Below are 72089 nucleotides of genomic sequence, written 5' to 3'. Positions count from 1 at the left end.
TTATCGATGATTTGTTTGATCAGCTAACAGGTGGGACAGTGTTTTCAAAGATCGATCTTCGTCCCGATTATTATCAATTATGGGTTAAAGACTTAGATGTGTCGAAAACTGCTTTCAAAACCAGGTATGGGCATTATGAGTTTCTTGTAATGCCATTTGGTTTGAATAATGCACTAGTTGTGTTTGTGGATTTGAAGAACAGAATATTCAGAACGTATTTAAACAGATTTTTTATTGTATTCGTTGATGACATTTTGATCTATTCATGAGATGAGACAGAGCATGCCCAAGATTTGAGAATTGTTTTGAAAATGTTACAAAAAAAAAATAATTGTTCGCTAAGTTTAGCAAATGTGATTTCTGGCTCCGAGAAGTTAGATTTTTGCGACACATAGTGTCGGCAAATGGTATTAGAGTTGATCTGATTAAAACTTAGCTGTAGTGGACTGGAAATCTCCAAGAAATGTTTCAAAAGTCAGAAGTTTTCTGGGTTTAGATGGATATTATAGAAGATTTGTCAAAGGATCTTCGAGGATTGCTACGCCGTTGATGAAACTACTTCAAAAAGTTGTCAAGTTTGAATGGTCTAAAAAATGTCAACAAATTTTTAATCAATTGAAAGGTTGTTCACCAGGGAACCTGTGTTAGTTCAACCAGAGTCCGGCAAAGAATTTGTAATTTATAGTGATACTTCATTTGTAACACCCCAATCCCGTATCCGTCGTCGGAATAGATAAAGGGGCATTACCAGACTTGAAACTCATATCAGAACAGTAAAATTTTTTTTTTGAACATTCCTTTAGATAAGTACTAAAGACAGTCAGGGATACAATTTAAACTTCTATAAGTATACATTCAAAAGATGCCATTTTTGCATGGCTTATATACATTAACCAAAATATCCTTTCACTACTAGTCTATTTTATACATGCCATAAGATAATCCAAAACGTAGCAGTACCAAACAGTGGATAGTGATAGTGTGACTAGTTGCTGACGATCCCGAGCCTGTAGCTTCCAAATGAGATCTATAAAACAGAGGAAACAAAGTACACGGAGTAAGCATTACAATGCTTAGTAAGTTTTAAGCAGTGTCAACAGATAACAATCAAATTATAACATAGTTGTTCGTATTTTTATTTCACTCTTCCTTCGGGCATACCATCCCTTTACCGAATATGCACATCTCATCATATATAATAGGCGATAAATTCTCACTCGATAGTGACCTCTTATGATCATAGGTACATTACATATTTTTACCGACTTTCCACATTGACCAAATGCACAATAATCATAGAAACGTCTTATTGCTTTACTCACATGTGCATCACATAACGACCTTGTGATTTAGTCTAAATCAAACTTAAATATAATCTCAAAATACATACGACCAACTTAACGCATTGAACGTATTTATTACCAATTGTTACTTGTGAAGTCGTATAATCTTACGCTTTACTTGAATCTTCAAAAAACCTTTAGTTCGGGCTTACCACGACAAAATCTCCACACGTAGTCATCGGGTCTTTAGAGCTCGGATATAGTACGAGCACGAAGCCTACGGACATTAATCGCTGATAATATTCTCGCATAAAGCTGCGGGGTTTTAACACGGATATAATCGACACAAATGCCCCTTCAGGACTTATCACATTTATACACTTTCACATCCATCATGTTGGCCACTCGGCCCTATCAGATATATACACTTTCACATTCATCACATTGGCCATTCGGCCTTATCACATATATACACTTTCACATTCATCACATCGGCCATTAGGCCTTATCACATATATACACTTTCACATTCATCACATCGGCCATTAGGCCTTATCACATATATACACTTTCACATTCATTACATCGGCCATTAGGCCTTATCACATATATACACTTTCACATTCATCACATCGGCCATTAGGCCTTATCACATATATACACTTTCACATTCATCACATCGGCCATTAGGCCTTATCACATATATATACACTTTCACATTCATCACATCGGCCATTAGGCCTTATCACATATATATACACTTTCACATTCATCACATCGGCCATTCGGCCTTATCTCATATATACACATTCACATTCATCGCATAAAATCCTAAATCAAAATATAAATTTTCATGTATTCACATCACAATTATTCAAATATACTTCACATACCACATATACTATCATGTACAGACTTGGTCTTGGCCGAATCTACATCAATCATTTTCCAATGAATAATTCAATTTCACGCCATACTATCATTTCATATTCGAATACTCATAAACTTACAATTTCACAAATTTTAATATCAAAGATCCATCTAACACTCATATATCATTTTACAATATCACGATTTAGAATTCAAGTATGGGTTTAATCAATAGCTTATGAGCAACTAAAACAAGTTTTATCCATGTTTACAACAAAATCACATATTCACTACGAGCTATTTTCCTGAGCAATGGTCACTAAATTATTTATAACCGGAGCTACAAGCCTCCAAATCACTTTCCGTTAATTTTCCCTGAATATAGACTCGTATATCTTCCATCCATAAATTTTTCAGAATTTTAGGTTTGGCCAATCAATACCAGATTTTTCTTAAAGTTTCCCCTGTTTCACTATTTGACTAATCTGACCAGTCTTCACTACGAATCAAAATTCTCATTGTACAGAATTCAAAGTATGTTCTATTTGATTTCATTTGAAAATAGACTCATTAAGGAGTCTAATCATATAAATTTTATCTTGTAACCATTTTTGTACAAATTATAGTGATTTTCTTAAAACAGAATAGGGGATTTCGGAGTCATTTTGACACTGTCTCACACAACTTTAAATATCTCTTTATAGGAAATTTCTTTGCTTACACGGTCTCTTTTATAAGAAACTAGACTAATTAAGCTTTGATTACATATTTTATTCAGCCTATAATTTCACACCAAACATTTATAGTGATTTTATAAAATCACGTTACTGCTGCTGTCCTGAGCAAATTATTACAATTTGCTCTTAAATTTCCAAGTCCAAACACTTAGGAACTTACCATTTGAGTTTAAGACATATCATGGCCACATCATATCTTATTAAATCAACTCATTATGTCCTATTATAATTGAATTTACTCAACATTTAATCACTTAAAACTTACCTCGGATGTGGCGAACGATTTTGGCTATTCGATCACTTTTTCCCTTCCCTTATCCAACTTTGGTCCTTTAAGCTCTTGAGCTAATTCAAACAAATTTAACTTATTAAAGTCTCATTATGCTAGCTTATGGCGAATATGACAAGGAGTTTGATAGGTCATATGGCCACCTTTAGCTCAAACACAAAATGGTCATACGCATTTTTAATCACATTGAGCAATTTAATACAATTAATCTAACATTCCCTCATGTGCACCTTTATGACCGAATACATGCAACACCAAGCTATCTATTCATTCATGTGTGCATCTTATTTAAGCATGTATATCCACAATCGAATTCATCATATAAATATCTATGATTTCACTCAAATAATCTCATTACAACACATGGTGCTCCAACCATTATTTAAATTCAAAGCTCGGCTAGTACACATATATACACTAGCAATCAATTACTAACATTTGCACTTCATCTTAATAGCTAGCTTAGCAAACCTTAATTTAACACATAATTCATACATATCACATTCCAAGCATTCACTCAATTCTATCACTTAAAACACACACATTACTCAATAACTTCATAGTTCAAATTAAGCAACTACACCACTAATATTCAAAATCATATTCGGCCTTAGTACTCCCTTGTTAGCCGATTTTCTTCATTTAGCAACTAAAATAATAAACCACAACATTTAAATTCATCTCATTCTTCTCCCATTTGACCGAATGAACATTTATCAAATGAAAATTCAACTAAACAACAACATCTTTCTTTCTAAAAATGTATATACACTCATACGGCAACTTTCAATTTATACTTTTCAACCATGAACTCTACTCATTCAAACATCATTTAAGCCACTTAACAATTAATTAACATCTTTCAAAAAAACTTATCAAAATGACACCAATTTAGCACTTGCCGAATGGACATTTGTCTATTGATGCATGAAATTAAACCATGGGTTAAATAAGCTATGCACTTATCAATCTAATCTCATAGTCAATTAAAAAGAAAATCACAATGCATACCTTAAACTAGGATAGCCATGGCCGACTACCTTGGTTTTTCCTCTTCAATATTCCCTTTCCCACATTCGGCAATCAAGAAGAAGGATGAGCATGCATTTTTTTGTTTCCTTTTTGTTATCTTTTATGGTTTTACTAATTAATTTACTTTAAAAATAAAGCCATCACTTATTATAATACTAAAACAAAACATATATTATACACCAACCATCACTCATGGCCGGCCACAAAAAAATTTTGGTGCATTTGACATGCAACTCCCTCATATCCTCACTTCATGCATTATTTGGTACTTTAAAATTTACCTATCACACTTTCAATTTTTATCATATGAGTCCTGTCTTAAAAATTTCACATATAAATAACCAAATCAAAGCATGAAACTTTCCCACATGATTTACACATATAATAAACACAGAATTTAACTGTTAATTATTTTTTTTATGACTCGGTTTTGTGGTCCCGAAACCACTTTCCGACTAGGGTCACATTAGGGGTGTCACATCATTGAATGGTTTGGGTTGTGTTTTGATGCAAGGGGGCTAAGTGATAGTGTATGTTTCTTGACAGTTGAAACTACACGAAATGAATTATCCGCCTCACGATTTAGAGCTTGCAACTATTGTTTTTGCTTTAAAGATTTGGCGACACCATTTGTACGGAGAAAAATGACACATTTTCAGGGATCATAAAAGCCTGAAGTATTTGATGTCATAGAAAAATTTGAATTTGAGACAGTGTAGGTGACTTGGGTTACTGAAAGATTATGATCTAATTATCGACTATCATCCAGGAAAGACTAATGTTGTTGTCAATACTTTGAATAGAAAATCTCTATTTTTTTTAATAGCATTGAACACTCAATTGATGTTGATTGATAACGGTTTAATTTTAGGTAAATTAAATGCTAGATCGACATTTTTGTAACAAATTTCTAAAGCTCAGAAAAGTGATGCTGAATTGATCATTAAACAGAAACAAATAGAGTCGAGATCTGATTCAGAATTTCATATTGGTTCAGACTACAGTTTGTACTTCTAAAACAAAATTTGTGTTCCAAAAAAGTCTAATCTAGCTTACCGGTAACATCCTAGAAGCAATAAAATGTACGGTGATTTGAAATAGATGTATTGGTGGCCAGGAATGAAATGGGAGATCTCAAAGTTCATATCAAAATGCTTGGTCTGTCAATAAGTTAAAGCCGAACATCAAGTACCTTCTGGTTTATTACAACCTATGATGATTTCTGAGTGGAAATGGGTGTTACGATGGATTTCGTATCGAAATCCCCTCTATCTCTGAAAAAGAAAGATGTTGTATTGGTCATTTAGATCATTTGACAAAATCTGTGCTTTTCGTTCTAGTGCGTACGGATTTTTCACTGGAGATATTGGCTAAGTTGTATATTTCCGAGATTGCTAGATTGCACGGTGTAACAACTCGATTTTGGGCCTAGTCGGAACAGTGATTTCAGGACCATGAATCCAATGTAGTAAAACTTGTTTTTATTATATGGTCTACAGTTTTATGAAATGATTTTATGAAAATTTCGCTCGAAATTTTTGATGTTTGAGTACTCAATTTAGCAAAAAAGACTAAATTGTAAAAAGTGCAAAAGTTGAGTTCTACATGCTAGAGGTTTCTAATTGTTATAAAATCTTAAATTGAAAGTCCTTAGATGGTAATTAGATTATTTGTTAAGTTAGTGGACAAAAATGGACATGGGGTAAGAGAAATTTCATGTTTTATAAAAAAGGGCATTTTGGTAATTTATCAATTAAAGACAAAATAAGTAAAATAAAAGCAAAATTTAGTCCATCTTCTTCTTGCTTGGCCGAAAATTGAAGGGAGAAGACATATCTAGGGCTTTTCCACTTTTCAAGCTAGATTATCAAGAGAAACGAGGTTTGGACCTAGATAGGGGAAAAAATAAAGTGTTTGATGATTAGGTCCCATTTCTACTATTTTTGTACCAAGGTAAGTTCGTATGTAAATAATGCATTGTTTTAATTATGTTTTAAATTCTTTATTATTGTTTGAATTGTGATTGATCATTAAACATATTTGACAAAGTTTCGATAAGCGTGAAATCTCGGTTGAACCTTATGAATAGATAGGATACAAATGTCATGACATTAGGGTAATGAGATTAGATGTAAGACCATATTTGGGATGTAAGACCATATTTGGGATATGAAATCAATATGAGACTACGTGTAAGACTATATATGGGATATGGCGTCGATATAAGATTTCATGTAAGACCATAGCTGGGCTATTGGTATCGATACGAGATTACATGTAAGACCATATTTGGGATATGACATTGGTTTGGTATCGTGTGTATAGAACTCCCGAGTATCTTTTAGTATTCTAAGTGGTTCAATGGTAATTTAACGAGTATATCAAAGATAATTTGTGTGAAAATCCAAATTCGAGATGACTTAGGTATGTACGAAAAACTCATACGTAATGAGCTCGTTATGTGATGAAACCTCCGTAATGTTATGATTGAGTAAGTTTGACTATGAGATTTATAATAACATTTATGTTAATTTACCTCATATAAATTGTATGTTAATTTTGTGTTTATGATGCTTATTATTTGCATGGGAACTTACTAAGCTTTATAGCTTACTCCCCTTTCTTTTCCCTTGTCTTATAGTGTCACCAAGCTAGCTCAAATTTAGGAATTGTCGGAGACTCCATCACACTATCAACTGATTATTTTGGGTACCAATGAATTCGACATTTTGAGTTATGGCATGTATAGGGACTTGGTCATTTTGTTATGTGTCATAATTGATTTGGCCAAATGTGTTAGCTTATGTTGGTTGATAATTCATTTTGTAAATGGCCATTGAAATAGGCTAATATTGGTTTAAGTATATATGCATATGATGATGTTTTCATGGATGTGGAAATTTGCATGGTTTAAGTTGATAAGTATGTGATGATCGTATGTGGTAAATGGTAGCATGTGAATGATGTGTGGATGACTTGATTGTGGCTGAATTGGTTGAATGTAATTGCTTCGATTGGTGCCATGTTTTGTTGTGTAGGTGTGTGCATTAAAGGGGACAAAATGACTTGGTAAATAATCTTGTTTTTGTCCAAACAATAGACACACGGGTGTGTGTCTAGGTCGTGTGTGACATACGGCTTGCCCCATGGCGTGTGTTCCGGCCGTGTATCCCCTGCACCTTAATTGTTACAAAATAGAATGCTCAGAATTGAGCACTCGGGCAGAGACACGGGTGTGTGTCTCAGCCATATGAATGACACGGCCTCAGGCATAGGCATGTGTCTTGGGTGTGTGAAGTCTGCACCTATTTTATGAAAAAACAAAATTGTTAAATCGACCACACGGTCAAGCACACAAGTGTTAACTTGGCCGTGTGTCTTTAATTTGTTCTTGGGTGACAAATAGAGAGTTACACAGGTTAGGGACACAGACATGTGTGACCACACAACTTGCCCACATGCCCACATGGGCGTGTCCCAAGTCACACGGGCGTGTGGCTCTTAAAACATGAAAAATTTTGTAAGTGTTGTGAAATTTTTTAAAGTTCTCGGTTTAGTCCCGAACCACTTCCAATGCATGTTTTGGGCCTCGTAGGTTCGTTTTAGGGATGATATGAATGTATATGAAAAGTTTTAAATTTGGATGGAAATTTACATCTCAATTTTGTATGATTGCTTGTGTATAAGTCCTGTAATGCCTTGTACCCTGTTCCGGTGTCGAATATAGGTAAGGGGTGTTACACACTGTGTTCCAATTTCTATCATCTTTGATAGGGATCCACGGCATACGTCTCAATTCTGGGGAAAGTTACATGAAGCTCTATACGCTCGACTATATTTTAGTATAGCGTTTCATCCACAGACCGATGGTCAGTATAAGCGAGTAATTCAGATACTCAAAGATATGTTTCGATGTTGTGTTTTAGTGTTTGAAGGTAACTAGGAGAGATTTTTGTTGTTAGTTGAATTTGCTTACAATAACAGTTATTAGGTGAGCATTAAAATGGCATCGTACAAAGCTTTATATGGTAAAAAAATGTCGAACTTCATTATATTGGACTGTGCTAAGTGAGAAAAAGTTATTCAGTGTTGATTTGATTCAAGAAACTGAAGAAAAAGTCAAAGTGATACGTAATAGTTTGAAAACTATTTCTGATCGTCAGAAATTCTAAGGGGATTTGAAAAGAAAAGATATAAAGTTTCAAGTCAGTGACAAGGTATTTCTGGACGTCTCACCTTGGAAGATAGTTCTTCGATTTGGTTTGAAAGGAAAATTTAGTACGCGATTTTTCGGGTCGTACGAGATCATTGAGAGAAACGAGCCAATAGCTTACAGATTAACTTTGCCATCAGAGTTAGGAAAGATTCATAATGTATTTCATGTGTCGATGTTACAATGTTATCGATCAGATCCTTGACATGTGATATCCCTAGTTGATGTTGAGATTCAGTTTGATATGACGTATAGTGAAGAATCGATCAGAATTCTAGCTCGGGAAGTTAAAGAATTAAAAATAAAAGTATAACTTTAGTTAAAGTTCTCTTCCAACGACACAAAATAAAAGAGGCTACCTGGGAGCCAGAAGAAGCTATGAAAGTGTAATACCCGAACTTATTTACTGGTAAGATTTTCGAGGACGAAAATTCCTTTAGGGAAAAGTTGTAACAGCCCGCTTTCTACTTAAATTAGAACAGTAGTTTCCAAACAAGAAATTCGATGAGTAAATTTTTATTTTATTATTATTTTAATGTCCATGAGATATTAGTAAGGTCATATTAAAATTTTGTTAAGAAAATTTGATGTTTGCATGATTAATTAAGTAAAAAGGACTAAATTGTATAAAGTGTAAAAGTGGAGTTCTATTTACTGAAAGAGTCACATCGCTATGAAACTTTAAAATGGGTGGAATTAAGTGGTAATTTTACCATTCATAAGGTTAGTGCAAAATCATGGACATAATTTAAGCGATTGTTAAGGTTAATAAGGTTAAAAAGGTAATTTAATAATTCAGTAAAATAAGGTAAAAATTTAGTGTCATATTCTTGAATGCATTTTCCCACCAAATTTAGAGAAGGAAAACTCCATTTATGCACTTTGAATTTTTGACTAGTTCATACACTAGCATTGTATGTGATTTGAATCCTGTTTTAAATGATTTCTATGTATTTTAGGTCGTTTTAGCTTAATCTAGTTAGCCTGGAGGTCAATTTGTAAAATTGTTAAAGGTTGAAGGTTATGTCATGAATGTTTTTGAATGACTCTCGATGTTTAATGGTAGATTGTGAGTCATTGTTGATAAATAAACAAGTTTTGTAAAGTGATTTTTTATTAAATTTGCATTTAGGGATTGATTTGTAAAAATAGTGAAAGTTCATGGTAAATTTATGAAATGATGGTTTGTATGGCTTGATACAAGTCCCTAATAAATTTGGTTGGCTTGAATGGGAGATTAAAAATGCTTACATTTTAAGTTATAAGCTTAAGGACTAAATTGTGAAAAGTTAAAATGTTAGGGGCAAAATGATAATTAAGCATAAATATGGATTGAATTGAATGTTTGAGGTTAATTGAAGTACTTAATTGAATATAATTATCTATTTAGATCAAGATAAACCACGTACGGATCTAGATATGGGAAAAGCAAAAGCCTCGGTTTAGTTCAACTTTGTTTCTACGCCCTTAATCGTCAAGGTAAGTTCGTATAATGGTTATCTTATAAATGTTATTCAAATATATTTTATTATGTGTTCATAGTGTAATGGAATGATGTATATCCAAATCAATGCTATGACGATTATCGAGTCTCGATTGAACCTTAGTAATTCATAGGATACAAATGGCATGTCATTAGGGATTTCATATTTTGGGTGCTAGTCTTGAATGTTCTACCGATGGCTGAGGTCCAGCATTTGTTGCAAATACTCCACAGCTCATGTGAGCAGCATCGTGTAGCTTAGATTTCGATCCACAGCTCATGTGAGCAGGCCCATTCCACAGCTCATGTGAGCAGCATCGTGTAGCTTACATTCCGATCCACAACTCATGTGAAGAGGCCCATTCCACAGCTCGTGTGAGCAATGATGTAAAGGAAAGGTTACGATTTTATGTTTAAGCATACTTCATGTTAGCTTTCCCAAGTATCCAATAAAATTCTAGATGGTTCAACGGGTATGAAAAGGAAATGAAAAGGGTAAGTGCTCAAATGTAATGTATCATGAACCTATGAAAAGGAATGATGATGTAATTGATATGAATATATGTGCAAATTTCTTGTTGTGGATGAATCCATTTGAACATGTGCAATCACACTAACTTGTGTCTTGATGATGATATATAGGCTTGTGCCAAGCTTGTGGTTTGGATTATATTATGCTTTTACTTTGTGTTATTCAAATGAATGGTAAGTTATGTTTTACTTTCTACGAACTCACTAAGCATTATGTGTTTACGTAGCTTCTTTCTAATTTTTTATATATTATTGGAAGCTCAATCAGGTTGAAGCTCGTCAGAGATCTATCACACTATCCAGCATAAATACCAGTAGGTTTTCAATGTTTTGGCCAAGGTTATAATGGCATGTACAGGTTGAATTGTAATGTCATTTTGTTGAATGGTTAGCTGGTGAATTGTTTTGTATAAGTTACGGATGTTATCTTGGTTTGGTACATTTGATGTCTTGCTAATTTGTGTCATTATGCTATCTTAGGATACATGTTATGGATGGCTCAAATGGTATGTTTGAAATGATGTGTTAATGGGTATGTTTGTGGCATGTTTTGGTATATGTTGAACTAGATATAGACGTTTGAAATTTGGTAAAGTTGACTTATTTAGGTAAGTTTTGATGATTGTTTTTTAGGTGCCTTTAAATGGAATATTGGTTAGTTGACATGGGGTCTTGAAATGGCATGTACATATGTATGTTTAGGTATGGTTTGATGCTTTGTAAGTATGCACAAATGGTTCAAATGACTATGCATGAAATGGTGTTGGGAATGGCCTATTTTGGTTGAATTTTAGTTCCACACGACCTAAGATACTGCCATGTAACTCAGTTGTGTATGACACATGGCCGTGTGTCTCTTGAAGGGTCTTTTGCATGCAAGTCGGTGAGTTACACGGCCTGGCACATGGGCGTGTGACCATACGCAAAGAGTTATATGGGTGAGGATACGGGCTGGGACACGACCATGTGTCCCTAGTTCGAAGGTTACACGGCCCGAGACACGGTCTTGTGTCTCAGCCATGTGAGGCACACAGCCTAGCCACAAGGCCGTGTGACCCTTGTATTCTAAATTTTTTAACTTTTTCCTAAACTTTTCAAATGATTTTAAATTGGTCCCGAATTGTTTCTAATGTATTTATAGGGCCTCGAGGAATGGATTTAGGGACAAAATGTGCATGTATGTTTGACATATGATATGTTTATGTTAGTGAATGAAATGTTGTTTAAATGTTTTTAATTGTACGATCATGCTCCCTAACCCTAATCTGACGATGGAAACGGGTTAGGGGTGTTACATCACATGTTAAGCATGCCGACTGTATTGATTATAAACTTATTCACATGTTAAGCATGCGCACCTTAAATATTGTTCACATGCCACATCACATGCATGGGATTGGAATGATTATGAAAGGTGAAAGACTTTGGCAGTTTTACTGCAATATTGAGTGGCTTGACCCTAACACTATTGAGTGGCTTGTCCAGAAAGCTATTGAATGGCTTGGCCACAACGTTATTGAGTGGTTTGACCAAAAAGATGAAACTTGACTAGGACATTGAGTGGATTGGCCACAACGTGGTGTGTTATTGGATGGAGGAGTTCTAAAGAACTCTTTATTGGTGTGTAACAGAGATGGATAGGAATGTTTTTGAAAAACTTACACTGATTTCTAAAAACGCTCTGCATTGACATTCTCATGCACATTGCTACCTGTGAAATTATGTTGATATATACATTCTGCTATGTTTATGAAATGTATGTTTTAATTACTGATTGTTACCTAAGTTAAGACACTGGTAAATTAAAAAATATAAATTATTCATAATATTTTAATTTGTATTATAACACCCCGAATTTGGGCCTAGAAGTATTGGGCCTTAAGTGGGGGTCCGTAAGGAGGTTGTATATAGGTATTTAATTGTGCAATGAAATGACACAATTAAATGTCCGCTTTGGTGGTTAATGGCCCCGAGAAGTGTTAGAGAAATCTTGGGTTCAAACTTGGGCTTTAGCAAAATTTTGGTATTAAGTGAAAAAACCCGGATGCTTGGATGAGGGTTTTAAATTATTGTGTTAAATAAATGACACAAGGAAGCTTGTAGTCTAGTGGTTGTGGCGTCATTAAGGTTGTATGGGAGCTGGGTTCAAGCCTTGGCTCTTGCAATTTATTTTGTTTTTTTAAAGGAACACGGACTTTGGCCTTTAGACCTTATAATTAATTGGGGATAAAATATGACACAAAAAGCCTTGTGGCTTAGTGGCAAGTAGCGTGTGGAGCATTTAAGGGGAGGCATAGGTTGAATCCCATGGCAAGCAAAGAGCATTTATTTTGCTAATGGGGTGGCAAGAGTTGGTGTTGAATTTAAACTCTAATGTTGGAGGATCCCACATCGGAAGCTAACATAAGAGTGGATGCTGGTCGGCTTTAAATAGAGAGAACCATGAGGAGAGTAGAGGTACCTTTCTTGGTGATCCCTTTCATTTGTATGGCGTGCTCGTTTGGGTTGGGCGTCGGCTAAGAGTGCTCGGAGCGTGGATTAACTCCATCTCCTATCGTGTGTATTTCTCAATACTCTAGGCTGAGGATGGCTACTTCGGTCGCGATGGTAGAAAGGAGCCATGTGGGCCCAACAGCCCACTGCCCAATTGGATAAGTTGTTTGATTGTGTAGTAAATATTAGACTAGGCTAGGTGAATCTTATATCGTGGCTAGATTTAGGCTAAAAGGGCCACACGAGCGTGTGGGCCCATTTAATGAGAAAGGGCTTTAGGCCCATTCGTATTTTATCCCTATTTAAAATACTTTGGTTTACAAAATTACCAAAATACCCTGCTTTGTAAAATTACTAAAATACCCTTGGTTTATAAAATTACCAAAATACCCCTAGATTGTAAAATTATCAAAATACCCCTAGTTTGTAAAATTACCAAAATACCCCTAATTTGTGAAATTACTGAAATACCCTCGACCTGTAAAATTATTGAAATACCCTCGACTTGTAAAATTACCAAAGTACCCTCGATTTATAGAATTATCGTTTTACCCTCGATTTGTAAAATTACCGTTTTACCCTCGATTTACAGAATTACCGTTTTACCCTTAGTTTACAGAATTACTATTTTACCCTCGATTTATAGAATTACCGTTTTACCCTTAATTTACATAATTACCGTTTTACCCCCGATTTACATAATTATCGTTTTACCCTCGATTTACAGAATTACCGTTTCACCCTCGATTTACAGAATTACCATTTTACCCCCGATTTACATAATTATCGTTTTACCCTCGATTTACAGAATTACCGTTTCACCCTCGATTTACAGAATTACCATTTTACCCTCGATTTATAGAATTACTGTTTTACCCTTGATTTACAAAATTACTGTTTTACCCTCGATTTACAAAATTACTAAAATACCCTTGGTTTGTGAAATTACCGCAATACCCTCAATTTGTAAAACTACCAAAATACCTGTATGGTAAAATGATGAATATGCCCTTATGTTCCGTATGGTGATGTGCTTAGGATTTACATATATTGATATTGGAATAGTTAAGTTTGAGTGATGTGGTGGTTATCGTAGGTGATTGATTATGGAAACATTTCAACTTCAACCCGTAATGTGTGTACTAACGCTTCGTAATAGCTTAGATTAATATTTCTTTGAAAAGTTGAAAGCTTCATACTTTAGTGATTAGGAATTAATATTTAGATCTATTTTCACGCATGTTTAAGTTGGATTCACAATGATATGGGGTAGGAAGGTATTTGGAACGTTCTTCAACGAGTAGATCTCTTGGTAAGTATTGAACCTTCTTTCCATTTGTATCTTGTGGTTTAAGAAAAGTGAAAACCCTCCGTCGACTAAGGCTAAAAGGGTTTTGGTGTTATTTGGTTTGTTGGTGCTAGTGAGGATTAAAGGCTACCGATCGAGGAGTGTGTGAAAAGCTTGGATCATCGGAGTGACTAAATCTAGTCATCAACTTCGCAAAGGTATGAACTCAAGGGCCATTGTGGATGGTGGTAGAATGTGTAAGTGATGATAATAGGTAGTTTTCGATTTGGTTTAATAATAACATGGTCTAATCTATAAGTGGTTGATTATAGGACAAATCGCATAGGAGATCTCGTCAAGGAATATCGCAAATCGTGTGTAACGAACCCTTTCATAGCTTAAAGCGATAAAATGTCGAAAAGTCAAATGCCAAATTCGGCATTTCGAGGACTTGTGAGCAAGCTTAACGCTCACTAGTTAGTTAGAATCGATGAGACGGTGATCGAGAACGATGGAAATGGTAAGAATGTGATTTTTGGCGTTCTTGGTAAGTTGGGCCTCGAGGGCCAAAGTGGGGCCCATTGGGCTTCGGGCCCATTTGGGAAAAAATTGGTAGAAAAGAAATCTGTTATATGGCATGATAAGACTATTAAAACCGTTATGGAATATAGGCTAAATGGGCCTAGATGACGAAATTGGCTAAGTAGGCCCATTAGGGTTTTAGGCCCAATAACTCGATTTCGCTAAAAATGGGCCGTAATCACTGTTTGCACCCATGGATTGTTAGTAATCGTTAATGAACATGGAAACCCTAATTTTGGTAAAATTATGAGATTACCCTTATACCATAAAATGACCATTTTGCCCCTAGGTAAAATGACCATTATACCCCTAGGGTTTATGTATGATTTTAATACATGGGATTTTGATAAATATGGTATGTATGAGATGCACATGACATGTATGATATGCACATGATATGTATGATATGCACATGATGTAATCATAACGCATTGGGTTGGGTTTTATATGGATGGAGGAAGTGAAAAGGGCTTATGCCCTGTTATCAAAAGGGCTTATGCCCCGCTTATCAAAAGGGCTTATGCCCCGATTATAAAAGGGCTTATGCCCCGATTATTGAAAGGGCTTTTGCCCTGTTATTAAAAGAGGCTAGGCCTCGGTTATATGATAAAGACTATCTTTGCTAGTGGAAAGTTTGGCGGGGTGGGTCGAGTTAATCCCACATGGTGTGTTGGTTGGTACGGTGGAGAGTAGCGGATGGTGGGTTGAGTAGTCTCCCCAAATGGGTTGCATTCTTTCATTGAAATTATATGTGACATTGAAATGGGCCTAAGGGCCATACCGTTTACAGTAAAGGCTTCGGCCTAGTAATATGAAATATGAAAAGGCTTCGGCCCAGTGTTATGGAATATGAAACATGAAAAGGGCTATGGCCCAGTATATGTTGAGATTGGATTTGGGCTTAGACCCAACAGGCTGTTATTGTTTTGGGCTCGAAAGGGCTTGTTGCACATCGAGTTTCCAAACTCACCCCCTTTCCTTAACCTTGCAGGTGAGCCTTGATGTGGGGACTTGGGCCGGAGAGGATTCAGAGTGGCCACGGTGATCATCTTTGGGCTTTTAAATAAGTGTTGGTTTTCATTTAATTTCCTTTAATTATTATTTATTTTTGGGTTGTAATAAGGCCAATTTTAATTTTCCTTTTATTTCTTTTCGGAATTATTTTAATTTTAATAACTTTAAAAAAATTGGTTAATAATTATTCAAATGGGCTAGACTTAGGACGTGTTTTCAAAATGATACTTGTTTTCAAAATATCTCAACACCACGATTAATCGATTTATCAAAGACGCCCACTTAAACAAATTTAAACTCGATATAACAAAGTGTGGCTATGGTTGTGGGCATGTCTAGGATTGGATCCAATTAAAGAGCTTGGTACTTAGCAGCCTTCATGGCTCACCTCCTCTCTCGGATACCTACACGGTGCCCGGCTTCCATACACTTTGTTAACTCAATAAAATGTATGGTTTTAAAACACTAAAACGAACGTGGGTTTTCACCCAATGTGGCACGCCGATTCTACCATAACGTCTGGGCCGGGTTTGGGGTGTTACATTTAGTGGTATCGAGCTAAGTTGCAACAACTCTACTGTGGATCGGTCCGAAAATTTTTCAAAAATTTAGGCCTAAGAAGGGTATTTTTGGAAATGGTTTTGAAGAGTTCATTTTAAAGATGTTTTATGGAGTATATATGTTAAAATGGTCCAAGTTTTTGTTTTAAATCAAGAGTTTCAAAATAAAGGGTGTTTTCAAATCAAAGTTTTAAATTTCTATTTCGGTGATCAAAAATATGGTTTTCGAGTTTTAAATGGATTGAGAAAGAAGTGGCATGCTTGAATCCCGGCACCAAGTCTGTAAGTATTTCATTCCTCATATTACTCTATATTAAGATATTACAGTAGATAGAACTGAGACCATATCATGACATTATGACTAGGGCAACCCTAAAACTCTAGAATACTGAGACCGTAGCTAGGCTATGATTCTCGTGAAAATAGAAACTTTAAAATACTATCTCTCGCATAAGACATGTAAATAAATAGTAAATTTTTGAGATCTTTGTAGTTAATTGATATGTGTACCGGTAATGTAGAGTATTGATATGGATTCGAGGGTAAGCAAAGTCGCCAACTTGGTAGCGGTAACTTGGAGCTTGGTAACCGAGGCATCGCCGAGTTAGTAAGGAAAGTGGTAGAGGAAGTATTGGATACCAAAATTAAGGAAATTAGGGTAACGCTTCAAGTAGGGTGCTTGGAGTGTAAGAAAAGGAAGGATTCTAGTTCTTAGAAAACCAAGCCTCGTTCGTGAAACATGTTAAGGCATGACCAAACTATCCAATCAAAAGATCGCAACGGACGTCATCCCGGTGAATGCCATAGGAAGACAGAGCATGTCTTAGATGTGGGTCCAAGGAGCATCGAGCTCGGGATCACCAAGTTTATTTTATTTAAATATGTGTTATGAATTGTATGCGTGCTTGATAAATGTTTCTTTACTTTGCTAATTAGATGTTCGGTCGTACTAAGAATTATTTTTAATTAGAGTGCGAGCGGAAGCATAGAGGTTTGACTTGAGTAATACGGTTAGTTGATAGTTGGAAATTTCGAGGACTAAATTTCTTTAAGGGAGTAGAATTGTAACACCCGAATTTGGGCCTAGAAGTATTGGGCCTTAAGTGGGGTCCGTAAGGAGGTTGTATATAGGTATTTAATTGTGCAATGAAATGACACAATTAAATGTCCTTTGGTGGTTAATGGCCCCGAGAAGTGTTAGAGAAATCTTGGGTTCAAACTTGGGCTTTAGCAAAAATTTTGGTATTAAGTGAAAAAAACCTGGATGCTTGGATGAGGGTTTTTAAATTATTGTGTTAAATAAATGACACAAGGAAGCTTGTAGTCTAGTGGTTGTGGCGTCATTAAGGTTGTATGGGAGCCGGGTTCAAGCCTTGGCTCTTGCAATTTATTTTGTTTTTTTAAAGGAACTCGGACTTTGGCCTTTAGACCTTATAATTAATTGGGGATAAAATATGACACAAAAAGCCTTGTGGCTTAGTGGCAAGTAGCGTGTGGAGCATTTAAGGGGAGGCATAGGTTCGAATCCCATGGCAAGCAAAGAGCATTTATTTTGCTAACAAGGGGCAGCAAGAGTTGGTGTTGAATTTAAACTCTAATGTTGGAGGATCCCACATCGGAAGCTAACATAAGAGTGGATGCTGTCGGCTTTAAATAGAGAGAACCATGAGGAGAGTAGAGGTACCTTTCTTGGCTGATCCCTTTCGCTGTATGGCGTGCTCGTTTGGGTTGGGCGTCGGCTAAGAGTGCTCGGAGCGTGGATTAACTCCAGTCTCCTATCAGGTGTGTATTTCTCAATACTCTAGCTGTAGGATGGCTACTTCGGGGCGCGATGGGCCGAAAGGAGCCATGTGGGCCCAACGAGCCTACGGGCCTAATTGGATAAGTTGTTTGATTGTGTAGTAAATATTAGACTAGGCTAGGTGAATCTTATATCTGTGGCTAGATTTGGGCTAAAAGGGCCACACGAGTGTGTGGGCCCATTTGGGCTGAGAAAGGGCTTTAGGCCCATTCGTATTTTTATCCCTATTTAAAATACTTTGGTTTACAAAATTACCAAAATACCCTGCTTTGTAAAATTACTAAAATACCCTTGGTTTATAAAATTACCAAAATACCCCTAGTTTGTAAAATTATCAAAATACCCCTAGTTTGTAAAATTACCAAAATACCCTAATTTGTGAAATTACTAAAATACCTCGACCAGTAAAATTATTGAAATACCCTCGACTTGTAAAATTACCAAAGTACCCTCGATTTATAGAATTATCGTTTTACCCTCGATTTGTAAAATTACCGTTTTACCCTCAATTTATAGAATTACCGTTTTACCCTTAGTTTACGGAATTACTATTTTACCCTCGATTTATAGAATTACCGTTTTACCCTTAATTTACATAATTACCGCTTTACCCCGATTTACATAATTATCGTTTTACCTCGATTTACGTAATTACCATTTCACCTCGATTTACGTAATTACCATTTTACCCCGATTTACATAATTATCGTTTTACCCTCGATTTACGTAATTACTGCTTTCACCCTCGATTTACGTAATTACCATTTTACCCTCGATTTATAGAATTACTGTTTTACCCTTGATTTACAAAATTACTGTTTTACCCTCGATTTACAAAATTACTAAAATACCCTTGGTTTGTGAAATTACCGCAATACCCTCAATTTGTAAAACTACCAAAATACCCCTGTATGGTAAAATGATGAATATGCCCTTATGTTCCGTATGACCTGATGTGCTTAGGATTTACATATATTGATATTGGAATAGTTAAGTTTGAGTGATGTGGTGGTTATCGTAGGTGATTGATTATGGAAACATTTCAACTTCAACCCGTAACAGGTGTGTACTAACGCTCGTAATAGCTTAGATTAATATTTGCTGAAAAGCTGAAAGCTTCATACTTTAGTGATTCGGGAATTAATATTTAGATCTATTTTCTACGCATGTTTAAGTTGGATTCACAACGGATATGGGGTAGGAAGGTATTTGGAACGTTCTTCAACGAGTAGATCTCTTGGTAAGTATTCGAACCTTCTTTCCATTTGTATCTTGTGGTTTAAGAAAAGCTAAAAACCCCTCTGTCGACTAAGGCTAAAAGGGTTTTTGGTGTTATTTGGTTTGTTGGTGCTAGTGAGGATTAAAGGCTACCGATCGAGGAGTGTGTGAAAAGCTTGGATCATCGGAGTGACTAAATCTAGTCATCAACTTGACAAAGGTATGAACTCAAGGGCCATTGTGGATGGTGGCGAATGTGTAAGTGATAATAATAGGTAGTTTTCGATTTGGTTTAATAATAACATGGTCTAATCTATAAGTGGTTGATTATAGGACAAATCGCATAGGAGATCTCGTCAAGGAATATCGCAAATCGTGTGTAACGAACCCTTTCATAGCTTAAAGCGATAAAATGTTAAAAGTCAAAATGCCAAATTTCGGCATTTCGAGGACTTATGAGCAAGCTTAACGCTCACTAGTTAGTTAGAATCGATGAGACGGTGATCGAGAACGATGGAAATGGTAAGAATGTGATTTTGGCGTTCTTGGTAAGTTGGGCCTCGAGGGCCAAAGTGGGGCCCATTGGGCTTTTGCCCATTTGGGAAAAAATTGGTAGAAAATGTAAATCTGTTATATGGCATGATAAGACTATTAAAACCGTTATGGAATATAGGCTAAATGGGCCTAGATGACGAAATTGGCTAAGTAGGGCCCATTAGGGTTTTAGGCCCAATAACTCGATTTCGCTAAAATGGGCCGTAATCACTGTTTGCACCCATGGATTGTTAGTAATCGTTAATGAACATGGAAACCCTAATTTTGGTAAAATTATGAGATTACCCTTATACCATGAAAATGACCATTTTGCCCCTAGGTAAAATGACCATTATACCCCTAGGGTTTATGTATGATTTTAATACATGGGATTTTGATAAATATGGTATGTATGAGATGCACATGACATGTATGATATGCACATGATATGTATGATATGCACATGATGTAATCATAACGCATTGGGTTGGGTTTTTATATGGATGGAGGAAGTGAAAAGGGCTTATGCCCTGCTTATCAAAAGGGCTTATGCCCCGATTATCAAAAGGGCTTATGCCCCGCTTATAAAAGGGCTTATGCCCCGCTTATTGAAAGGGCTTTTGCCCTGCTTATTAAAAGAGGCTAGGCCTCCAGTTATATGATAAAGCACTATGCCGCCAAAGGGAAAGTTTGGCGGGTGGGTCGAGTTAATCCCCACATGGTGTGTTGGTTGGTACGGTGGAGAGTAGCGGATGGTGGGTTGAGTAGTCTCCCAAATGGGTTGCATTCTTTCATTGAAATTATATGTGACATTGAAATGGGCCTAAGGGCCATACTGTTTCTAAAGAAAGGCTTGGCCTAGTAATATGAAATATGAAAAGGCTTCTACCAAAGTGTTATGGAATATGAAACATGAAAAGGGCTATGGCCCAAGATATGTTGAGATTGGATTTGGGCTTAGACCCAACAGTCGTTATTGTTTTTGGGCTCGAAAGGGCTTGTTGCACACCGAGTTTCCAAACTCACCCCCTTTCCTTAACCTTGCAGTGAGCCTTGATGTGGGGACTTAGGTAGGAGAGGATTCAGAGTGGCCACGGTGATCATCTTTGGGCTTTTAAATAAGTGTTGGTTTTCATTTAATTTCCTTTAATTATTATTTATTTTGGGTTGTAATAAGGCCAATTTTAATTTTCCTTTTATTTCTTTTCTAATTATTTTAATTTTAATAACTTTAAAAAATTGGTTAATAATTATTCAAATGGGCTAGACTTAGGACGTGTTTTCAAAATGATACTTGTTTTCAAAATATCTCAACACCACGATTAATCGATTTATCAAAGACGCCCACTTAAACAAATTTAAACTCGATATAACAAAGTGTGGCTATGGTTGTGGGCATGTCTAGGATTGGATCCAATTAAAGAGCTTGGTACTTAAGCGACCTTCATGGCTCACCTCCTCATCTCGGATACCTACCTAGTGCCCAGCTTCCATACACTTTGTTAACTCAATAAAATGTATGGTTTTAAAACACTAAAACGGAACGTGGGTTTTCAGCTCCAATGTGGCACGTCAGATTCGGCCATAACATCTGGGCCGGGTTTGGGGTGTTACATGTATACTAAATTCCTGTTTAATACTTGAATTAAGACTCACACTGAGCTTTATAGCTCACCCCCTTTAGTTTTCTATCTTTTCAAATCAACCCGATGTTATGAGATGGATACAACTATCAAAGGAGTTTCTCGAATGTTTTCATACTTGAGTATTTTAAATTAATTTTAATACTTATTTTGGAATTGTAATTACGTTGTTTATGGACCGAGGTATGGGACATTAATTTAAGGATTTTATTCTAATTTGCATGACTTGATTGCATGACATCAGGTTTTCAAAACTACATAAATTGGTATTTGATAATATTTCGCATGAAACTCGGTTTTTAAATAGAATTTATCAATAATACATCTTTTTGTTGCAATTCTAAAAATGAGTTTTAATAAAATTAACCTTAGTTTTCAAAATTATTAATATTATATTAATAAATGAAATTTTTGAAGACATTTGATTTATGAACTTCATATGTTTTTCGAAATAATGATGAATAACCAAGTTCTCTAGTTTTGAACAAAAAGACAGATGATTTGGAAATGTGATTGAAATTACGATAGTTTAAAAATACTGATTCTAAAATCATTAATTTCTAAAGTCCACATGTTTTTACGAAATTAAGTTAAACATTAGATTTCATTAATTTTGAACAAATTATGCAAATGGTTTAAAAAGTATATTTGAAAAATACGAAAGCTTTTTTTAGCCATCCTAGTGGCCAATATAGGTTTTTGAATTCAACCATAACGACTGACTCGATTTTGGGAGGTTACACATGTATTGTGACATATGACGCTATTGGATATGCATGAATTATAAACATGCTACTGTTTCTATTGATATTCTGATTCGCATGTTAAGCATGTCATTATATTGATTCTGGTTCTCATGTAAAGCATGTCACTATGTTAAATCATAATGAGATATGATTCACATGAAAAACGTGCCTACTAAAAATTCTGTTTTGTATGCCATATCACATGCAGGAGGTTGGGATATATGATTATACAGAGGAAGATTTTGGCAATTTAATAATCTGCACATTTTGGTGGTTTAACCACATTATACGGCAGTATATCTGCAAATTTGGTGGCTTGACCACAATATTATGTATCTAGCAGTTTGATTGCATTATTGATAACTCTTGAAAAGAGTTATATTTCATGTTTTTAGACTAGCTAATTGATTGTACTTGGGTACACTTAGTGGTATTTTAGGACATTTTATTTATATTTTTATCATTTGCATTAGGAGCTAGAACTATGTTTACATACTAGATAGTTTCAATTGTGTGTGGAAGGATGTGTTTGGTGGTTTGGCAAGTGCAGGATATGGAGAAAGAAAAAAAGAGTGAAGATTTGTCGGGGCAAAAGGTTGGACAATTTGCCACCTTGTATGCCATGGTAATTTTAGGAAGATGAACGAGTCAACACTCATTGCAGACCAGTTTCGGCCCAACTCTACTTGTTCTAGAAAAATCTGCCTAAAAACAAGGAGAAGATATTGTGGGTTGTTAGGGCTATTTTAGGAAGAAAAATCCTATAAAAAGCTCAAGGAAGAAGCCTTAAACGTAGGGATCTAGAGGCAACAATTGTGGGTAGCGGCTGAGAAGAGATAAGAAGGGGAGATCGAAGGCAGTCCCTCTTTGCCATCACAGAACGCTGTGTTGTTGGATTGAGGATTGATTTGGTGATAGCCATCTTTCTAAATTCTTCCATTATTTCTTACTCTGTTCTCTATGAATTAATTTGATCAAAACGATGTTGGATGTTATTTCGAACTTTAATTTTAATCACCAATCTATGAGCTAAATCTCATAGGATTGGGATTACATGATGAAAACTTTTTATTTTCTTTAATAGTTGAAGCATATATTTTATTTAATCTGCTGTTTCATTCAATTTTTTTTTATTTCCCAAGTGTATCCGTACATTCCCTAAACATAGATGAATGTGCAGTATATAAAATAGAATCTAATTCTGAAAAGGTTGGATTAGTTGGACCTTAATTGAATGATATAAGCAAGTACTCGATAGATACTTGTAGTAGACTCTAGACATAGAGCAATGTTCATATGGAATGAAGACAAAACAGTGTAGGGCACCATCATAAGGCCTATAGATACAGGCTAGGTAACTTGAGACCTTACTCCCGAAAAAAGCAAGTCACTTTATGTCTCTTCTAAGCACTAGATTAAGTACGATTTTGTTGAGGCACTACTACAAGTAAGGGCAGAATCTTAGTAATCTCAACCTTCCAATCAATATCATAGACATTCAATTTGTTGTTACAACGTCTTTGCCATAACATTCTTAGTTATTCATTTATTTGCTCGCATTTTATTTATGTAATTATTCTTGTAATTGCCATTGCATTTTTGCTCTTGCTTTGCCTTAGCATTTTCTAGTGTTAGTCAGTATTCACTTTGTACACATCCTTTTTATTTTAATTTACTGTTGCGTACTTAACCTAATTACTGTTGCGTACTTAACCTAACTTTGCCATAACATTAATCACAATTTATTATAATAACTTGAACACTCTTATACTTAATCTGATCCTTGTGGAGACGATCTCACTTACCACTTTATTACTTAATTCGACATGTATATTTACACAATTCGCATATCATATTTACACACGACAAGTTTTTGGTGTTATTGCTGGGGATCGAAAATTTGGTTTAATTTGGTTTGGTTATTGTACTTAATTCCATTAGTTTTATTTAACTTAGTTATATTTAATTTTTACATGTTTGCCATCAGTGCATGAGAAGAGGCATTCCTGCTAACAAAGAATATCATTTTGACTCAGAGATTAGAAAAACTTTACGAAGAAAATGAAAAGAACTGCAAAAAATGGCTAGGAACGGGAATGATCCTGGTCTCAATGATAATCCAAATGCTCAATATGCTAATCCTCCTGTTTGTAGGGTGATACCTTGTAACGCCCCGCACCCGAGACCGTTGCTGTGACAGCCCTAAATTGACCCTAGTTGGGAAGTGGTTTCGGGACCGCTAAACCGAGTCACCGAAGTATTTGAATGTGATATTTATTGTCTAGAATATGTGAATATGAATGTGTGAAAGTTTTAAGCTTCGATTTAGTCGATTGCATGTGAATTCAGTTAATAGGACTTATGTGAGAAAATTTAGAAATGTGCTAGGCAAATGTAAGTGGCCTATTAATGCATGTTATAAAAATGATGGGTTTGCATGTCAAATTACCCAAAATTTGAACTAGTGGCCAGCCATGCCATGGGTTAAAAGGTATTATAAACATTTTATGTTAGTGTTTTAAGTTAGGAATAATAAAATAAGGAGCATGGGTGATGAAAAAAAAAAAAAGAGAAAAAGTTCTGATTTTGCTCTTCTTGACCGAAAAATCAAAGGAAAGAAAGGAAGAAAGGTTGAAGAGGTTCGGCCATGCTTGTAACTAGGTTAAGGTATGTTTGATGTTATTCCATGAAATTCATGCATATTTTTAGATGTTAGTTTGAATTCTACCTAGCCCATAGTTTAAATTCTTTTTGCTATTTGATGGAGATGATACTCGGCCATGGATGTTGTCATTATTGCTTGGTGTTGATGTTGTGTTGATGAGGTATCAAGTTATTTTAGTAACCCATGTCAAAATTATGAAAATCATGGTATGGTGTCTTGAGCATTCGCCATGGTAGGAAGTAGAAGAGAAATATGGTTGTTGTTCATGTTATTTGGATGAAAAAAAGGGGTTAGTAGTTAGATGAAGTAGAGTCTAACAAATGAGCACATATGTGCATTAGTTGCTAGATGGAGAAAAATCGGCTAGCAAGTTATGTACTAAGGCCGAATATGATTTTGAACATTATTGAGTAATGTATGTGTTTTGAATTGATGGAATGGAGAGGATACCTTAATTGTGTTATGCACAATTATATGTTAAATTAAGGTTTGCTAAGCTAGCTATTAAGGTGAAGTGCAAATGTTAGTATTTGATTACTAGTGTATATATGTGTATTAGCCGAGTTTTGAACTTGAAACAAAATGGTATTTAGTCAATACAAGTGACCATATTTGTAGAATGTATTAGTATACAATCGGCCTCAACATAGACATGCATATTCGGCCACATGAATGAATACATAGGTTGATGTGTACGTTCGGCTATAGGTAAGCATATTGATGGCTTTATCTTGACTTAGAAAATCGGCTAAAGGGGAATATTGGCAAATATGTTGAATTTGATTCATGATTTCAAACATATATGACTCTAATGCCTAATATACATGGGCTAAGTACCTTGAGTTTTTCTTTGATGTTCAAAATGATTAAATCAATTTATTTGTTAAATTAAGCTCAAGAACAAAGGGGAACTAAATCCGATAAAGGAAAGGAAAAGGTGATCGAATAGCCGTTGAAATTGTTCGACAACATCCGAGGTAAGTTTTCGAGTAATGGAACTTAGATTATGATTCGATTAGATCATGTTATGAGCAAATCAAAATCATGTTCATTGTATGTAGCTATTGAGCCGAAAATGATAATGCTTGATAAGTGACTTGTGTTTTAATTCTAGTTATGAAAATGAAATATAGATGTGTCATGATTTATTGATATGTGCATGAATATTCGGATGATAACCGGGCTAAGTCCCAAGGCATTTGTGCTAGTGACTAATTCGGGCTAAGCCTCAAGGCATTTGTGCGAGTTACTATATCCGGGCTAAGTCCCAAGGCATTTGTGCGAGTTACTATATCCGGCTAAGTCCCAAGGCATTTGAGCGAGTAGCTATATCCGCTAAATCTCAAGGTACTTGGTTTGGGAATGAGCAATCTTGCTGTAATAATTTCAATTAATACGCCAGTAAAACCCCAACGTTGAGGTATGTTTTGTATATGCATTGGAATAATTGATTCCTTTTAAATAGTATTCGCTCAATCGATTAACAAGCTTCCGGCCTTTAGTCAAGTTGATTTCTTATGTATGAATATAAGGGTTGGAAATGTGAAGTAGGTATGGTTGTAAGAATATGTGTATATGAAATTATTCATTTAGTCATATGAATGCTATACTTCAGTTGTGCCTAATTTCATTGCTCAAAACTTACTAAGCATTAAATGCTTATTCCGTCTCTTTGATTCTCTGTTTTATAGATTTTGGTTCGTCAGCTATCGGACTCGGGAGTGTCAAAGTCGAAGTCGCCCACACTATCAAAGCCCCTTTGGTACTTGTAACACCCCGAACCCGAGACCATCGCCGGTGTCGGACACGAGGGGTTAACAAGCCAAATCCACATATTTCGCCCACCAATTGACATTTCCAGTCAGGCTGGAAAACTGCGTCACTGTCGCCTTAAAAATCATATCTCGAGTTTCAAAACTTGGAAACTGGTTTTGTAAATTTTCCCTGAATTTAGACTCATATATCCATCCATGGATTTATTTCTAGAATTTTTGGTCAGGCCAATTGGTACAGTTTATTAGTTAAAGTCACCCATGTTACAGGGATCGACTGCTCTGACCTCCGCGCGTTACAACTTGAATATCTCTCTGTACAGGGCTTTAATACTGGTGCCGTTTGTTTCTAATGAAACTAGACTCAAAATGGAATCTGTACATATAAGGCATGGCTCCTAATTCTTTCTGGATAATTTATAGTAAATTTTTAAAGTTTCGACAGGGGACCCAGAAACCGTTCTGGCCCTGTCTCACAATAGCTTTAATATCTCTTAACATGTGACTCCTATGACCGTTTCGTTTCTTCCATATGAAAGTAGACTCATCAAGGTTCATTTACATAGCTTATTCACTATTTAATACCACTCCTACAAATTTTGGTGATTTTTCACATTCACGTCACTGCAGCTGGCAGCATCTGTTTTTAAGGTAGGTCTTACCTATTTTGTAGTCTCCATGAACCAACTAGTCTTGCCATACATAGGTTCACATATGGTCATTTTAACCATACCAATGGCTGATCATGTGACCAACACTCCCATTTCCAATCCATAATCACATCATGACACCATATATATATATACAAACCGCAAATAGTCTAAGTTCAGACTTCACTTTTACGAGCCATTTTCGCATGGCCGCATACATATACATCACAACATATTTGAACCAACAAGGGTAGTCCTATACATGCCATTTCAAAGTTCAACCAAAATTTATACCAAAATGGAGGCTTTGATAGTGTAGATGACTTTGACTTTAATGATCCCGAATCCGATTGCTATCGAGCAAAATCTATAAAACGGAGAGCCAAAGCAACGGGGTAAGCATTTTTATGTTTAGTAAGTCTCAAGGAATAAAATCAGCTTTAATTAAAGCAATACATTCACATAGCCAAATGCATCATTTCATTAATACACATTCACATAATCATTCTTACTTCACACTTCATCATTATATAATTTCACAAGGTATCAACCAATTCAATAGCTGAAATTCGTTAGTCGATTGAGCAAATGTTGCTCAAGCATGTCGACTTTTCCAATGCACATATAATCATACCTTATTCTTTGGGCTTTTCGAGCGTACTAATGGAATTTATTACAGCAGCCAACACTCACCTCCAGCCCAAGCTTCTTCGGAAAACCGGATATAACCACGTGCACGAATGCCTTCGGGTCTTAGCCCGGATAGAACGACTCGCACGAATGCCTTCGGGTCTTAGCCCGGATGTAGCCACTAGCACAATTGCCTTCGGGTCTTAACCCGGATATAATTTCCAGCATAAATGTCGTCGGGACTTAGCCGGATATCATTCAATTGCTCATGCACACATATATCAATAATCATTAGACATTCATGTTTCATTTTCGTTACTAAGGCTCAAACACAAATGTAATCACTAGCATAATCGCCTTGGGACTTAGCCCGGTATCATTCAAATACTCATACACACATAAATCAATAATCATTACACATCCATATTTCATTTCACATAATTCAAGTAGGGTCACTTCTTGAGGACTTACCTCGGATGTTGTCGAACGGCTTTTACGGCTATTCGATCACTTTTTCCTTCCCCTTGTCCAATTGTGGCCCTCTAAGCTCTTGAGCTAATTCAAACAAATTCAATTTATTAAAACCTCATTATGCTAGCTTATGGCCGAATATGACAAGGAGTTTAAATGGTCATATGGCCACCCTTTAGCTTGAATACACAATGGTCATGCACATTTTATACTACATCAAGCAATTCAATACAATTCATTCAAGCATCAAGGAAAAGCTAAGGCCATCAATAGGCTACCTAAGGCCGAATATACTTGTCCAATTTGAGGCCAATTATACACTTAATACCACACAAAACAGCATGCATTTTACTAGTTAATGTTTTACATATTGTGGCTCAATACTTATAATATAGCATCAAGCACTCATATGGCCGATTATACTTAGTCATACTTGCACCAAATCAACAATAAATTCCAAGATTTCCACATCATATGTGTACTAGGCGAATGTACTTGCAATTTCACAAACATTCTTCAACATTTTCTTCTTTAAACAAACATATTCATCACTTACTTCATAACCAAAACATCATGTGCAAACATATATATACATATATGTGCATGGCCGAATTTCAAGGTGTCCCTAGCCATCCAAAACACAAATTTTAACTAACATGCAAGAAGCATGAACCATGCTCATGAATGCATCATGGCCGAATACATCACAATCATGCCCCTTTTCAACTTCAATCATGGTTAAACAAAAAGAAAACTCAATGTCTTACTCAAGATGGCTACAAAGAAATTTCAAGAGTAGACAATCCATCATTGCATGCATCATCATCAAGCTTCACACTTAGCATGCAATGGCTTTATCACAATATCAACTTTGACCAAATACCACTTCCATGGCATAACAAGGATTTGAACCATGGCTAACATGAACATCAAGTTGGCAACTAAAACATGCATGAATCTCATGACACAACCTCATACATACCTTAATCTTGGTGCAAGTTTAGCCAAATCTCCTTCTAGATCTCTTCTAAACAAATAAAATGAAGCAAAATCTCTTCTTCCCTTAGTATTTTCGGCCAAAAGGAGAGAACAAGGATGAACAAAATTTTTTGTTTTCCTTCTTAGTTGCACTGCAATGGGGGGAATGCTACACTCTCACACACATTTTTTTTGTTTCTCTTCCCACATCTAATTATTAATCATTTCTTTCATGCTCCATTAACAAAACATGTTTCAACATGTTTTCTTTGCCCATAACCCATGTCATGGCCGGCCACCACCTATAAAAGGGGGAATTTGACATGCAAGTCTATTATTTTGCATGCATGCTTTAATTAGTCATCACACATTTCCCTATCGTACTTTCAAAGTTCACTACTAAGTCCTTTCTAGTGGAATTCACTTTTATAACACTAAATCAATCATCAAAAAATGTCATACATGAGCATACACATATTATAGGCATCAAAATAAATTTTGAATTATTTTTATGCCTCGGTTTTGTGGTCCCGAAACCACATTCCGACTAGGGTCAATTTTGGGCTGTCACAGTACTCTTTTAGTTGAACTCTGATAATGGCATGTATAGGGCTGCCCTTTTGTTGTTAGTCAAGTACTTTGGTATTGTATATATTTGGATAGCCATGCAAAAATGGCTTATATATTTTGAGCATAGCGTTATAATCATTTTGTATATATATGGTTATTGAGAGGTGTGGAAATGCTTGGCAATGATTAGCCATTGGAATGGTTAATCACAATCATATTTTGAATGCTATGTATGTTAAAGGGCTAGTTGAATCATGGAAATTATGAAATAGGTAAAGTCTACCTTAAAAATGATACCGCAACGGTGAATTTGAAAACGGGTGTTACAGAATAGAATTTTCATGAGTCGAACAATTAGGTGTCGAACTAACTTAATTCATTTATTTACACATATGAGCTCATTTTAAAATTTCGTGACAAGCTGGCTAACTCTGGCCACTGTCACCTTAAAATCAGGTGTTAACGAACTTCTCGATTCATTTTCCAGAACTCAAAAACTGATTCAGAACTCAAAAAAATTTTCCCTGAAACTAGACTCATATATCCATCTACAAATTTTTTTTCTAGAATTTTTGGTTTGGCCAATTAGTACAGTTTATTAGTTAAAGTCTCCCCTGTCTCAGGGTTCAACTACTCTGACCTTCATGCTTTACGACTTAGATATCTCCCTGTACAGGGCTTCAATACATATGCCGTTTGTTTCTAATGAAACTATACTCAAAAAGGAATCTGTACATATACAGCATGACTTCTAATTATTTCTGGTTAATTTATGGTAAATTTCCAAAGTCAGAACAGGGGATCCAGTAACCGTTCTGGCCCTGTTTCACGAAAACTTAAACATCTCATAAAATACGGCTCACATGGTTGTTTTGCTTCTTCCATATGAAAATAGACTCATCAAGGTTCGATTACATAATTTATTAATTATTTAATTACATTCCTACTATTTTTAGTGAATTTTCAAACTCACATCACTGCTGCTGTCAGCATCTATTTTAAGGTAAATTTCACCTATTTCATAGTTTCCATGATTCAACTAGCCATTGGACATACATAGCACCAAATATGATCGTGATTAACCATTCCAATGGCTAATCATTGCCAAGCATTTCCACACCTCTCAATAACCATATATATACAAAATGATTTTAATACTATGCTCAAAATATTTAAGCCATTTTCGCATGGCTATCCGAATATATACACATTACCAAAGGTACTTGATTAACAACAAAGGTTAGTCCTATACATGCCATTATCAACGCTTAACTAAAAGAGTACCAAAAGGGCTTAGATAGTGTGGACGACTTGACTCGACAATCCCGAGTCCGATAGTGATTTAACAAAATTCTATAAAACAGATAATTAAAGAAACGGAATAAGCATTTAATGCTTAGTAAGTTTTGAGTAACTAAATTATTTACGACTAAAGTATAGCGCTCATATGACTAAATGAATAATTTCATATATGCACATTCTCAAAATCATAATTTCTTCACGCTTCAACCAATATATTCATACAGTGGTATCAAACCTAATTAGAGGCCTAAGCTCGTTAATCAATTGAGCGAGTACTATTTGAAAGGAATCAACCTTTCCGATGCATATCTGAAACATACCTTATCGCTTGGATTTTATGAGCGTATTAATTGAAATTATTATAGCAAGATCGCTCACTTCCAAACCCAAGTACCTTCGATTTAGCCGGATATAGCAACTCGCACAAATGCCTTCGGTCTTAGCCCGGATATAGTCACTAGCACAAATGCCTTGGGACTTAGCTCGGTATAGCAACTCCTCGCACAAATGCCTTCGGACTTCGCCGGATATAGTCACTAGCACAAATGCCTTCGGACTTAGCCCGGTATAGCAACTATCAAGACAAATGCCTTCGGACTTCGCCGGATATAGTCACTAGCACAAATGCCTTCGGGACTTAGCCCGGATATAGGAACTCGCACAAATGCCTTCGGGACTTAGCCCGGATATCATCCGAATAATCAAGCACATATATCAATGAATCATGACACATCTATATTTCATTTTCATAACTAGAATTCAAACACAAGACACTTATCAACCATTACCATTTTCGGCTCAATAGCCACATACAAAGAGCATGATTTGATTTGCTTTATAGCATAATCTCTATACACATGCGGCTACCCGTCATAGGTATAAACTAATCACCTCAATATACAATTCAAGTAGAATCATTATATCACCGTTTATTTGTTATGCTTATATGTCATGACTTAATCAAATCATAAACTAAGTTTCATTACTCGAAAACTTACCTCGGATGTTGTCGAACGATTTCAACGGCTATTCGACCACTTTTTCCTTTCCCTTATCCAACTTTGATCCTCTAAGCTCTTGAGCTAAATCAAACAATTTACTTCTCAATCAAACACAATCATACGGCATCCATATACATTTTAGAACCATTCTTAACATACTTACTACTCATTTACAACACAAAATACTCATATCACATTTATAAAACTACATGTTTAATATACCTATACTTACCTTACTTAAACATCAACCCTCAATTTCTTTGACATAGCACATTCCCGAAAATGATAAGGCAATATAACAGCCTTTAATCCAACTTATAATTCATACATATCACATTCCAAGCATTCGCTCTATTCTATCACTTAACATACAAACATTACTCAATAACTTTCTAGTTCAAATTCGCAATTACACCAATTCACTAGATGATTTATTATTATTATTGTTCATTTATTCAAACTACTTACAAATACCTTAAACTATCTCAATTAACAACCATTTTCTACCCGCCACGCTTACTCTACTTGAACCGAAAGTGCACATAAAGTCCTTGGTCGAAACTCACTAAACACAAATCAGCCATAATCTTGTATTTAACTTGAGCATAACCTTATTTACCTTCCAAAAATCATAAAAATATCAAACTCTTAATATTTATGTGCAAAGTCAATCTTAATATGATCCAACCTCCAACTCATTAATTTCAATCACTCACACGGCATTTGTTCAATTCATTAGACAAATCTATGTTTGGCCATTGTACTCATGAATATTAGAATTTATCATTTGACTAACTAAAACCCTTCTCTTCAACAATTCTTCATAAAACATAAAAACCATAACCCAATCTCATCCTTTAATAACTAAAACCAATGCTCAAACCATCACCAAGATTTTCATAATTTTGATATGGGTTATGTAAGAAACTAGCTAATTAACTAGAAACAAGCTTAAAGTTTAAAGAAAATCTAACACAAATGACTAACCTCCCTTAAGTTCCAAGTGACTGAACCTCCTCTTCTTTCTTCCTTCAATTCACAGCAATGGAGGAGCATGGACGAAACAACTTTGTTTTCATTACCCCTCCCTTTTCATTACTTTATTACCAACCTTTTATTTTATTATTTTTAACATAACACATTAACACAAAATGTTTATAATATGTTTAACCCATTGCATGGCCGGCCACTACCTAAAGTTTTGGGTAATTTGACATGCAAGGACAAGCATTTTCTAACATGCATCAATACGCCACTTTAACATTTGCCTAGCACATTTCTAAATTTTCTCACACAAGTCCTATTTAATAAAATTCACTTACAATTAACAAAATTCAAACATGAAATTTTCACACATGCATATATACATATAATAAGCATCAAATATGACGGTTAATTATTTTTATGACTCGGTTTTGTGGTCCCAAAACCACTTTCCGACTAGGGTCACATTAGGGCTGTCACATACCTGGTATGAATGATAATTTGAATGGTTAGGACGCTAATCCTCGTGTTCATAGGGTGATAGATGACCGAGGTAGACCAATCTATGAGCATGTTGTGCCAATTTTGGATTACCTAAATCCAGGGATAGTCAGACCACAAATACAGGCTTAGCAATTCGAACTGAAACAAGTAATGTTTAAGATGTTACAAACAATAGGATAGTTTGGTAGACTGTCCACTGAAGATCTAAGACTGCATTTATGACTTTTTCTAGAGGTTTGTGACTTTTTTAGGCAACAAGGTGGTCCTAAAGGCGCTCTACAACTTAAACTATTTTCCATATTCTTTGAGAGATCATGAGAGAGCATGGTTGAATGCTTTGCCATCGAGAATAGTGACATCATGGAATAATCTTTGCCAAAGGTTTTCGCTATGATATAATCCCCAAAATGTGAATGTCAAGCTTAGAAATAACATCACATATTTTCGGCAATTAGAGGATGAAACACTATATGAAGCTTGGGAACAATTAAAGACTTAATTCATAAATGTCAGATGCACAAGTTTCAACACTAGACTTAGATGGAGATATTCTATAATGGGTTGAAAGCGCATATGAGGATGGTAGTTGATGCTTTGTCCAATGGTACTTTGTTGGATAAATCTTATAATGAAGCATATGAGATTTTGGAAAAGATTGCCAACAATGATTATTAATATCCTACCAAAAGAGTTGGGACGGGCAAGAGAGTTGCTGGTACTGTGGAGTTGGAAGCAATCACTTTTTTGACAGCCCAGGTGTCTTCTTTGGCTAATATGATTAAAACAATGAAAAGGCCTACTGCAGTCCAGGAGATAAAATTACCAGAGCTATCTTATGTTTATTGTGGTGAAGACCATGTGTTTGATGAATGCACATCAAATCCAGCATACGTGTGCTACATGGGTAATTTCAACCAGAATAAGACTTCAAACCTTACCAAAACATACATATAATGACCATTTCAATAACCTTAAATCAATCAACCAATATGCCATTTTGAGGCACCTCACAAGCAAACGTCAAAGCTTACCTACACATGCTTATTTGTTCACATTTCCATCATCAAACACAATTCAATTGCTATCAATTCATGCCACAAATATGACCATAAACATGTCATCACAACCATAACCTTTGAATCATACCATTCATGAATCACAAGTACCCAAAATGACATAATTTGGCAAGCATTAAAAGATACCAAAACCAAACAACTTATACATGCCAAAATCATCAACTAAAATTCAACTAGATACAAATACAAGTCCACCTATACATGCCATTATAAACTTGGCCAAAACATCAAAAACTACCGATATTTATTTTGGATAGTGTGATAGATCTCCGACGAGCTTCCAAATTGACCGAGCTTCCGATTATCTAAAAAACATAGGAAAGAAAACTACGTAAGCACATAATGCTTAGTAAGTTCATAGAACAAGAAACATAACTTGTCATTTCTATAAAACATTAAGAATAAGCATAATGTAATCCAACCAAAACCTTGGCACAAGCTTATGTATCATCATCAATACACAAGTTAGTGCATTTAAACATAATTCACTTGAATTAAACATAAGGTAAGTCATTTCCACATGCACATACATCATTGGATCCATTTTTCATTTTCATGAACACAAGCATACTTCCATTTGAAAGCTTACCATTTCAATCCTTTTCATTGCCTGTTGAACCATTTAAAATACCTTCGAATACTTGGGAAAGTTCACACGAAGTGTGCTTAAACATATAACTGTAACATTTCCTTTATATGATTACTCGCACAAGTTGTGAAATGGGACTGCTCACACGAGCTGTGGGTTAGAATGTAAGCTACACGATGTTGCTCACACAAGCTGTGGAGTATCCACAATAAATGCAGGACCTCGGCCATCAGTAGGACATTCAAGACCAGCACCCGAAACATGAAATCCCTAATGACATTTCATTCGTATCCTACGAATTCCTAAGGTTCAACCGGGACTCGATAATCGTCATAGCATTTTCTTGGATGTACATTGTTCAATAACATTATATATTCATAATAACACAATTGAATAACATAAATACAATAGTTCGTACATACGAACTTACCTCGACGACAAGGGCGTAAAAACGAGATCGACTAATCTGATGCTTTAACTTTCCCCCGATCTAAGTCTGTACATGGTCTATCTTGATCTAAATATACAAATTCAATACATTTAATACTTCTATTATTCAATTCAGTCCATATTTCATATTTTGCAAAATTATAATTTTGCCCCTAACATTTCAACTTTTTACAATTTAGTCCTTAAGCTCAAAATTTTAAATCTAAGCATTTTAATCCTCATCTCATGCTAGCCGAATTCATTAGGGACCTTTATGAAGTCATAAAAACCACTATTTCATGAATTTAACTTAAAATTTTACCACACTTACAAATAAGTCCCTAAATGCCCTTTTCATCCAAAATCACTTTACAAAACTAGTTTATTTATCAATAAGGACTCATAATCTTCTGTTAAACATCAAGAATTATGCAAGAACATTCATGGAGAAACCCTAAATCTTTAATAGTTTTGCAAATTGATCCCCGGGTTAGCTAGGTTAAGTTACGACGACTTTAAAAACATAGAAATCATTAAAAACGAGATCAAAAATCACTTACATGCAAGCTATGGCTTCTCCTTCCTTTAATTTTTGGTGGAAAATATCAACTAAATAAGATAATACCTTTGTTTATGTTATTTTTACTTTTAACTTATTTATTAATTTACTAAATTAACCTTGTTAATTAACTACATAAAACACTTAATTCATGCCCATCTTTGTCCACTAACATTATAAATGGTCTAATTATCATCTAAGTCCACTCACATTTAAGTTTCATAGCCATTTAACCCTTTTAACAAATAGAACTCTACTTTTGCACCTTTTACGATTGAGTCCTTTTTACTTAATTAAGCATGTAAATGTTAAAATTTCTTAACGAAATTATACAACCTTAACAAGGTCTCATAGAGATTAAAATAATAAAAAATAATAATTTACTCGTTGAATTTGTGGTCCCAAAATCACTGTTCCGATCTCACTAAAAACGGACTATTACACCAAACATCCCTATACTGTAACTCACATTCTAAATTGGACCTTAGACTTTAAAACATTCTAATTACATCCCAGAGTTTGGAAGTTACATCAATCAAATCCTTCGACTACTAAAACATTTAATTTTACCATTAAATTTACACATAAGATATTATGTAGAATAATTTGATATTAAAAACATAAAAAATTAAACATTAAAATTATATATATAAACGACAAAAGTTTGCCGCATAAACTATAAACTAAAACTTAAAAAGTAAAAATCAAAGCCAAATTAAAGCTATAAAGTATTAAAAAAGACAAGAGAACTCCGAAGACCTGGGAAACCGTCGAAACGCCTAAATAGTCAAACTTAAAGATTCAACGATATTAGAATTACAATAAGGAGACACATAAGATCGGTGGAAAAAATTACAAGAATAGAATTTTTATACTAGTATTTTAATTAATCAAGCATATCAGTATAAACATACATACGTAGATACAAACATAAGAAACAAATCTACAATATCCTCTAAAATGACTTTTAAGGATCAAGGATCAACTTTATTTTCCATAACTTCTTGGCTTATTTGGAAGCATAGGAATAACCTTATTTTCAAGGGAATCAACTATAGTAGTATGGACTTGATCGCAACAAATACAGCTTGGATTCGAGACAGTGTCAATAGAACGAGAATGAATAGCATCTACAACAGAGATTACACTCAGGGCTTCTGTCAACCACCAACTGCTGGATGGGTGAAAATAAACACCGATGGCAGCTTTACAGCACAATCTTCCTCTGCTGCTGTGGGAGGAGTTTTTCGGGACCATGAAGGGGAATGGTTGCTGCTTGCTGGGGTTTGTTATGACGATTGGTAGATCAAGTGTTTATCAAACAGAAGCACGAGCACTCTATGAGGGTATGATTAAGGCTTAGAATCAAGGGTTTCATAAAACTGAAGTGGAAAGTTACAATGGTATTCTGATCCATACTATCAGTAATGATTATTGCATTGGACAATAATCTTTCGGAGGGTCGAGTTATTCATACAATACTTATGAAAAATCGATAGGTTAGATTTTGACATGTTCTAAAGGAGCAAAACAAAGTAGCAGATTGCACGGCAAAGCTGGCCACGGGAGACTTGAATGTGGTTTGTACCTTTATAGAACCACCTGAATGTGCTCAGGGTCTGTTGATGGATGATTTTCAGCAGTTTGAAGAGGGATAACTTTCCATTAATTTTTCTGTAACTAGAAGTCTATTTCTATGATTATTTTCCTACCAAAAAAATTCCTCGACATCGTCTTGTAATTTTGATATTGTTGAATATTTAATTTTAGGTTTTTAACTTTTTTTAAGGTTTAACAGGTGTTCAAAAGTTTTTCTGTTTATTGCAGTTTATAGTTTTAATTTGGTTTTTATTTTTACTCTTTAGGTTATTACTTTAGTTTTGTAGGAAAAGTTTTGACGTTTTCCTTTTTTAACTTATCACTTTTTTTTAATTTTAAGTTTTATTTTTTATTTTTAAAAATAATGAAAGGACTCAATTAATATAATCTTTAAAGTTTAGGAATTAAAATGTTTTAAAATTAAAGGATTAATTGAAAAATCAATCATGGATCAAAGACACTTGATGCAATTTACTTTTTAAAAAATAATAAACATTAGTATAGAATATTTTTATCATTTTAAATCATATGGAATCTTAAAGTTCATGTTTAATCAAATTCAAACTTAAAACATTATAGTGTTTAATGTGTTTAAAATTTCAACAAAACTTAATTTAAGTTGCATTTAAGAGTAAACTATCAAAATGGTCACTTTTGTTTATTTTAGTTGCATTTTGTTATTTATGTTTAAAATGTTACATTTTAGTAATTTACGTTATCATGTTATAATATTTTAGTCACTAAGCCATTAATTGTCCTTAACAGCGTAATGGTAAGCTAACGTGGCATGTTAAATCATAATTTCAAATAAAAATTTTAGGTTAAATTATATAATTGGTCCCTATATTTTTCGTTTTGAGTAATTTAGTTTTTTTACTTTTATGTTTTTTTAGCTTTCCTTTGTTTTCTTTATTTTTCATTCTCTTTTGCTTCTCCTTTTGTTTTTCTTCCTTCTTCATTTCATTTAACGTAGTTTTTCTATGTTTTCCAAATTGTAAAAACTTTTTCATGCTTATGAAAAAAGAAAAGGCGAAAGCTTAAACCAAAATAAAACTTACTTCGCATATTCTCACCTCACAATTACAAACCCTCATCATTCACCACCACTTCAAAGAACCAATTTGAATCTCTCAATAACTTAGTCCACAAACTCACCTCACTCGAAGACCTCGCCAGTCATGACTTATGGTAGTCCACCCTCAATAAAATTTCTTGAGCTCATTCGCTCAACCTCTTAACCAACCCCCGCGACCACTTTATTTATCTTACCTACAATATTTTTGAAATTATGTTATTTTACAGATTCTTTAAACGAGCTCTACACTTTCAATGACTGAAACAACCACCATACGAGACTTACCCTCAACTTTACCCAAACCAGTTTGGTTCCATGCTCCCTTTCTCTCTTCGGTTCATCCATGTTCGGCTTCCAATCAAGCTTGCTTAGGAATATCCAAGAAGGTCTAGATCAATTTTTATCGTTTGCTTAATTTTATTTGTCAGAAAATAAAAGAAAAGGAAATGAATAATTTACACGATTCTGTAAAAAATTAGAAACGAAGAAAATTTGTTTTGAATATAAAGATTTCAATTTATGTTTAGATTTGATCAATGATATGATTTTTATATTGATTAGTTAGATCCAATTTTAATTTCAAAATTAGGTTATATTCAAATCTCGATTTGATTAAGAATGATTGGTATTCGATTTTGAGTGAAATTCAATTTAGGAATAATGTGAAAGAAACAATGACTTGGTTTGTTTGGTGAGAAAATATTATATTTTGTAGTGAAAAATATGAGAAGAGAGAAAATAAAGGGAATTAGAAAATGAAAATAAAAAAGTATTAAATTGTTCAAAAAAATAAAAGTATAGAGACTAGTTTTAACAAATGAAAAACATAGAAAAAACTATATTAAAAGAAATGGATAAGGGAGGAAAATAGAGGGAGACACGGAAGAGAATGAAAAAAAAAAGAAAATTTAAAAGAACATAAAAGACAAAAATTAAATTACTCAAAATAAAAAAATATAGAGATTAATTATATAATTTAACCTAAAATTTTCTTTTGAAATGATGATTTAACATGACACCTTAGCTTGCCATTACATCATTAACGACAATTAATCGCTCAAGAATTAAAATATTATAACACAATAATATAAGTGACTCAAATATAAAATTTCAAATATAAGTGACTAAAATATAACACGAGACAAACAAAAATAACTATTTTAGTAAATTAACCTTTGTACTAAAAAACAAAAATATGTGAATATAATATACATGTTAAATGATTTTTACTAAAAACTTAGAAGTTCTAGAAGTTTAAATTTTGTTAGTTACAGACAATATTACAAAGTATGAAATCCCAAAATCACACGTACCCAATTTAATTAGGCTTTCTTTAGATTTAAATTACAATTGAGCTTAAATTAGTAAAATTCTAATTTAAATCTTAATGTAATTGTTGGGCTGCATATGATTGAAAATTACTCATTTTTTAAAACTCTTTGTCGCCTCTCATCACTGGAATTTAAGTTTAAAAAGAAAATTCTCTTGAACAGGATTTAAATTTTTTTTTAAAAAAAAAGTTATGGGTTTAGGGTTCCGAGAAGAAAAGATTTGCCATTGTTGTAATTGGTAAACTTTTCAACAGGTTGGTTACTGGTTACCCAAATTAACCAGCAGCAGGCAAGTATTCAAAGAAGAGAAGATGGCAGCAGCTTAAAAGAAAAAAAGAAGAAGAAAAGATTGGGACTGGGGAATGCAAAAAAACCAAGCACATGTTTTGGTACAGCTACAGCTACAACATAATCTCCCTATTGAAAATCCAACTAAACTTGACCCCATGAGGCCCAATCTTCTTAGCCCTGTCTTCAGCTCTCTCCTGCAACTTCCTAATCCTCGGCGCTAACCCACATACAAAATCCTGGGCTCTCCTACCTTCCCCCGTCAACCCCTCCATTTTCTCCAAACCCCACCGTTCTATCAACGCCTCCAATATATCTGCATAATCATCCGCCGTGTACACTCCCAACCGCTGCGCCACCGCCGAGAAGTGCTCAAACAGCCTTGGGTCTTCCCCGTCATACATCAAATGTGCAGGCATTGTTATCTTTTTCTTCATCATATCCGCGATCGCTAGCATTGCTCCCGTTGGGTCTACTTGGAGTAGCTTCTCAATGATCTTTGAGTAGGCTAGCTCATGCCGCTTCTCGTCTGCTGCGATGGTGCCGCAGATGCGTGCCAGGACTGGGTCCCCACCTTCCTTTGCTAACCGTGCCGTGTTGCCGTGGGACACGGACGTGGCTCGCTCCTGGAATGAAGTGTACACGAAACCCAAGTATGGGTTGTTTTCGGTTCCAGGATCCTGTCAAACCAAAACAAATGTATGGATGTCACATTCGTTACTTTTTCTCACTTACAATTCATCAAACATCTGTGCTTCTTGATTAGTAGCATTAGGGTATTTGAGTGCAAATTGTGGTGTTTTCAGATTCATTTCTTTATTGAAGATTAAATGGTGAATATCCTGAAATTGCAATGCAGTGTACCAATTAATTTGCATAATAACATTGCCAATACTCCAAGAATGATTCAGAACAGATGAATTTAATCTAAAACGTGTATGAAGATTGAAATTATTGAAAAAGAAACTCACCATGCCAGATCCAATCAGATACTGCACAGTCCTCTCGATCATAAGCATATCAACCCTCCCAGACAAATACAAGAAAGTCTTCAATAAATCCCCATGCCTGTTTTCCTCAGCAGTCCAAGCCCGAGTCCAAATTGCCCAGGGGCTGGAGCTAGCCCCAGTGTCATCCCTCACCCCATCAAGTGTATTGATCATGGTCTGGTACGTTGGCAAGGCTTCCTCCGTAATCATATCCCCCACCAACACCACGAAATACTCGTCCGGCAGATCCGCAGTGCGTTGTCTCAGGGCCTTCACTTGCTCGTTGAACTCTCCCAACGGCAATGCAGGGTCAGGTAAGAATGTCTGGGGTTGCCAACACTCTTTCACAGGTTTGAGCAGCGGTAACACATTTTGGGTAGCCCAGGTTTCTAGTGACTTGAAAATCTCTTGCTTTTCAGGTGGCATTGAGTGGGTTTTTTGAGGTTTTGGTGGAGCTGCCGCCACGGCAGAGATAGGGGAGAATCTGACGGTGGAGTTTGGTGGAGGGATGTGGCGGCAGTGGACACCTGGGATCCTCCAAGGCAGAGTTTTGGTAGAGACTAGGCTGTGTGTGAATTGCATGGTGGCAGTGTAGTTGAGTCAGTGTCTCAAGAATTTTTGCTACTATGGCTAGCAATACTGCAATATTATATATAGATCTGAAGAAAGAATATTTGACCCAGTCCTTTACTTTAATTGCAGTGGTGCCATTTAGGACTTCATTTTCATCAGTTTGTGAAAATGATTTTTCTTTTTTTAAAAAAAAAATGGTTTAGATTAAAGTAGATTTAGCAACTTTGTGGATTTTAGGGTATGTTTTGTTGCTTAAGGAATTCGTTTCAAATAAGAGTAGATGACCAAATTTTCATCATTCTGATTTACAATTATTTTGTTATAGGAACCATTAATTACTTGTGAGAAAAGATTATCTCTTTTTTTATTTTTTATTTACTTCAACAGAGAGAGAAAAGGGTATGATAGTAAACTAGGAAAAAGAAAGGAAAGAAAGGTGGGGAGGGTGGAGAAATTAAAAACAAGGGGTGTGCTGCAGTGGTTTTTTGTGGAGAAGGGGAGGGGATGCGTTAGTAAACGTAAAATATTTCTGTGGGTTGTAAATACCGAAGTTTGGAGAGTTTGGTGGGCTGTGTTTTTGAAAAAGCTAAAATTAATTGACAGCCGATGCCATTTGTCATTTATTTGTTTTTTTAAATACTAAAGCCAAATGCCGATCCAATCTCGATTTTAAAGTGCTCTGATTTTGTGGTCAAAACGTAACTCAGCTCTCTTTGCTTCTATTTTATTCTTTCATTTCCTCCTAAATCTCATACCACCAAATATATATAATATTATATTAAAGTGGATGAAAAAAGATTATTAAATTAAGGGCAAATTTTAAAATAGTCCCTTTTGTTTGCCTCATGTTTCATTTTAGTCACTTATGTTTGAAATGTTACATTTTAGTCACTTATATTATCGTGTTGTAACATTTTAGTCACTGAGCAATTAATTGTTGTCAACGGTGTAATGGTAAGCTAATGTGGCACGTTAAATCATCATTTCAAATGAAAATTTTAGGTTAAATTATACAATTGGTCTCTATATTTTTTTCATTTTGAGTAATTGAATTTTTTTCTTTTATATTCTTTTAAATTTTTTTTTTTTTCATTCTCTTCTGTGTCTTTTCCTCCCTTCTCCATTTCTTTTAATATAATTTTTCTATGTTTTTAATTTGTTAGAACTAGTCTCTATAATTTTATTTTTTGAATAATTTAAATTTATTATTATTATTATTATTATTTTCCTTTTCTTCTTCCCTTTATTTTCTCTCTTTTATATTCTTCACTACAAAAATATAATATTTTCCCACCAAATAAACCAAGTCATTGTTTCTTTCACATTATTCCTAGATTGAATTTCACTCAAAACTTAATACCAATTATTCTTAATCAAATCTCGATTTGAATATAACTTAATTTTGAAACTAAAATTGGATCTAACTAATCAATATAAAAAATCATATCATTAATCAAATCTAAACATAAATTGAATTCTTTATATTCAAAACAATTTTTCTTCATTTCCAAATTTTTACAGAATTGTGTAGATTATTCATTACTTTTTTTGACGAATAAAATTAAGCAAATGATAAAATTGATCTAAACCTTCTTGGATATTCCCAAGCAAGCGTAATTGGAAGTCGAGCATGGATGAACCAAAGAGAAAAAGGGAGCATGGAACCAAATTGGTTTGGGTAAAGTTGAGGGTAAGTCTTGTATGGTGGTTGTTTCAATCATTGAAAGTGTAGAGCTTGTTTAAAGAATTCGTGAAACAACGTAATTTCAAAAATGTTGTAGGTAAGATAGATAAGGTGGTCGTGGGGGTTGATTAAGAGGTTGAGGGAACGGGCTCAATAAATTTTGTTGAGAGTGGATTGCCATAAGTCACAACTGGCAAGGTCTTTGATTGAGCTGAGCTTGTGGACTAGGTCAATGAGAGATTCAAATTGGTTCGTAGAAGTGGTGAAGAATGACGAGGGTTTGTAATTGTGGGGTGAGAATATGCGAAACAAGTTTTGTTTTGGTTTAAACTTTCTCCCTTTCTTTTTTCATAAACATAAAAAAAGTTTTAATAAATGGAAAATATAGAAAAACTATGTTAAAAGAAATGAAGAAGGAAAACAAAGGGAGAAGCAAAAGAGAATGGAAAATAAAGAAAAAAAAGTTAAAAGAACATAAAGAAAAAAAAATTAAATTACTCAAAATGAAAAATATGGGGACCAGTTGTATAATTTAACCTAAAAAATTTGTTTGAAATGATGATTTAACTTGTCACATCAGCTTACCGTTACACTGTTAATGACAATTAACAACTCAATAATATTATAACATTTCAAACATAAGTGACTAAAACATAACATGAGGTAAACAAAAGTGATCATTTTGATAGTTTACCCAAATACAAATTCAAATTACGGAATTACAAAAATACATATGTTTTTGTTGGAAAATATGGACATCACATATATTATAAGGGTATTTACATGTTATTATTTACTATTATGATAAGTTAGCCTAAATTAAAAGTGATCTAATTTGGTTAAAATTTTATTGGGCTTTAATTATTAAATAAAGTATGGGTCAAATATGTGTAGATACTCTAGTAATTGAATTCTAATCAAATTCTGATTAATGATGGGCTAATTATAATTTGATTAGAACTAATATACCAAGGTTATAAATATGAGGGTTATGGTTCTCAAATTATACACAAGATATCTTTTCTAATATCCCATCATTAGGAAAGAGAGAGCAGATATTCTCTGAATTTCTTGTGTGCTAATTTGGAAGATCAAATTCCCAAAATCCGGTAAAACTTCAAGAAATTCATGGATTTAGGTACGCTTCCACATCTAGTTTTGTTCTTGATTTGTTCTTGATTTATTCTTGATGATTTGACATGATAGATCCTGATTTATTAAGTTTTATTTCAGATTTATTTTACAAATCTAACAAGTGGCATAACTTTAAACGATTGATTCATAAAATTTTATGAGTATTATATTTTGGATATATATTGGTCTTTGAAGGCTTACATTAAAGTATATTTTTTTGAATTTATAAATTTTTTTAAGATTTTCCTTTTCTTTTATTTATTTTTTCCTTCGATGGATTAAAAAAAGTTAATAATAAATAGGCATAACTTAATTCATATATATATATATATATTGATAATATACATATATAACAAATGCATGTTGTTTAGGAAATTTATATAAATATATATAATTATCTTTTAATTTGATTGAAAGATGAAATTAAGGTAAATATTTTGAAACAAATAAATTGATTTGAACTTTTAATTAAGGATATCTAATATTTTAAATAAATTAGTTGAAACAAAATGCAGCCAAAGTGACTTCTTTTGTGTAGATTAGTTTATTTGAAATATTAAAATGATTATATATTTTATGATTCATGCGTTTATTAATTGACCCAAAGGTAAGTGAATATTTGGCAGAATTTCAACAACATCTGTGGTAATAAATGTGTGACAATTATAAGGAATTTTATGTGAGCAATAAGTTAGTCCAAAGGTTAATTCATTGTTTGACATAATTTATTGTCAATGTTTGATTGCTACAACAAGAGTACCGCTTACTGTTAATATTACTGTCCAAAGACTTGATACTAATGTTGTGTTTGGTATCTTGAGATGGGATTAGCCATTATCTTGAATTTATTGTTTACTTATGAATATTGATTTAAACTTGTTTTTATTCTATATTCAGTTAATTCATCTTCTGCTGCCACAATATTTGCTAATATAAATTCTATAGCCATGCTTAATGGGACTAATTTTAAGGAATAGAAAAGGCACTTACTTATAGTGCTTGGCTATATGGACATAAACCTTGCACTAAGTGAAGAACAACCTGCACCTCTCACTGCGGAAAGCACCCCTAATGTTAAGAGGGATTTTGAGAGGTGGGATCGTTCAAATCGCATGAGTTTAATGATCATGAAACACAGCATTCCAGAAGCCTTTAGGGGTACAAAATCTGAAAAGATTACTCAGGCCAAGAGTTTCCTTGATGAAGTTGAGAAACGTTTTGCTAAAAATGATAAGGTTGAGATGATATCACTTCTGACTTCTTTGATGTTTATGAAGTATAAGGGTCAAGGAAACGTAAGGGAGTACATTATGGAGATGTCCATACTGCTTCAAGACTTAAGGCACTTAAGATCAAGCTTTCTGAAGAATTACTTGTTATTATGGTTTTGGTATCATTTCCTGCATAATTTAACCAATTTAAAATTAGTTATAACTGTCAAAAGGAGAAATGGATTCTAAATGAGCTCATTTCTCATTGTGTGCAAGAGGAAGAAAAGTTGAAGTGTGATAAGTCTGAAAATGCTTATTTGGCCAATGCCTCTAAAGACAATGGCAAGAAAAGAAAATATCATAATGAAGCTGCTAAAGGTCCAGCTTAAAAGAAACAACAACAAGCTACAGAGAGTTGTTTCTTTTGTAACAAGATTGGACACGTAAAGAAAGATTGTACCAAATATCATGCTTGGCGAGTAAAGAAAGATATAATTCTTAATTTGGTCTGTTCTGAGATTAATTTAGCTTCAATACCTAGAAACACTTGGTGGATAGATTCTGGTGCTACTACTCACATAATTGTTTCTATACAGGGTTGCCTGAGTTACCGAAAGCCAAGTGATGGTGAAAGACACATCTTTGTAGGCAATGGAAAATCGGTAGAAGTGGAAGTGATTGGGCATTTTAGGTTGTTATTAGGAACTGATTTTTATTTGGATTTAAAAGACACTTTTGTTGTAATGTCATTTAGATGGAATTTAGTTTCTGTTTCTTCGTTGGACAAATTTGGATATTATTGTTCATTCGGAAACAATCAATTTAATTTGTCTTTAAATTCAAATGTTATTGGAACTGGTTATTTAAATACCTATGACAACCTTTATTTACTAGAAACAGTTGCATCCTATAATGAAACCTTGCATGTGGAATCACATGGTATTAAACACAAATTAAATAAGGAAAATTCAGCATCATTATGTGTGACAGCCCTAATTTGACCCTAATTGAAAAGTGGTTTCGGGACCACATAACCGAGTCACAAAAATAATTAAATGTTATATTATATGTCTATTATATGTGAAATTGCATGTGTGAAAATTTCATGCTTTGATTTTGTCATTTGGATGTGGAATTGTTAAAAAGGACTTGTGTGATAAAACTTAAAAATGTGATAGGTAGAATTTAGAGGGCCGAATAATGCATGGTATATTACAAGGAGGACTTGCATGTCAAATGGACCACTATTAAATTAGTGGACGGCAATGATGATAGATGATAAGTAATATATGTATTTTGTGTTATTAAAATAATAACTTAATGGATATTATACGCATTCCATATTAATATTATAATATTTAATGATTTTATAAGAGGAAATATATTAATTAATAAAAGTAAATAGGTGATGAAAACAAAGTTTTCATCCATTCTTTCTTTCATTTGCCGAAATTTAAAGAACAAGGTAAAACAAAAGGCTCTTTGATATTCGGCCTTGGTGAATCTAATTGGAGGTATGTTTGATTTTATTTCTTGATAATTTATGTGAAATTGAGTTAATTGCTAAGCTCCTTTCATAGCCCATGACTCAATTTTTGTTATTGGTTTGAAGTGATGCATTCGGTTATGGGTTGTTTGAGTGTCTTTGAAGGTGTTTGATGTTTTTGGTATTAAATGTGATGATAGATGAGTTGAGCTTGATGAATAAGGATAGTTGTGGTTAGATAGAAAATGGTAATTGGCTATTAGAGTATAATGCAAGATTTGTACATGGTAGTTTAAAATAAGGCTTGATTGGGAGATATAATTGCCGAATGATCAAATAGTTAATGAATTGAATAAGTGTTTAAAATGTTATTCGGGTATTGGTGTTAAGTTGTAAAAATTCTTGTTAATTGTTGGAAGTATGTGTTTATTTGTTAAATTAGCTTATTCCATGGTCGAATGTAATATTTGGTCAAGGAATGGTTTAATTGAATAAATAAAAGATGAGAGCATTTGGTCATGGTGTTATGTGCTAGCATGATATGTATGTATGATTTAGGTGAAAAATGATAATCGGTTATTGTGTTAAAGTAAGTAGATTTTGTTAAACTTTAAAAAAAATGTTTAAATGATAATTTTGTTTGAATAATTACCGAATGACATTTTGGTGAATGAAATGAGTGATTGTTTGCAAAGTGAGATTATTGAAAGTTTGAATTAGATGATTATAGTAATCGGCTAATGTGTTTATGTGGGATATAGATGCCAAATATGGACTTAAGAAATTAATTGGAAAATTTGTTGTTTATTTAGGTGATAGAAAGTATGAAATGGTCTTATGTGATACGTGTATATAAGTAGATGGAAATGAAGTGTCGTATATTTTTGTGTATGGGATTAATTGCACTTTGATTATAATGTGCATGATTATTACTATGTTTAATATGTGTGAAATCCGAATATACTCATGATACAATGCTGGACTAGTTGATCAATATGTGTTAAGGGAACGTGAATAAATATCTATTTGATGAGCTATATATATTCGGCTATATGGTTAAGATATGTATATGAAATTATGATAAGCCATATGAGTTTTGTGTTTGTGTATGTGAGCTAGGTATACAATGAATATTCAGCTATGAAGGTTAAAGGTTTAGTCATAGGAATTTTGGCGATATACATATTCGGTCATTAGAGTTATATGTACTTTGGCTATGTGGGTTATGTGTTAAGGTAAGTTACTTATTTGATATGTGTATTCAGTCATAAAGGTGTACATGAGGAAATGTTAAATTAATTGTATTAAATTGCTTAATGTGATTAAAAATGTGTATGACCATTTTGTATTTGAGCTAAAAGTGGCTATATGATCTATTAAATTTCTTGTCATATTAGGCTATAAGCTAGCATGATGGGACTTTAATAAGTTAAATTTGTTTGCATTAGCTCAAGAGCATAGAGAACCAAGGTTGGACAGGGGAAAAGAGAAAGTAGTTGAATAGCCGATCCGAGACTGTTCGAAAATATTCGAGGTAAGTTTTAAGTAGTTAAACATAAATAATATTCGATAATGACATGACATATTATGAGAATTAAGTATTACTTGTAATGTATGTATATGGCCGAATGGCAAATATAATATGGAAGTAAAATGTGATATGCTTTTATGATCAAATGATAAGTGTTAGATGAATATGAGTGAGATGTTATGTGTAAACTATCAAATGATAAGTGTGAATGATGAAATGAAATAAAAGTGAATAAAATGTAGGATGATATATTCGAATGATGCTAGTACCTAATTTGGTGTGATTGTGTTATATGAAACTTGTTGATTTGAATATTGTACGGTACTATTCGGGCCTTTGAGCTTAGCAGGCTATGATGCCGGTGAGATACTATTCGGGCCTTTGAGCCTAGTAGGCTATAATGCCGATGAAATGATATCGGGCTTCTAGCCTAGCAGGTGAAATGCTGGTGGATGAATTCGGGTTTAAAACCTAGCAGGCTAAATGCTGGTGATTTGATAAAAGTCTAAGACTAAAATACCTCGTGTTAGAACGACAAATGAATACATTCAATACGTTAAGTTGGCTAGGTACGTATTATGTACTTATATGTGAGTTTGATTTGAATTGAATCATAAGTGTATAATGTGATACATATGTGAATAATTGTTATAACTATATCTATGATCATGATACATTCAATCAAAGTGTAAAAGTATGTGAAAGTATTTGATTTATTTATGTTATATGAATTCAGATTAAGTGAAATAAGAATGCTAAATGTGCATTATGTGCTTGTGTATATTCGGCCAAATGGCAATATACCTAGAAAATGGCCTCTTGAGAAATTGAATGATCGAAGTATAATTGAGTTTATTATGTGTTTGCATTGCTTAAAACTTACTAAGCTTATGAAAGCTTACTCCGTTTGTTACGTTTCTCTGTTTTATAGATTGTTGACTCCAGTCACCTGCTCGGAGGGATCGTCAGCAACTCGTCACACTATCTATCATTTTGGTACTACTATGTTTTGGAGCTAGTATGGCATGTATAGAATAGACTTAAGTGAATGATATTTTGAGATGTTGTTGTATATAAGCCATGTGAATATGGAAACTTTTGAATGTCAGTATAAGTTTGAATTTCGATATTTGATTGTGTTTGGCTATGCATATAATTGCTAATGAACTTATGTAAGTGTGAATGTACAAATGTAGTGTTTTGGATTGGTAACTCTTCATAACCCACTCCAGCGATGGATACGGGTTATAGGGGTGTTACATTATGACATAGGTGCTTGGGTCATATCTCAAAAGTTAGAATTGAACGCCTTGTGTCCAATGGTATTTTAGAGTCCCTTGACTTCACAGACTTTGATGTCTGCGTCGATTGCATTAAGGGAAAACAGACCAAAACCAAGAGATTGGGTGCCAAAAGATCTTCAGTCGCTTAGAATTAATTCATACAGATATTTGTGGGGACATTCCCTATGGCGTCCTGGAATGGTCAACAATATTTCATAACATTCATAGATGATTACTCACGTTATGGGTACCTATATCTTATTCATGAGAAATCTCAGTCTTTAGACGTCTTCAAAGCTAAGAAAGTTGAAGTTGAGAATCAACTCAACAAAAGGATTAAAAACAACAGATCTGATCGTGGTGGTGAGTACTATGGTAGATATGATGGCTCAGGTGAACAATGTCCAAGACCATTTGCGAAATTCCTAGAGGAATGCGGTATTGTCCCACAGTACACCATGCCATGATCACCTAGTATAAATGGTGTAGCTGAAAGACAAAACATAACTCTTAAGGATATGGTAAAGGAGCATGATTGCTCATTCTACCTTACCTGAGTCCCTCTAGGAAGAAGCATTAAAGACAACAACTTATATTTTGAATAGAGTACCCAATAAAGTAGTTGCAAAAACACCTTATGAGCTTTGAACAGGTCAAAAGCCTAGTTTAAAGCACTTTCACATTTGGGGATGTCCAACTAAGGTTAGACCTTATAGGCCACATGAAAAGAAATTGGACTCCAAAATAGTAAGTAGCTACTTTATTGGTTATTCTGAGTGATCTAGGGGCTATAAATTTTATGATCCCATAATAAGGAATTTTTTTGAGATATGAACTGTAACATTTTTTTAGGATTTTGAGTTTAGAGGGAGAAATAAGGTTAGAGACATTGCTTTTGAGGGGGAATTGGATTCTAGCTCAGTTCCTACTATCACTTTTGACGATGTTCAAGTTCTTACACCTATCATTGATCAAAAATTGAATCCAGAACCTTTACAAGACAATGTTGAACAACTCCCCATTCAAAATGAGATAATTGTTCCAGAAGAATAAACTCAACAACCTCAAGAACAAGTGTCATTAAGGAGGTCCATAAGAGAAAGGATAAATTCTATTCTAGATGATTATATTGTATTTCTCCAAAAACATGAAGATGATAATGGAATGATGGAAGATGATCCAATCAACTTTCATCAGGCCATGAAAAATTCTAATTCTCAAAAGTGGATTGATGCCATGAAAGATGAGTATAAATCTATGCAAGACAATAAAGTTTGGGAACGTGTCCCATTACGTGAAGGTGAAAAACCAATTGGTTGTAAATGGATATTTAAAACCAAGAGGGATGCAAATGGTAATGTGGAGAGGTATAAGGTTGGTCTTGTAGCTAAAGGATATACTCAGAAAGAAGGTATTGATTACAGAGACTTTCTCTCTAGTTTCATCAAAAAACTCTTTCAGGATAATCATGGCACTTGTTGCTCATTTTGATCTTGTGTTACATCAGATGGATGTTAAGACTGTGTTTATGTAACAGGCCAATTTTGGGGCTAGTCGAAAAAGTGGTTTCGAAACCACTAACCCGAGGTCAAGGAAATTATTGTAAATATTATTTTATGTATTGTAGAAAAATTAGATAAGTGCATGAAAATTTTGGTGAATTAATTTTAGTGATTGCTTGCTTAATTACGAAAAGGACTAAATCGTATAAAGTGCAAAAGTCCTATTTTGTTAGATAAGGGTGTCAATTAGCTAAAGAACCTAAATTGGGGCCTTTAAAGAGCAATTACACCCCCAATGCTTAGGCTAACCGACCATAGGAGACAAAAGAAAAAGAAATCATCAAAATTAGGTGGGTTGGTGACCAATTTTGACAAGAATAAGAATAAAATAACTCTTCTTCTTCATCACCGAAAAATGCAACCATTAGAGGGTTTTTGAGCTTCCAAATTTTTAGCCACTTAGTCTCTCTACAAGTAAAGGATTTTAATGAGTTTTCTTAACGATTTTTACATTTTTGAGACCCATGTGTCATGAACTTTCTAATGAGGGGACTATATTTTACAAAATGGTTGAAAGTCTAGGGTTTTTCCATGAAGCATTTGGGTTGTTTTCTGAATTTTTGTGGAAGAATATGAGTCTTAGATGAGTAATAAATAACTTTTGTGAAGGGATTTCTCATAAAAACCCTAATAGGGACTATTTTGCATAAGTTGTAAAATAGATTATAAATGTGTGAAATAGAGGAAATTTTGGATTGCTATAAGAGTAAAAAGGGTTCGGCTAGGCTTATAATAGGGAGAAATTTGATAAAAATTGACTTTCGAGCATAGGGGTAAAATGGTCATTTTGTGAAAGCCTAAGGGCAAAATAGTCATTTTGCCCAATTATGAAATTTGGAGCGTCTAAATTGATGTGCTGAGGTAATAAATGAATTTTATTAATTTAGATTAGGAGAAACGTGATTCGGGTCTTGATCGGGGTAAGAACAAAGTTTACGAGGATTAAGCTCATCTTCATCATTTTGTATCGAGGTAAGTACATATGTGAATATTGTGTTATTAAAGCTTACTTTGGGATATTTTGATAATATACATGTGTAATTGACTCATTGTTGTTATGTATCTAAATTCTATTTGTTGCCATGAATGTATAAATGACATGTTATGTGAGTAAAGTACATTGTGAGTAAGTACGATGCTATTCGATTAGTTATGAAACCCCGTTGGACCTTAGACATAACATAGGATACTGTAACACCCCTTATCCGATACCGTCGCTGGAGTCGAGCTCGAGGCATTACCTGACATAACTTACTAATTCGGGGCATAAAATTTTCTTTTAAAATTAATTTATTTACATTCATCAAATATGTCCCTAAAAAGGGCCCTCGAGACCCTAAAACATGCAACTGAAACGGTTTGGGACCAAACCGGGAACATTAAAAATTTTCCGAATACTTAGACAAATCAAAACAATTTATTTCATTATTCCTTATAAAACTGCCCACCTGCATCATAGTCACTAAATAAATCATAACTCGAGTCACAAAACTCAAAATTTAAATTCGTGAATTTTCCCTGAAACTAGACTCATATATATTCTTACTAATTTTTTTCCAGAATTTTTGGTTTAGCCAATTAGTACAGTTTATTAGTTAAAGTTTCCCCTGTTGCACTGTTCAACTACTCTGACCTCTCCTCACTACAAATCAATTTTCTCCCTGTACAGAATTCAAATAACCATTCTGTTTGTTTCTCTTGAAAGTAGATTCACCAAGGAATATAGAAATATAAAATATAACTCTTAATTATTTTTTACAATTATTAGTGAATTTATAAAGTTAGAATAAGGGATTCAGAAATTGCTCTGACCCTGTCTCACTAAAATTCAAATATTTCTTAATATACACTTCTTTTGCTTACTCTATTTCTTTCATATGAAAATAGACTCAATAAGATTTAATTTTATATCACATTCATTACCTAATTCCATTTCTACTATTCTTGGTGATTTTTCAAGATCAAGTCACTGCTACTATTCAATACTATTTTAATGCTAATTTCACTTTTTCATGATTTCTTTGTATTAACTACCATTTAGGCATACATAACACTGAAACATGTTCTTCATTAGCCATTTCAATAGCTAATGATTATCAAATATTTACATATCATTCTTTAGCCATATCATAAGGACATACACACAAAATGGCTAAGTCCCTATACATGCCATAAACTAGAACGTTTGTAAACGAAGATACTCATTTGGTAACTTGATAGTCAATAGTGTGAAGTGATCTCCGACGACCTCCAACCCGAGCTTGCTTTTAAGTACTCTTAAACATGGGAAAGTTAAAGAAGTAAGCTTATAAAGCTTAGTAAGTTCACATGTAAAATAATAAGCATTAGCAATCAATTTAGCTTACTACTATGCTGTCATAATTTGCTTAAATAATATTTAGTTCTTACTTTCCCATCTTACTCATCAGTAACCTTACCAAAGGCTCAGAATACAAAAGGCACCTTCCTTAATAGCTTGCTTACATACCTGTAACATCTCACTTAACACATGAGTACTCTTTCATAATATAGGCATATTGCTAATCATGTCATAAAGTGTCACAAGCATAACTGAAAACTCATCACTTACTTAATACTTGCTAATCTCAATTACTTACAATCTCAATATTAAATAAGCCTTAAATGCATACCTGTACTCTTTCTTCATGTTCTCACCTTGTCGTTTCTTTGACTTACTCTTTGGATTACTCGGGAACCTTTTCCTTTTTGAACTTGCCATTGCCATGTCTTGATATGGTCTTAGGTGGTATCCTTGCCTTATGAACTCACCAATGCCATGCCTTGGCATGGTCTTACATGGAACCTTTTCCTTATAGTAACTCATCAATGCTATGTCTTGACATGGTCTTACATGATTTCCTTGCCTTATAGAACTTATTAATGCCATGCCTTGGCATGGTCTTACATGATATCCTTATCTTACCAAATGCCATGTTCCAAACATGGTCTTACATGGTATCCTTGTCTTAGTGACAATGCCACATCTTGATGTGGTTTTACATGGAGTCCTTAATCAATGCCTATGCCATGTCTTGACATGGCCTTACACAGGATCCTTGCCTTACCAATGTCATGTCTTGACATGGTCTTACATGGTATCCTTAACCGTCAATTCCTCCTTAAATGTCATGTTATGAACATGGACTTTTCCATCAATTCTTCCTTAATTTCCATGGTACAACCATGGACTTTGAGATATCAATGCCTTGTCAAGTCATAGCTGAAACATACTTGCTCAAATTCTCAAGGTTAGTCGCATAAATCAATAATAATAATACTAATAACAATAATTGCATAATAATAAAATGCTACTCAACTTACATACTTACATTCACAATCTCATCATACCATCAACTTAACTTATTCTCATCAAACTATGCTAGTCAATACTTTCTTGTTATCATACAAAGCCATAATACAAAATATGGTCTTACATATAAATTATACAAGTTCTCTTTCTAATATCAAATTATTATCGAACATTAATCATTATATCTGAAACTTATTACTAAATTATTTATGGCCAAAATATCAATTTATCATTCAAATATGCATAATTAAATGCTTATTAATCATATGAACTTACCTCGATACCAAAACGACCATTTTACCAACTTTCTCGATTTTTGGTTTTTCTAACGTTCTAGGTCTAAATCTCACTTTCTGGGATCTAAAACATCATATTTCACTTATTTAATTAATTTAATATTCAAAACATTCCCAAACTTAAACTTTTAAAAAATTATAATTTTGCCCCTAAACCTTTACAGAATTATGATTTTGCCCCTAGGCTCAGAAATTAAAATTTATCCATTTTTCTTATGTTTTATGAGACGCTGAACATTTTTCCCTTCTATGAAAACATCAAATTCCCACTCTATCATGTACTTATGAACATTAGGTATTTTTACCGATTATGTCGTTTTACTCGTTTTCACTTAAAATCGCTTAGAAAAAGTTATTTAACATAATTTCAAGCTTCATATTCTATCGTAAAACATTAAAATAAATACATTTAACCTATGAGTATTTTTCCAAATATGAACCCTAGCATGAATTATTGCTAGAATAAGCTAAATCAAGTTACCGGGACTCCAAAAACATAAAGAACATTAAAAACAAGACTAGAATGGACTTACTATTGAGCTTGGAAAGCTTGGAAACCCTAACCATGAATAAACCTTTTGATAATTTTACAATTTAGTCCTAATTATCAAATTAGGCACTTATCTCACAAAATTTTCACACGATTATTCAATCAATGAATAAACCTTAAAACTTAATCAGAATAATTTTTTTACCTCGGATTCATGGTTTCGCAACCACTATTTCGTTTAGGCCCTATTTCAGGATGTTACAAATACAAAGGAGCATGTTATAAAAATTATGTAGTCTGAACTCATGAGTTTAGTCTGAATTCATGATATAAATGCTATAGGTAACGTCAGTCCGGGTACTGACTTTGTGTACAGACCCGTGAGTGGCTCAATGAGAAAATGTTACATAATAGCTATGGGGTCTGGGTCTTGACTTGATAAAAGGCCCGCGAGTAACTCAAAAGTGAGTGTTTCATAGCACGAGGTAGCTCTGACTACTTATATGGCATTTAAATGCAAACTCCCCACGTATCCGTATGTATTCTGAGAGTTCAACGGGTAACACAAAGACTTAGTTGATGGAAGCCTTGATGAGGTACGTATATTGAACTCATGGTTAAGACCTGTGTAAAGAGTGTGGTGTATTAAGTATATACAAATGAAAGGAAGAGTAAGATAGAGATGTTAAGTGATTTATATCTTTTGAGCGTGATAAGTCATCGTTTGACGATATGATTTTCTTTTAATTACACTTTATTTGCATATATGTACTTACTAAGCTCCCATGCTTACCTTCCTTTCTTTTCTTTCCTTATAGTGCCGCCAAGCTAACATCGAGGATCCAGTGACGTCTCAAAGCTTTGATCACACTATCACTTAAGACCTTGGTATAATTAGTTTCATTATTTTATTTTCTGGCATGTATAGGGACTCGAGTCTTTGTTTAGTGATTTGTTAGCTAGCCATAATGTGTTGGCTCATATGATGAACATGATACTCATTTTGTATAAGGCCATGGATGATGGTCAATACTCATTTTGATTTATAAATAGAAGATGATGTTTTCATGGATGAGTAAATTGCATAAATGATATGTTGTCCCTTGTGGTTATTTTGGCTATGTGATGTGCCCTTATATTAGTATAGAGTGATTTTTTGCAGGTTACATAAGTAAGGGTGACAAAAAGGCTTGGTAAATAGCCTTATTTTGTCTACACGGGTAGACACACGGGCGTGTGTCAATGATGCATCACTATAAATTACGAACTCCTTTCCTGACTCGGGCTGTACTAAAATTGGTGCTTCAGTCAATCGTGCTTTCAACCTTTCAAAACTTTGTTGACATTTATCAGTCCATTCAAACTTAACATTCTTTTGCAACAACTTAGTCATAGGAGAGGCAATCATCGAAAATCCTTCAACAAAACGTCTATAATACCGGCTAAGCCTAAAAGCTTCTAACCTCGGATACATTCTTGGCGGTTTCCAATCAACGATCGCAGAAATCTTGCTTGGATCCACCGAATACCATCACCGAGACTATATGCCCCAAAATCCGACTTCACGAAGCCGAACTCACTTTTACTAAACTTGGCAAATAGTTTCTTTTCTCTCAAGATCTGCAATATAGTTCTCAAGTGTTCGCATGTTCGGACTCATCTCGAGAATAAATTAAAATGTCATCTATAAACACTACTACACCAAATATGGCCGGAAGATCCGATTCATTAAGTCCATAAATATAGCTGGAGCATTTGTTAAGCCGAAAGGCATCACAAGAAACTCATAATGTCCATACCTTGTCCTAAAGGCAGTTTTCGGCACATCTGACTCTTTAACTCTCTCCGGACAATCTCTAATAAAATGCTCGCGAGAACCGCACCTAAAACAAGCTCGCTCGGTCCCCCAACACTCACCATAATGTTGCCTGCCACATTGCTGACACTCGGGCTTTCTAGGTCGCACATTACCCACACTTGACAATCAAGTAGCTTGAGCTTTAGACCCGAATATGCTCTACCACGATCTCGTGTGAATCCCCAATTGAAACTGTCATTCGAGGGTTTGTCTCTTTGGACCTCTTTGGTTGAGATTGAAATGGCTTGCTTATCATTTTTTCGACATCTCGGGCCTCAATAGCGCTTTTCTTCTTTCTTTGTTCAATTCTTGACTTTAAGAGCTCGATCAACCAATACTACAAATTCTTTCAACTCCAAAATTCCTACAAGCACTTTAATGTCCTCATTCAGCCCATCTTCAAATCTTCTACACATAATGGCCTCGGTGGACACACATTCTGGGCATACTTCTTGAGTCTTACAAATTCGTTCATACTCGCTACGAGACATTTTCCCCGCTTCAATTCAAGGAACTCCTTCCGCTTTTGATCAATAAATCGCTGACTTATGTATTTCTTTCTAAATTCTTCTGGAAGAAATCCCAAGTAACTTTTCTTTTGGCACCACTGCAACCAAAGTCTTCCACCAATGGTAAGTCGAATCTCTCAAAAGTGATACAAAGACACTTTAAGCATTCCTCGGGTGTACATGAGAGCTCATCAAATACACGGGTAGAATTTTCAAAGCGTAATTCCGCTTTCTCGGGATCATCATCGACCTTTGCTCTAAACTCTTGCCCCTTATTTTGAATCTTGTCAACCGGAGGCTTGTTCATTCTTACCAAATCTATACCTTGAGCAGCCTACAGAGAATCGCCCGAGGTATAGGAGGGGTGGAGGAGGTTGAGCATTTGGATTTGCTCGAATAAATTCAAGATACCAATTGTTCATCATTTGGAGAAAGGCATCCCGAGCCTCATCTCCTTGTCTCAATGTCTCGGTCTATTTTCCACAGTAGCGGTCCCTTGTGCGGAGCCGGCGCATTACTAGCAAAGATCGCCACCGCAGTTCCTTCAGGATCCATTACTATATTAAAACAAAACACAGTTTAGAATAATCAGGAGTCACCACACTATCACAATATTTTTATGGCATGTATAGCTAGACTTTTACACACACTTTATTAGTCCGAGAACAGACTAAACCATGGCTCTGATACCACTAAATGTAACACCCCTTACCCGTTACCGTCGCCGGAACAGGATACAAGGTATTACCAGAACATAACACATACCATTAAACATAACCGAGATATAAATATGTCATCCAATTTGTTAGTGCATCGTATAATATATGTTTTGAACAATATTAGCCAACTTTAATGGCTTGTACAAAGTAGCTGGTCGAAATCAGTAACTAATATTTTAAACCTAGACAAATATGACACGTAACAAAATAATTAAGCCTACTATACATGCCATAATTCAAAACGTTTAGTTCAAATACCCTAAAGTATGATAGTGCGGGTAGATCTTCACGATCCTTAACTCGAGCAAGCGAAGGACACTATAAGACAAAAGAGAGAAACAAAGTAAGCTTATAGCTTAGTAAGTAAGTATGTAAATGCTAATTAAAGAATCTAATATGTTTACACAACAATTCAAGTATATCTACTTTAACTTCACTATTCATTCCACTTTGATTAAGCTATCTCTGCTGCGTCATATTCACTAAAAAAATCATAACTCGAGTTACAAAACTCAAAATTCAAATCCATAAAATTTCCCTGAATCTACACTCATAAAGATTTTTGCTAATTTTTTTCTATAATTTTTGGTTCAGCCGATTAGTACAGTTTATTAGTTAAAGTTTCCCCTGTTACACAGCTCAACTGATCTGACCTCTGTTCACTACGAATTAAATTTCTCTCAGTACACAATTCAAACAACCCTGAAGTCTGTTTCATTTAAAACTAGTCTCAATAAGGAATTTAGGCATGTAAACTATATTTCTTAATTTGCTTTGTACAATTTTTAATGATTTTTCAAAGTTGGAACAGGGGATCACGTATTCATCCTGAGCAAGTCACATACAATTGTAATTATCTCAAAATATAGAATTCCTTTGCTTGCTCTGTTTCTTTTATATGAAAGTAGACTCATTAAACTTTAATTTCACATCTCATTCAACCTCTAATTATATTCCTCCTATTTTTAGTGATTTTTCAAAATCACGTCACTGCTACCATCTAAAAACAGTTTTAATGCTAATTTCACTCTTTCACACATTCTTTATGCTAACCTCATTTTATCTTAGATATGTATATACCACAAATCATTTTCACCACATTTTATTCACCATAAGTGTAGGTCCAAACCACAATATCACCACAAAACCATCCCGTTGAACAATTCGGATCAATCCTCGATATTTAATGGTTTCAGCACACAGCCCCACCATCATACTTCGTTTAGTTCGGCTCTCGTTGTGACAGCCCAAAATAGACCCTAGCCGGAATGTGGTTTCGGGACCACAAAACCGAGGCATAACAATAATTTAAAATTTATTTCGATGCCTATAATATGTGAGTATTCATGTATGACATTTTTTGATGATTGATTTAGTGTTATAAAGGTGAATTTCACTAGAAAGGACTTGTGTGAGAAAATTTAGAATTGAGATAGGCAAATGTGGAAGTGGCCTATTGATGCACACTAGAAATGTTGTCCTTGCATGTCAAATTCCCCAAATTTGACTATAGTGGCCGGCCATGGTGATGAATATGGGCAAAAGAAAACATGTTTCAAACATGTTTTGCTAGTGGTGCATGTTAGAAATAATAAAATAAGAGTATGAAAAAAAAGGAAAAAAAAGTGTTCATCTTTCACCATTGCTCTTGGCGAATGTCCTAAGGAAAGAAAAGAAAATTTTGCTCATCCATTTTCACTTCTTGGCGAAAATACTAAGGAAAAGGGGAGGATTTTTGCTTCATGCTTGGTTTGGAAGAGATCTAGAAGGAGATTTGGCTAAGTTTGCATCAAGATTAAGGTATGTATGAGGTTGTGTTAGGGTTTCATGCATGTCTTGGTTGCTAACTTGATGTGCATGTTAGCCATGGCTCAAATCTTTGTTATGCCATGGAAATGGTATTTGGCCAAAGTTGTTATGGTGTTAATGCCATTGCATGCTAAATATCAAGCTTGATAATGATTCATGTGATGGTAGATTGAGGGTTCTTAGATTTTCTTTTAGCATTTTGAATGAGATACTAAGTTCTTTGTTTAACCATGACCAAATTGAAACGGTATGGTGTTGTGGTATTCGCCATGTTGTATCCATAAATATGATTCATGCATGTTGCATGGTGAGTAAGATTTAAGCTTTGGATATGTGTGTATATTTGGATATAAGCCACTTGAGAATTGGCCATTGCACCTACATGAATATATGTTTGCACATGATGAATTGGTATGACATGTATACTATTTTGAGGTGTCTATTTGCTTGTGATGTTGTTTCGGTTATGAAATAAATGAGAGATGTGTATAGAACTACAATATGTAATCGTTAATTAGGAAAATGTATGCTGTTTTTTTTTGTGTAGTATAAGGTGTAAAATTTGCCTCCACATAGACATGCATATTCGGCCAAAGGAAGTAGATTGGTGTGCATGTATTCGGTTAGAGGCAACCATATTGAAGCCTTATCTTGGCTTAGATTGTTGACCAAATGGGTAATAAGTGAGGATGGTTGCCGAATATACAAATATACATATGCACGTGTAATTGAACTATAAAATGTATAGCAAGATGATTAAACTAGTTTATTTATCTATTAAGCCGAGAAGTTAAAGAAGGAGAAACAAGCAAGGGCAAAGCCAAGGACATCGAGTAGCCGGGTCGAAACCGTTATACTCAACACAAGGTAAGTCCTTAAGCACTTGTTGTGAGAACTCCTTGGATAGATATTTTTCGGAGTGATTCTCCTATTTATTATTATGATTATATGTACAAATTGAATTTAGTAAGTTGCTTTACCATGATGAATTGACATAAGGCACAATGTGTGCAAAGACCATATGGCACTATGTGTGCGATTCACTATGGCACTGTGTGTGCGATTTACTATGGCACTATGTGTGCGATTTACTATGGCACTATGTGTGCGATTCACTATGGCACTATGTGTGCGATTCACTATGGCACTATGTGTGCGATTTACTATGGCACTATGTGTGCGATTTACTATGGCACTGTGTGTGCGATTTACTATGGCACTATGTGTGCGATTTGCTATAGCACTATGTGTGCGATTTGCTATAGTCACATTCGGTTGTGGAAATAAATTGTGCATGAACGAGGTAAGTGATTGAGTTACTAGCTAAATATCGAAATTGGGATTGTACGGTGTACGCATAAAATTATCTAGTGCATTGTTGTTCCAACTTGAGGAAACGGATTCAAATCGATTGGGCTGACTTGTCGTTTGATTTGGTTGAAGGATTGGGCATGAGATCGAACCAAAAATTTTAGAAATTGCAGTATAGTTTGATATGGCTGGAAACATCTATTTTGTATTATTTGATTATTCACTTATGATTGTTATTGTTGATGGTAGAGTAGTGCTTACGACTTCATCGAGTTATGTACTCATTTGGTGTGCTTATTTGTTGTTTATTTAGGTTCTTGATCCATTTTGCGTGCTCGGGACTGTCATCGAAGTCATCACACCGTCTAGCGACTTTTTGGTATCTTCTTCTTAGATGGTTTAAGAAAACATTTCGGCATGTATAGGCTATTATGTTTTGTTTGAACTCGGTATGTAAAATATTGCCTAGCCATGCGAAAATGGCTTATGAATGTTTTGAGCATAATGTTATAATTATTTGGTATGTATATGCTCATTAAGAGGCATGGAAGTGTTTGGCAATGACCAGCCATTAGAATGGGTCATCATGCTTATATTTTGGACCATATATGAAAAAGGGGTGGTTAAATCATAGAGACTATGTGTTAGAGAAAGTCTATCCTAGAATATGATGCTGGCAGCAACAGTGACGTGGATGTGAAAAATCACTAAAAATAGTAGGAATAGAATTAAATAGCGAATAAATTATGTAAATGAACCTTGATGAGTCTATTTTCGTATGGAGGAAACGAAATGGTTATATGAGTTGTATGTTGAGAGATATTTGGGTTTTAGTGGAACGGGGCCAGAACGGTTTCTGGATTCCCTGCTCGGACTTTGAAAATTCATTATAAATTAACCAGAAATAATTAGGAGTCATACCATATATGTATGAATTCCTCTTTGAGTCTAGTTTCTATAGAAACAAACGGTACCAGTATTGAAGTCCTGCACAGGGAGTTATTTGAGTTGTAACGCGTGAAGGTCAGTGTAGTCGGCCCCTGTAACACGGGTGACTTTAACTAATAAACTGTACCAATTGGCCCAACCAAAAATTCTAGAAAAAAATCTGTAGACGGAAATGTGAGTCTAGTTTCAGAAAAAATTTACGAAACTGATTTTCAAGTTCTAAAACTCGAGTTATGATTTTTGAAGCGACTAGTACACAGATTGGCAGCTTGTCTGGAACTTTTCAATAAGTGGTTTGAAGTCTGTTAACACCTCGTGTTCGACTCCGGCGACGGTCTCGGTTCGGGGTGTTACAATTTTATTGGTATCAGAGCCATGGTTTAGTCGGTTCTAGGACTACCATGGCACGTATGAGTCTAGCTATACATGCCTTAATGTTAATGTTTAAACGTGTGATGACTTCTGACGGTTAAAATGTTTTTTTTTGTTTTGATTAGTAAATGGATCCCGAAGTAGAGAGAACCTTGGCGGATGACGTCGAAAGTGTAGCGGCTGCTCCTGCACAAGGGACGCCGCCTGTTGAACCTCAGTCATCTGCGAATAATCAAGGTGAGGGGGCTAAACAAGCCTTCTTTACCATGATGAATGAGTGGGTCGCGCAATATGCCCGAACCAATTCGGTGTCCAACAAATCCGAATTTGAATAATCCACCCCAAGAGCCCGTAATGCCATCGATTCATCGACCGTGAGGCTGAGTAAGCCACCGTAGATTTGATTAGGAAGCGCGGGCTGAAGAGTTCGAGGCCGTAATTATCGATGATGCCGAAAGGGCGAAGTTCGCTTGACAACACCATTCGGTGTTTGATGAACTATCATGCACACCCGATGAATGTCTAAAGTGTGCTATATCCTTGTTGCGGGACTCACCTACTATTGGTGGAGGACCTTGATTTCCATAGTTCCAAACGAGTGAGTTACTTGGGATTTCTTTCAAACGGAGTTTGAAAGAAATATATTAGTCAACGGTTCATTGATCAAAAGCGTAAGGAATTCACGGAACTCAAGCAAGGCCGCATGACAAGATGTCGAATCTGAACATGAGTTCGTAAGACTCGATCGGTATGCCCGGAGTGTGTGGCTGATGAGGTTGCTATGTGCAAGAGGTTTGAAGAAGGGTTGAATGAAGATCTAAGATTACTAGTGGGTATTTTGGAGATAAAAGAATTCAGTAACACTAGTTGAACGAGCACGCAAGGCGGAGGAACTTGGAAAGGAGAAGAAGAAGGCTGAATTTGAAGCTAGAGACTATCGCAAAAGATCGACGGGTAAAGCTCCGTTCTCTACTGTAAAGAAGTTCGTGGAGGACACCAATAGATCGAGGACGATCAGGGATTTCCATTAGACCACGACCATTGACGGACTCCCGAGCTACTTGGTAGCTAGTGTGGGCAATAACCGTCAAGAGAAATCAATGCCCCAATGTGGGAGAAGACACATAGGTGAATGTTGGGGTAAGACTACCAATAAGGCTTGTTACGGATGCGGTTCAAGGACCACCTCATTAGAGATTGCACGGGCTCGATGAGAAGAATAGGATGCAAGGTGCGAGACCTAGTGGAATGACAACTAGAGGTAGACCACCAAGAATTTCAGGAGGTAGGGGTGGTAGTCGAGAGGGCTCTTGACACGATTATTCGATCGAGACTCGCGCTCTGCTAGAGCATATGCCATCCCGCGACGAGAGGAGGCATCCTCCCCGACGTTATCACCGGTACTTTCACTCTTTTCGATACTAATGTGATTGCTTTGATTGACCTGGTTCTACTCATTCTTATATATGCGAAACCTTAGCATCCAAAGAAGACTTTGCCTATTGAGTCTCTCGAGTTTGTAATTCTGTGTCAAACCCTTGGGTCATTACGTGCTTGTCAACAAAGTGTGTAAGAAAAGTCCCCTAGTGTTTCGAGGTTTTTGTTTTTCTACGGACTTGATGCTTTTGCCGTTCGGCGAATTTGACGTTATTCTTGGGTTGGATTGGTTGACCATGCGATGCGGTTATAAATTGCAAAGGCAAGACTATCGATCCGAGGTGCGCTAATAACGAGATTGTTCGGGTTGAGTCTACGGACTTAAAGGGTTGCCACCGTAATATCGCGATGTTGGCCCGTAAATATGTAAGAAAAGGTGCGAAGCGTACCTTGCGTATGTGCTCGATGACAAGGAGTCGGAAAGGAAACCCGAATTTGTGCGATGGTTTGTGAATTCCGGATGTTTTCCTCAAGAATTGCGGGTTTACCACCGCTTCGAAATAGAATTTGGCATCGAATTGGTACCGGTACCACTCCAATTTCGATAGCTCCGTATCGTATGGCACCAACGGAATTAAAGGAGTTGAAAGCTCGGTTGCAAGAATTGGTGGATAGAGGTTTTGCTCGCCGAGTTTTTCGCCTTGGGTGCGCCGGTGTTGTTCGTGAAGAAGAAGGATGGAACCATGCGATTGTAGATCGACTATCGTCGACTTAACAAAGCGACGATAAAGAACAAATATCCGTTGCCACGTATTGATGACTTGTTCGATCAATTGAAGGAGCCTCGGTGTTCTCGAAAATAGATTTGAGATCGGGCTACTATCAATTGCGAATCCGAGATTCAGACGTGCCCAAGGCGCCTTGAGCGAGATATGGTCACTATGAGTTCCTAGTGATGCCGTTTGGGCTCACTAATGCCCTGCGGTATTTATGGATTTAATGAATCGAATCTTTAGACCATATTTGGATCGATTCGTAGTCGTATTCATTGATGACATCTTGGTCTATTCAAGAAATGAGACCGAACATCTTGAACACTGCGGTTAGTGCTGCAAATTTTACGGGACAAGCAATTATATGCTAAGTTCAGCAAGTGTGAGTTCGGTTAGAGAGGTTAGCTTCTTGGGTCATGTGGTATGCATCGGGTATTCGAGTCGACCGAATAAAATTTCAGCCATACTAAATTGGAAGCCTCCAGAAATATTCTCGAGGTTCAAGCTTTTTGGGGCTTCCGGTTATTACCGACGATTTGTAAAGGCTTCTCAACGATAGCCACGCCGATGACGGCTTACTCCAAAAGGATGTTAAGTTCGAATGGATTTGAGAAATGCCAAAAAGTTTCGATCAACTGAAAACTTATTTGATGAAGCCCCAATTCTAGTGCAACCCGAGTCCGCAAGGAGTTTGTTATCTATAGCGACGCCTCTCTACTTGGGTTAGGTTGCGTATTAATGCAAGAAGGTCGAGTTGTGGCCTATGCGCCGAGGCAATTAAAGCCACATGAGAAAAATTATCCGACTCATGATCTCGAATTGGCCGCCATCGTATTCGCCTTAAAGATTTGGCGACATTACTTATTTGGTGAAAGGTGCCATGTATACTCGGATCACAAAAGTCTCAAGTATTTGATGACCCAAAGAGACTTAAATCTGCGACAAAGACGTTGGCTCGAGTGTTAAAGGATTATGAGCTGATCATTGACTATCACCCGGGAAAGGCGAATGTGGTTGCGGATGCCTTGAGTCGTAAATCGTTATTCACTTTACGAGCAATGAATGTGCACTTGTCTATCCGATCCGACAGTGTGTTAGTGGCTGAATTGAAAGCCAAACCATTATTGACACACCAAATTCGAGAAGCTCGAAAGTCGATGACAAGTTGGTTGCAAAGCGGCTGCGTGTGTTAGAACAAGGACTCGGAGTTCCAAATCGACGATGACGATTGTTTGAGGTTCAAAAGTCGTCTGTGTGTCCCAAAGAATTCGGAACTCATTTCGATAATTCTGAATGAAGCCCATTGTAGTCGAATGGCAATCCACCCGGGGAGTACGAAGATGTACAATGATTTGAAACGTCGATTTTGGTGGCATGGTATGAAGCGAGACATCTCCGACTTTGTTTGAGATGTTTAATATGTCAACAAGTGAAAGCGGAACATCAAGTGCCTTGAGATTACTTCACCAATCACGATACCCGAGTGGAAATGGGATCGAGTCACAATGGACTTTGTATCCGGACTGCCATTGTCAGCAAGTAAGAAGGATGCGGTTTGGGTCGTGGTAGATCGATTGACTAAGTCGGCCCACTTTGTCCCCGTACGTACGGATTTTTCAATGGACAAATTAGCGGAATTGTACGTTGCTCGATTGTGAGATTACACGGGTGCCTATTTCTATCGTGTCGATAGAGATCCGAGATTTACCTCGCGATTTTGGAAAAAGTTGCAAGAAGCTTTGGGTACCAAGTTGCATTTCAAAGACCGCCTTTCACCCCCAAACCGATGGTCAATCCGGCGGATAATTCAGATACTTGAGGATATGTTAAGATGTTGCGTCCTCGAGTTTAGTGGTTCATGGGAACGGTATTTGCCGTTGATTGAATTCGCTTACAACAACACTTTCAATCAAGTATTAAGATGGCACCCTACGAGGCCTTATGCGGTCGTAAATGCCGACGCCATTGTTTTGGACCGAGCTCGGTGAAAGCAAGATTTTCGGGTGGATTTGATTAGGGATGCTGAATGAAAGTGAAGGTAATCCGTGAAAGTCGAAGATAGCCTCCGATCGTCGGAAGTCGACGCGGATCGAGGCGTAAGGATATCGAGTATCGTGGGTGATAAAGTGTTTCTCAAGGTATCGCCTTGGAAAAAGATACTCGTGTTCGGCCGTAAGGGCAAGTTGAGCCCGAGGTTCATTGGACCATATGAGATATCGAGCGAGTCGGTCCGGTGGCATATCGCTGATTTTGCCCCGAACTCAAAAGGTTCACGATGTCTTTCACGCTTCGATGCTTCGACGCTATAGATCCGATCCATCGCACGTGATTAGTCCATCGAAATTGAAATTCAAGCTAATATGAGTTATGAGGAAGAACCGATTCATATCCTATCGCGAGAAGTGAAAGAGTTGCGAAACAAGCGGGTTTCGCTAGTGAAAGTGTTATGGCTCAAGCACGGGATAGAAGAAGCTACTTGGGAGACCGAGAACTCTATGAAAGAACGATATCCAAACCTATTTACGGTAAGATTTTCGGGACGAAAATTCCTTAAGAGGGGGGGTTGTGACCCAAAATAGACCCTAGCCGAAATGTGGTTTCGGGACCACAAAACCGAGGCATAACAATAATTTAAAATTTATTTCGATGCCTATAATATGTGAGTATTCATGTATGACATTTTTTGATGATTGATTTAGTGTTATAAAGGTGAATTTCACTAGAAAGGACTTGTGTGAGAAAATTTAGAATTGAGATAGGCAAATGTGGAAGTGGCCTATTGATGCACACTAGAAATGTTGTCCTTGCATGTCAAATTCCCCAAATTTGACTATAGTGGCGGCCATGGTGATGAATATGGGCAAAAGAAAACATGTTTCAAACATGTTTTGCTAGTGGTGCATGTTAGAAATAATAAAATAAGAGTATGAAAAAAAAAGGAAAAAAAAAGTGTTCATCTTTCACCATTGCTCTTGGCCGAATGTCCTAAGGAAAGAAAAGAAAAATTTTGCTCATCCATTTTCACTTCTTGGCCGAAAATACTAAGGAAAAAGGGGGAGGATTTTTGCTTCATGCTTGGTTTGGAAGAGATCTAGAAGGAGATTTGGCTAAGTTTGCATCAAGATTAAGGTATGTATGAGGTTGTGTTAGGGGTTTCATGCATGTCTTGGTTGCTAACTTGATGTGCATGTTAGCCATGGCTCAAATCTTTGTTATGCCATGGAAATGGTATTTGGCCAAAGTTGTTATGGTGTTAATGCCATTGCATGCTAAATATCAAGCTTGATAATGATTCATGTGATGGTAGATTGAGGGTTCTTAGATTTTCTTTTAGCATTTTTGAATGAGATACTAAGTTCTTTGTTTAACCATGACCAAATTGAAACGGTATGGTGTTGTGGTATTCGGCCATGTTGTATCCATAAATATGATTCATGCATGTTGCATGGTGAGTAAGATTTAAGCTTTGGATATGTGTGTATATTTGGATATAAGCCACTTGAGAATTCGGCCATTGCACCTACATGAATATATGTTTGCACATGATGAATTGGTATGACATGTATACTATTTTGAGGTGTCTATTTGCTTGTGATGTTGTTTCGGTTATGAAATAAATGAGAGATGTGTATAGAACTACAATATGTAATGCGTTAATTAGGAAAATGTATGCTGTTTTTTTTGTGTAGTATAAGGTGTAAAATTTGCCTCCACATAGACATGCATATTCGGCCAAAGGAAGTAGATTGGTGTGCATGTATTCGGTTAGAGGCAACCATATTGAAGCCTTATCTTGGCTTAGATTGTTGACCAAATGGGTAATAAGTGAGGATGGTTGCCGAATATACAAATATACATATGCACGTGTAATTGAACTATAAAATGTATAGCAAGATGATTAAACTAGTTTATTTATCTATTAAGCCCGAGAAGTTAAAGAAGGAGAAACAAGCAAGGGCAAAGCCAAGGACATCGAGTAGCCGGGTCGAAACCGTTATACTCAACACAAGGTAAGTCCTTAAGCACTTGTTGTGAGAACTCCTTGGATAGATATTTTTCGGAGTGATTCTCCTATTTATTATTATGATTATATGTACAAATTGAATTTAGTAAGTTGCTTTACCATGATGAATTGACATAAGGCACAATGTGTGCAAAGACCATATGGCACTATGTGTGCGATTCACTATGGCACTGTGTGTGCGATTTACTATGGCACTATGTGTGCGATTTACTATGGCACTATGTGTGCGATTCACTATGGCACTATGTGTGCGATTCACTATGGCACTATGTGTGCGATTTACTATGGCACTATGTGTGCGATTTACTATGTACTTGTGTGTGCGATTTACTATGGCACTATGTGTGCGATTTGCTATAGCACTATGTGTGCGATTTGCTATAGTCACATTCGGTTGTGGAAATAAATTGTGCATGAACGAGGTAAGTGATTGAGTTACTAGCTAAATATCGAAATTGGGATTGTACGGTGTACGCATAAAATTATCTAGTGCATTGTTGTTCCAACTTGAGGAAACGGATTCAAATCGATTGGGCTGACTTGTCGTTTGATTTGGTTGAAGGATTGGGCATGAGATCGAACCAAAATTTTAGAAATTGCGGTATAGTTTGATATGGCTGGAAACATCTATTTTGTATTATTTGATTATTCACTTATGATTGTTATTGTTGATGGTAGAGTAGTGCTTACGACTTCATCGAGTTATGTACTCATTTGGTGTGCTTATTTGTTGTTTATTTAGGTTCTTGATCCATTTTGCGTGCTCGGACTGTCATCGAAGTCATCACACCGTCTAGCGACTTTTTGGTATCTTCTTCTTAGATGGTTTAAGAAAACATTTCGGCATGTATAGGCTATTATGTTTTGTTTGAACTCGGTATGTAAAATATTGCCTAGCCATGCGAAAATGGCTTATGAATGTTTTGAGCATAATGTTATAATTATTTGGTATGTATATGCTCATTAAGAGGCATGGAAGTGTTTGGCAATGACCAGCCATTAGAATGGGTCATCATGCTTATATTTTGGACCATATATGAAAAAGGGGTGGTTGAATCATAGAGACTATGTGTTAGAGAAAGTCTATCCTAGAATATGATGCTGGCAGCAACAGTGACGTGGATGTGAAAAATCACTAAAAATAGTAGGAATAGAATTAAATAGCGAATAAATTATGTAAATGAACCTTGATGAGTCTATTTTCGTATGGAGGAAACGAAACGGTTATATGAGTTGCATGTTGAGAGATATTTGGGTTTTAGTGGAACGGGGCCAGAACGGTTTCTGGATTCCCTGCTCGGACTTTGAAAATTCATTATAAATTAACCAGAAATAATTAGGAGTCATACCATATATGTATGAATTCCTCTTTGAGTCTAGTTTCTATAGAAACAAACGGTACCAGTATTGAAGTCCTGCATAGGGAGTTATTTGAGTTGTAACGCGTGAAGGTCAGTGTAGTCGGCCCCTGTAACACGGGTGACTTTAACTAATAAACTGTACCAATCGGCCCAACCAAAAATTCTAGAAAAAAATCTGTAGACGGAAATGTGAGTCTAGTTTCAGAAAAAGTTTACGAAACTGATTTTCGAGTTCTAAAACTCGAGTTATGATTTTTGAAGCGACTAGTACACAGATTGGCAGCTTGTCTGGAACTTTTCAATAAGTGGTTTGAAGTCTGTTAACACCTCGTGTTCGACTCCGGCGACGGTCTCGGTTCGGGGTGTTACACTCTTGTACACATGGTGAACACTTAGTACCACTCATGCGACCTAACCGATTTGTCTCGTAGCTCTCTTGTCTACATGGTGTCCTTCACTTGGAATCACGCATGCGACCTAGCTACATTTATCTTTCACGTAGCTCTCTTGTCTACATGGTGTCCTTCACTTGGAATCACGCATGCGACCTAGCTACATTTATCTTTCACGTAGCTCTCTTGTCTACATGGGATACATCTCGTATCACACATGTGACCTAGCTACTACAGGTGTCTCGTAGCTTTCTTGTACACATGATGTGCACTCAA

General features: G+C 35.3%; 2 protein-coding genes across 2 annotated transcripts; one reads left to right on the top strand and one right to left on the bottom strand.

Annotated features, from left to right (window-relative positions):
• Nucleotides 1-40705: 40705 nt before the first annotated feature.
• LOC108462342 (stearoyl-[acyl-carrier-protein] 9-desaturase 6, chloroplastic-like) lies at nt 40706-42492 on the bottom strand. Its single transcript, XM_017762307.2, has 2 exons — nt 41762-42492; nt 40706-41470 (listed from the first exon to the last, which is right to left on the bottom strand). The coding sequence occupies exons 1-2, from the start codon at nt 42359-42361 to the stop codon at nt 40904-40906; spliced, it is 1167 nt and encodes a 388-aa protein (XP_017617796.2). The 5' UTR covers nt 42362-42492; the 3' UTR covers nt 40706-40903.
• Nucleotides 42493-46177: 3685 nt separating this feature from the next.
• Nucleotides 46178-46770, top strand: LOC108466415 (uncharacterized). Its single transcript, XM_017766738.1, has 2 exons — nt 46178-46512; nt 46599-46770. The coding sequence occupies exons 1-2, from the start codon at nt 46178-46180 to the stop codon at nt 46768-46770; spliced, it is 507 nt and encodes a 168-aa protein (XP_017622227.1).
• The last annotated feature ends 25319 nt before the right edge of the window (nt 46771-72089 follow it).

Source organism: Gossypium arboreum, chromosome 2 (genome assembly GCF_025698485.1).
Source record: "Gossypium arboreum isolate Shixiya-1 chromosome 2, ASM2569848v2, whole genome shotgun sequence".
NCBI lineage: Eukaryota > Viridiplantae > Streptophyta > Magnoliopsida > Malvales > Malvaceae > Gossypium > Gossypium arboreum.
This window is presented reverse-complemented; position numbering and strand designations above follow the sequence as displayed.

Excerpts from the sequence above, each read along its gene's own strand:
- LOC108462342 (XM_017762307.2), bottom strand. The coding sequence starts at position 42,361 with ATGCAATTCACACACAGCCTAGTCTCTACCAAAACTCTGCCTTGGAGG. Across the intron at positions 41,471-41,761 it reads ATCTGATTGGATCTGGCATG|GATCCTGGAACCGAAAACAA; the intron begins GTGAGTTTCTTT and ends TTGGTTTGACAG.
- LOC108466415 (XM_017766738.1), top strand. The coding sequence starts at position 46,178 with ATGGACATAAACCTTGCACTAAGTGAAGAACAACCTGCACCTCTCACT. Across the intron at positions 46,513-46,598 it reads ATACTGCTTCAAGACTTAAG|TTATAACTGTCAAAAGGAGA; the intron begins GCACTTAAGATC and ends ATTTAAAATTAG.